Below are 72,089 nucleotides of genomic sequence, written 5' to 3'. Positions count from 1 at the left end.
TAGCGTATGCACGCATCTTATACATCTCAATGACGGCTCAAAGACATTGCGAGAACCGCAACGTCGCCTTAACCACGCCATGAAAGAGGTGGTGAGAGAGGAAGTTTTATGTTTTCTTGATGCAGGTATCATATACCCTATCTCTGATAGTGACTGGGTTAGTCCTGTCCACGTTGTTCCTAAAAAGTCCGGCATTCAAGTTGTACAAAATGAAAATGGTGAATGCATCTCCACTCGCATTCCATTAAAATGGAGAATTTGTATTGACTATCACAAACTTAATGCCAGAACACGTAAATATCACTTCCCTCTCCCATTCATTGACCAGATGCTAGAACGTTTAGCCGGTCATGCTTACTACTGTTTTCTTGATGGCTATTCCGGCTACTTCCAAATTGTCATCGATCCCGCCGATCAAGAAAAGACAACTTTTACATGTTCCTTTGGAACCTTTGCATACAGACGAATGCCTTTTGGTCTTTGCAATGCCCCGGACACCTTCCAACGCTGCATGCTTCACATATTCAGCGATATGGTGGAACGTTATATGGAAGTCTTCATAGACAACTTTTCCATTTATGGAAATTCCTTTGACGAATGCCTATCCAACCTTTCTAAGGTGTTGACGCTATTGCGAAGAGAAAAATCTAGTACTTAATTGGGAGAAGTGTCATTTCATGGTTACCAAAGGACTTGTTCTAGGTCATATTGTTTTGAAAGATGGGATAGAGGTTGATAAAGCTAAAATTGTTAAAATTACTTCACTACCTTTCCCACGTACAGTTCGTGATATCCCTGCCTTTTTAGGACACGCTGGGTTTTACAGGAGATTCATTTAGGATTTTTCTAAGGTTGCTCGACCCTTAACCAATCTCCTGCTTAAGGATGCGGTATTCGACTTCAATTACAATTGCAAACAAGCTTTTGAAACTCTAAAAACCGCCCTGACTACCGCTCCTATCATTCAGCCCCCTGATTGGTCTCAACCATTCGAACTGATGTGTGATGCTAGCGACTTTGCTATTGGCGCCGTACTAGGCCAACGACGTGATGACAAACCCATTGTCATTTACTACACTAGTAAAACTCTTAATGATGCTCAATGCAATTACACAACAACTGGGAAAGGGTTCCTAGCTGTTGTTTATGCTTTGGATAAGTTTCGCCCTTACCTAGTTGGATCATCCACCATCATATATATTGACCATGTCGCACTTCGATACTTACTAGCGAAAAAGGATACGAAATAGCGATTGTTCTGCTTGATCCTTCTCTTGCAAGAATTCGCCCTGGAAATCAAAAACAAGAAAGGAATTGAAAATGTCGTGGCCTACCATTTATCAAGGCTGGTTGGTGACATTGATAGTGATTCTGAAGCTATCTGTGATTCTTTCCCAGAAGAATATTTGTACTCCATTTTCTCTTCTCCATGGTACGCGGATATCGTTAATTACCTAGTTACTGAGGAAGTTCCTTCCTCTTGGTCACGTCCCGATCGTAAAAAGTTCTTATCCACTGTTAAATATTATTTATGGGATGGACCCCTACCTCTTTAAGTATTGTTCCAACCAACTCATTCATCGCTGCATTCTTGACTGGGAGCACACCGACGTATTATCTTTTTACCATGAATAATCTTGCGGAGGTCATTTCAGTGGAAAGAAAACTGCAGCCAAGGTGTTACAATGTGGTTTTTACTGGCCTACCTGATAAGATCCCAAAACTGTAGTTTTAACCCCTTAATAATCATACTTTTATACCAATTATGTGAGTAATAATTAAGAGTTAACACTGATTACGTGTTTTTATGCATTTCAGGCTTCAAAGTCCATTATGTGCAGAAATATGCCACTTTAGCGAGATAAAGGAGCAAAGGTCGGTTACTAAGGAGTTCCGTGATTAAAGGCCAAGATTCAAGAAGACAAAGCCTTTCTAAAGCCCGGTCAAAGCTGAAAAGTCAAAGTCCACGCGTGCGTAAAATACAAAAGTCAAAGTCAACAACTTCCGAAGACCATATCTTTGGACTCAGACCTCGGAATTGGGCGTACCTTATGTCAAAACGACCAGCTCGGAAAGAGCTTTCCAATGGTCCAAGCCTTGACCCAATCAGAGGAGCAGAAATGGATGAAAAGTCTATTGAAGCAAACTGCAGCTGAAGAGGCCTTTTTGGACTGAAAGAATTGGGTTTTGGGCCTGATTCTCTGGCCCAAAACATGGCTCCAAGCCCATGCACGATTTTTGGATCTGAATGTATAAAAACCAAAGCTTCACTCTTTGTTAATGGTAGATAGTTAGACCTAGATTAGTTAGCCTCCATTAATTAGTTTTAGAACTTAGTTTAATTAGTTTCAATTCATTGTATTAGATTAAACCTTTGAATCTTGTTCTTCATTTGATTAGATCAATAAAGTAGTATTTTTATCAATTTCGATTTTTTTCATTTCCATTTCTAGATCTAATTTCAATTCTTGTTCTTATTTTATTTTAGTCATTAAATTAGATGTCATTATTGTTTGATTAAGTAAATTTCAATTCTTTACATTATGTTTAGTTTAGATTCAATGGGAAATGTTAGTTTGATGAATCAAGGCTAAAACCTCCATTAGAGGGGTTGATGAAGCCTTGATGAAAACTTAGTTGTTAGTGTAGAATTGTTTGTAGATTCTATTCCACTCTAGAAGGTCGTGTTTCGCCATGAGAATGGGTGGACGACCTCACATGCTAGTTAGTATTTGGTAGAAATGCCACGAACACTAGGGATTAGAACTCGAAATTCTTGCCGTAAGAACGTAAGAATTGAGATACAAGAATCTATGCTAGGCTATTAAGTTGGATTCGAGGTGGATTCAATTCCCCTCTAATCCTTTATCTAGATTCAAAACAATCATATTTCCATAGCATTCGTAGTTTAAATTAAAATAATCAATTTTATATTGCATCGTAATATAATTCCCCCTCGTAAAACTCTCATTGACTTAAGACTGATTAATTAGATTAGAAAACATCACATGCTAGAGAACTAGGAGTGGAACGAACTTCCTACTCCACTATATCTCATAGGATTGAGAGTAGAGAAACTTTGATAAATATAAGCATCATAAGATAGTTTTAGTTTTACTTGCGTTTGTAAGTTTAATCGCTTTATTTCGTAGGTAAAACTATTATTTTTACGTTTATCAAATGAAACGGGCTTTGGGGATCGATCCCCAAAGGCGTTCATTTGATAAAAGATAAAATGAATAGTTTACCTACGAAATGAACGATAAAACTCAAAATGTAAGTAAACTAAAACGATCTTATGTTGTCTATTTTATCAAAGATTCTACTCTCAATCCTATGAGATATAGTGGAGTAGAGTGATTCGTTCCACTCCTAGTCCTTTCGCATGCTTGTTATCGCGTGTAATTACTCTACTTAAAAGTCTAATGAGAGATTTACTGAAAAGGCAACTAGACTTCACGATGCAACTACCCACGAAATGCAACTAGTCGACGATGGGAATAACTAAGGGAATGCTACGTTGATTCGATGATAAGGAGTTAGAGGGAATTGATTCCACCTTAACTTGACTTAATCCTATTAACGACAAATCGTCAAGTAATCCGAATTGAACGCTTCCGCGAACAATTGGTTCTTCCTAATCCCTAATTACACATGGCATTTCTACCAATTAATAACTAGCATATGAACGATTAAACCCATTCTCATGGTGAACTAAACATTTCTAGAGTGGAAAGGAAATTACGACGAATCTACGTTAATCGGAATCAAACTTTCATCAAGGCTTCTCAACCCCTCTAATGGAGGTTTAGCCGAATCATTACGCAATCATTTCGATTACATTTAAACTAAACATGATATAAAGAATTGAAATTTACTTAATTAAACAATAATGAAATCTAATTTAATGACTCAAATGAAATAAGGACAGGAATTGAAATTAGATCTAGAAATGGAAATGACAAAATCGAAATTGATAAAAATACTACTTTATTTATCTAATCAAAATGAAGAACAAGATTCAAAGGTTTAATCTAATACAATAATTGAAATGGAACTAAACTTAATTAATATACATGAAAAACTAGATCTAGAAGCTATTTTAATGGCTACTTTCTATTCTAAGCTACTTTTATTTTCTAACCTAAAAATCTACCATTAACAAAGAGCTAAGCTTTTGTTTTTATACTTTCAGATCCAAAAATCGTGCATGGGCTTGGAGCCATGTTTTGGGCCAGAGAATCAGGCCCAAAACCCAATTCTTTCAGTCCAAAAAGGCCTCTTCAGCTGCAGTTGGCTTCAACAGACTTTTCGTCCACTTTTGCTCCTCTGATTGGATCACGGCTTAGACCATTGGAAAGCTCTTTCCGAGCCGGTCGTTTTGACATAAGGTAGGCCCCATTCCGAGGTCTGAGTCCAAAGATATGTCCTTTGGAAGTTCTGCTGACTTTGTGTGCTGTTTCTGCCTGCGTCGACTTTTCAGCTTTTGACCGGGCTTTTAGAAAGGCTTTGTCTTCTCGAAACTTGGCCTTTAATCACGGAACTCCTTAGTAACCGACCTTTGCTCCTTTATCTCACTAAAGTGGCACATTTCTGCACATAATGGACTTTGAAGCTTGAAATGCATAAAAACACGTAATCAGTGTTAACTCTTAATTATTACTCACATAATTGGTCTAAAAGTATGACTGTTAAAGGGTTAAAACTACAGTTTTGGGCTCTTATCAAACCACCCCCAAACAGCATTTTGCTTGTCCTCAAGCAAAGATGAGAAATTAACATAAGTGACCAAAAATGGAGTTCTATCTACTTCGTTTAGCGAGTCGCGATTGCATTGACCATATGCAACAAGGCCTTAAACTACTAGGAATTCCCTAGTGGACGAGTTATAGCCTCGTGAGAGTTTTCCAGTGAAGGTACTCACAAACTTCATCTATACTACAACGACTAAGAAATAAAACTATTGTTTCCTTATTCCATTCCATTCTAAAAAGTAATCCATTCCATTCCATTCCATTCTAAAAAGTAATTAGTTCATAATGAGAATGGGTTTGATTGCTTCACATGTTGATTGTTAGTTGGTAGAGATTACCATGAACAATTAGGGATTAGAAAGACCCAATTGTTATATGAAAACATTGCAATTCGGATTACAACAATTCTATGTTAGTTTATTAAGTCGAATTAAGGTGGAATCAAATTCCCCTAATTTCTTCTCATATTGTCAATTTAGTATTGAATTATTGTAGTTTATTTATAACATCTTGATTAGTTAATTTACCATCGTAGTTAAGTTTAATTCCATTACTCTCATCGTTTTGTTAGAATACATGAATTAGGAAACTTCACATCTAAAGGAACTAGGATTGGAACGAATTCTCTGCTCCAAATATTGCATTGATAACGAGAGTAGAAAACTTTGATACATAAGCGTGTTTTTACATTTAGTTTTACTTATGTATGAGTTTAATTACTTATTTGTAGGTAAAACTATCGTTTTAACAAATATCATCACATGTGGTCCAATATGTCGATGCAAGATTCCATTTCACCTCGTACCCGCGTCCGGAAGTAGTTCTCGTTGCGACATTTGGTAGTTGAAGATTGGTGGGTATAAACTGCACGTGACCCAACTGACGCACCGGTCTACAAACCACGTAAAGCTCCACGACACCAAGAAAGCATATAAATCCCACAAATAAGCAATCTCATCCATTAGGCATATGGATCTGACGTTGTTATAGGACCACCAATTAACCTGTCATATGAGAAAATCAACCATTAATCACATACTAGCTCCAACGATTAATTAATCAATAAAATATTAAACAAACTCATATACTTACCATGAAACAATTTGTATCATCAAGAAACTTTCGATAACACTGCAATGCATGTTTTATGTTAGCATAGTGCAGAGCGGTAACTGAGTGCCTACGACATCGAGGCTGGGCCAACTCATACTCCAGGTTTGGGATTGGCTTGAAGCACGGGAAGTACTCGTAGATCTATGCCTAGATTTATATACACAAACAATTAAAATACTAATAAATAGATAAAGGGTTAACATTGAAAAGATAAATGAAAATACTAAAGATTTACCTATAGAAGAGTGAAATAGCCTGAAATGCCTTTCACTTTAGCACCTGTGGCAGTCCTAAGACCGCGGTACAAGTATGCAAGTATTGCTGCACCCCACACATAGTATTTGATCTCGCTAAACTTCAACAAGAACCTCAAGTAACAAATAGGCACTACAGTCCCAGACTTGTCGGGGAAGAGAGTACATCCAAATAAGAATAACAAATAACCTCTGACAGCACATTGTACCTCCCTCAAAGTCGATGCCTTCTGCACAAGTTTCCCTTTTGCTTTAATATTACTATCATGCACCTTCCTGGCCATGTGATGCCTCAAGAATTCTAACCTTACTTTTGATATGAAGTGGCTGGCTTGCAACTTTGCCTTAATCGCTCCCATAGATATATCAAGAGCACGGTTCACCAGTTTCTCATTCTGTTCTAACTTCAAATTAATGTTCCCTTGCACTGCTCTTCCTCTTATCAAGACTCTTAGGATTTGGAAGACATCATCCAAAGTGATAGTCATCTCCCCAAATGGCATATGAAATGTGTTGGTCTCCGGATGCCACCTCTCCACAAACGCAGAGACCAACACAAAATTCTGGTGCTCGTATACTCCCATCACGAGATCATACAAGCCCATCCTTCTAAGCTCGTTTTCAAATCTAGGAGATTTTTTAAATTCTGACTTCAGATTTCATTGATTTAACTTGGTTAGGTTTTGACCATACTTCAAAGCTCCGCGCTCATTCTAAAACAACAAAGAGTCAATGTGGAGAAGGTTTCGTAAAAAAAAAATTAAAGTACTAGATACAACAAAGTTGGTCATAGCATATTGGCAATATCGTAACTTGGCCTGGATTTACTTCTGCAACTACACTCTGTTAGGTGATATGTTTACTTTTTTTCATGTAGAATATTCAGGTATATAACCAATGTTATCACTGGGAATGACTTATGACGTATTTTATTTTGTAATTACATGCAGTGGTCGCTATTGTACTAACTATAACCAATGTTATCACTGGGAATGAATTATGACGTATTTTATTTTGTAATTGCATGCAGTGGTCGCTATTGTACTAACTATAGTCAATTTTAGACAGATTTTAGGGGCAGTTATATAGGCGTATTTATAGTTATGTTGTTATGTTGTTTATGTATAGGAGACTTGCACGATCAGTTTAGTGACCTGTTACGATACTTCAACACTATTGGGTTTCCACCTCAATCTACTTGCTTGTTCCTTGGGGATTTTGTGGATAGAGGACACTAGGGAATCAAATTATTTATCTACCCTATTTGCATTGAAAATTATACACCTGAAATTAGTGTATATGATCCGTGGGAATCATGAATGTCAGAGGATAAATAAGAAATATGGGTTTGAGAAGGAATGCAATGAACGTTCAAATAATTTGGCATTTAAGGGTATAACCACATGTTTTAATACGCTTCCTCTAGCAGCAATTGTGGATAAACAAGTTTTCTGTGTGCACGGGGATATCGAATAAGTTGTTACAACTTGCAGATATTGATATTGTAAAATGACCACTAGAGGTCCCTATGGAACCAGACTTGGAGAGCAAACTAATATGGGCCAAATGTAATTAACAAATTCCTGAGAGAAAATTTCTTGAAATCTATATTCCGTGGCCATCAGGTATAGTTTTAAATCTAATTTACATATTACAAATTAAATTAGTGGCCTCTATTTTTGCTAATAGAGGCCATATAACAAATCAAAATGTTTATATTTTATCCTACATGATCTGGTGGGCGGCCTAATGATTGAGAAAATATTATACTCATTGCTTGTTATTTTTCTACCGAAAAGCTAGTGTGCACAGGGCTGTGAACCACTCATTTTTAAATTTGTGACCGGGTGTTTAAGTTTTGTTAAGTTTTAGCCAACAACAACAGTGAGGGTAAAAACATAAATGCGCCCTCTTCCCAAAACTCGCCCTCTCTCTTTCTCACTGCGAACTCTCCCCAAAAACTCTTTAATGACCAAACAAAAACATTTTTTTTCCTCTGCCTGCTTTCTTATTTCAGTCTTCTTCTGCTCTCTTGTAGTAGGGTTTATAGATCTGAGAGAAGAAGAAGAAGACATGGTTTTCTCTACTATGATTAGATCAATTGTAGCAGCATCACCTCCTTCTTTCATTAAACCTCCCAAGGTGATATATCTTTAAAAAGCTTTAAATATTAATATTATTCATTTTTCTATATATGTAGTCATTATTACTTGCTTGTTTTGGTATGATTTGATGAGCTGAACTATGGAAATAATTTGTTAATGAATGATTGACTTTTTTGAGCTTGGACATGAGTATTGGTTATTTGGTTAAAGGTAGTATTTTGTGTTATGAGTAGAGATATATATAAATGAAGTTTCGATACTATCACCTTTCTTGTTGCTGGTGTTGTTTGTCCTGCTTAAGTTGCATCCCCAACTTTTATTGATTCATAGTGTGATAGTGCCATTACAATGTTTGTGAGTTTTACATCAAGAGGAGGATAGAACAATATCATATGGGCATGTTTGAATTAAATGGTTATCATTATAATGTTTTGAATATGAATTTTGTAACTTGTTATTTTGACTCTTGGTTTCTCAGTCCAATTGGAACTCTTCTCAGTTAAATTTTGAATCGCGATTTTGCAGGTTTTTCTAATCCAAAGTGGAAACCGGAAGTAATCTTACAATTTTTCTCGGCACGCAAAAAAGGTGAGCCAATTGTAATAGCTTTTAGGTTAATAAATTCTTCCATCTTTGACACACCGACCGCCTTTGTGAAATGATCATTAAAATGGTCATGGGTTGGTTAATGGTATACAGTAACACACCCTTTCAGGATTGAATGTGGCCCAGGGTCATTAGTCATTACCATGAGAAAGCCCCTTATATTTTGTTTTCACAACCTTGGTTACAATGTATTAGCTTGCAGTTTTTGAAGTACAAAATATTGTAAGAACTGGAAACTAATCTAATTAATCAGAAATTGATAGTAAGTCCTCATGGATGCAAAACAATGATCAAGTTGAGGAGCCCGAGTATATCCCTAACCAGTAGGGTAATGTGGAGGATCCATAGCAGGCGTTGCGTCGGAAGTCGGAACTTGTGGCTTGAAAGAACCCTAGGCATCTTTGACGATACATTTCAGGATTCTCATCTCATTGGTTGTAGATTTCAATTATTGATGTGGGTATGAGTGTTGAGAGAACTAATAATTGAAAAGCTTATTGATATTGCTATAATTATGGGGAAATAAAAGTTCATTCAATGCACAAGTGTTTAAGAATACCAGCAGTTTCAGTTTATTGCTGTGTTATGTCATAAGTATTGCACCTTACTTGGAGCAATCATGATATTTTAAAGTGGTAGTTGATGGGAAAAATTTTAATTCCTGGATCAAGATATCGAGTTTGAGTATCTTGAACTTAATCTCTTTATTTTCCTTGTAGCCATCCATTCGCACTCAAAGATCAAGCGAGTCCACAGAGGATGCAACACTGACTGATGTCTTGAGGTCCTTTTCAAGTGAAACAAGCACCAAAGCCATTATCAAAAAGATCAGTGCAGACGTAGCCCAACTACTTCTAGCACATGCTTTTCAGGTAATAAGTTGTTGCTTCTTTAGTCCTTTAGCTAAGTTGACTCTACATGTTCTTCAATATATTAATTGTACAAAGCTAATACCTAATATCTTTAACTTGGATTGCATGGTGATAAAACTGTTGGCGGGTGGTATGATAGGGTATTGGTGCTGTTAACTTGGATGGTCTTTGGGGGTCTCTGTATTTTGATGGGGTCACGTGGGGTGGTATGATCTTCCCTGGTGGGATGATTGTATTAGGGGTTTAAGTGGGGGTCTTGGTCTTGTTTAATTAGCTGCTGGCTAACTACTTAAATATTAATCTAATTTTTTTTTAGATTAAGTTTCATGGATTAAAAAAAGGAAAAAAAGTGTCTTTTACTTGATTTGTCTTCTTCACGTACCTAGAGGCCATATTCTAAAGGTTTTAGTCCCAAAGCTTTAAGTGGTCAACACAATTTGGGAGGAGATTATATAAGAAAGAAGGTTATGATAGAGTTGGCTATCCCAGTGGTAGTCAGGTTATAATGATGTCTTCTCAAATTGAAAATAACTTTCAATTTGAGAGGAAATCATTACAACCGAACATCCTCCTAGGGTAGCTAATTATATCATGTCCAGCTTCTCAAATATTTCTTTATATTTTAGGTTAAGAGTTGTTCCATAGACATGGATAAACAATGTCATAATGCTACATCACATACACAAAGGTTAAGTGTGACAAAAATAATGTGGGAAAAGGACGAGAAAGCCGACCTACACAAAAAGTGAACAAGAAGAATGAGAGAGAGAGAGAGAGGGAAAACAGAAAGTGGTTATGGTAATCATCATCTACTAGATGGAGCCTATGACATGGGGGATTTGGGTACTACTAGTGGTGTGTCATTATCCTCTACTCGTTTATATGATGTAAATACTATGGCAATTTTTATCTCTAACTTTTCTATTATTGAACAATTAACCTAAAGGTATGAGGGTTTCACTATGTCATTTCCCTATTATTTGAATTCACATTCAAAGCACGGCCTAATATGTATGAAAATATATGAACCTCATATAAGAAAAGAAGGTTATGATAGAGCCGATGGCTGTCAAGTTATAATGATCTATCCTCTCAAATTGAAAGAAACTTTCAATTTGAGAGGATAGATCATTATAACTTGATAGCCTCCTGGGGTAGCTAACTCTATCATGTCCAGCTTCTCAAATACTTTCTTATATTTTAGGTTAAAAGTTGTTCCATAGACATGGATAAACAATGTCATAGTACTACATCACATACACAAAGGTTAAGTGTGACAAAAATAATGTGGGAAAAGGACGAGAAAGTTGGCTTACACAAAAAGTGAACAAGAAGAATGAGAGAGAGGGAAAACAGAAAGTGGTTATGGTAATATGTGTTGACGACTGTCCGACTACAGCAAAGCTTGGTGAAAAGCTACTTTCAATAGAATCTTCAGCAACGTTTCAATGTCTTGATTCCCGAAAGTAGCTAGTGGTTGGGAGGTTTTTCAAGTCTGCACATGTAAAGTATGTAAAATATAAGTCAATCTGAAAGCCTTTTATGATGCCTACTGTTCATTTGACTATAAAGAATGAGTAGTCGTATGTATTTGCAATGACAATTGAATTTTCCATCACCGAGATGTATATGTTATTGTATTAACTTGTGTACGTAATGTATATGTTTCATTGCAACACGGTTGCTTGGGATGGAGACACAATTCAAGTGCACGGTAAACAACTGGAAAAATTGATGCTTAACAGATTTGTTAATGGCCAGGTAAGCTATGCACACAATTTTTTCTCATATATCATCGATGAAAATTGACATACTTCTGGGATGCACTATGCAGGTATTAAATTGGTATCCTCGAGAGAAAGAGAAGATAATTGATAGTTGTCGTAAGCCTTATAACAGAGCACTTACCAATTGGTATCTCTTTGTGTCTCTCTCTCATAGGTACCATTGTATGTGACCTCAACATCCTTTTCTGTTTATACCTCATTATATAAAACAAAGTGTTGGGTTTTATTTATTTAATTATTTATTAATGACATTTGGTTTGGAAATGCAGAAGAAGAACTATTGTGTGATGGGGGATGTTTATAGAGTATTACTTGTGCCTAAAGAACTTGAACTTGAAAAAGATACTTCATTTATTGCTGCTGACCTTAAATTTCAACTGCCCAATGTTGGGAAAGCTACCAAAGTGAGTTTTTTTACGTTATTTTTAGTGCTTGTTTGGATTAATGTTTTTTCCGCCATTGGAAAAAGAAGAATCTTTTATGTTGATGCTTGAATGGAATTTGGAATAGTAAGGGGTATCCAAACACACCCTTGATTATATAACTGAAAAATGCTGAGCCTTTTTCAATTTTTCTTTTCTTTTCTGCTTCAATGGGTTATACCAGTTTTCTTCCTGTGGACCAGATTGATTAGTAGCTGAAGAATAGAGATTGTTGTATGTGGATGCAGGAATTTTTTAGAAGCAAAGAGGTTAGAGAGTTTTTCAGTAGAGCCTTAGCTGGTGCTATGACTAAAGTTGTTCTTGGTCCCTTAGAAACCATAAGGTGAGACATTGCAGTTTCAGTTTTACTATATAGTAATGGGATACTCACTTTAACATGCAAATAAAGCTTCATCAGTCTCTGTTCTGCTTCAAAACTTTGAAGGTTTCAACATAGTTTGTCTTAACTATAATACGGTGCTCGCACCTTTATGATTGCTCTAAGGAGGAGTTCAAACCCACAGTTCAATTCATTTTTGATGGCATAGATACATCTTTTATTTCTTCTTCTGCATAATTATCTATGGCATAGTGATGTGTATGTTACTGGAGAATAATTGCATTACTGATATTTGGTTTGTTCTTTGCACACCAATTAAGAGTTGATCTTCCAAATTCCAACCCTCTGAATATTTGTGCCATCTGTTTTAGATAATTGGCAGTATTTGTATTTGTAATGAATCATATTTACAAGTTTGGTCTGTCTTCCTCTCATATTTTTGGCATTAGATGGGACATCAGTACATCACCAAGGTTTCATGTTCGTAAATTGAGTGAATCAGCTGAAATTGAAGCTATTTTTTTTTTCGGTTTTAGTTTTCTGGTATGAGTAGTTCTTGTAGAAAATTAATGTATGCTTGCTACTTTTGGTCATCTTTATAGGGCGAAAACAAAAGTATTTTCAGATCTGAAGAACTGCTCTTTGAAGTGATGCGTCGTAATGACATATTATGTGTTGTATTGTTCTTGAAATTGCGAGCAGTCCACTTATGTATTTGTTGAAAGATAAGTGGTTGGAAAGTCTTAAATAGGGTTTATTTTTGCGAAAGACAAATGCATAGTTCTTGGGTTTGCTTAGAAATTGATGGCCACTGACCTTGTTGGGGGGGGGGGCTTAAAATGTCTTCTTAAGATCTATAGTTGTGTTAACATATCTTGTTCTTGCTTATTTGGAGCATGAATTCTCTTCATATTAGTTTAGTTTACTCTGTCCTTTCTTTTATGTTCAGCAAAAGCAATTAGCAATTGCATCCAAGAGCTCTACATGCCGGTTTGAGATGAAACATATTTCAGATCTCCTCATGAGGCTTTGAACCTGTTTATTGCTTATGTTTCATGTTCATTTAGAATGACGCCAAATAGAATTAGATTAATGTTTTGTTTATGCTTATGTCTTGAGTTGAGGTTGTGGAAATTTTACTTATGAACTCGGCTCATTTATATCCAATTTCTTATACATCATGTTTCTAAAGTTTGAGACTAACATGATTTTTTTTGTTGTAAAAATAGGTACACGCCCTAGAATGTGAGAGTGCAGACGGTGGGGCTACTTTTAAATGTGATACTTGTCGTTTCGTATTTGTCGCATTGGAATCGATAACTCAAATGGCCAGAAGAGGAAGCTCTTCCGTAGATTTGTTACTGTCATTTCCCATTGTTAACCTTTACCTTAGATTACCTATGTACTCCATCTGTACTTCATCTTGCTTGAAATAACTTATTTGCTTTCAATGACTCATAAGGTCCATCTGTACTTCATCATGCTTGAAATAAGTGGCCTGCTTTCAATGACTCATTTTTAGTCCTCTAGTTTGTATTACTGAAATTGTGGTTTGAGGATTTGTTCACCTTCGTCAGTGTAATACAATGAGAAAGCTAAAACAAGAAAAAACCAAAAAGATTAAAATACCTAGAAATAGAAACAAAGGGAGCCTAGAAAAACAAAGCACACAAACAAGGGGACAAACAAACCTTCTAACAGCTTTTAAACATTGAATTTGATTGGGTTTTTTTTTTTTTTTTTTTGATAAGCTAGGGTTAGGCTGACCCTCACCTGTATTAATTAACCAAATCTTACATAGATAGTACCTATAGCATCCTCCTCAATGAGTCTATACAAATCCCTATCTAGGGGAGGAATAAACATTACTAAGTCATTACAGACAGAAGTCTTTATCCCTACAAGTAAGTTTGTCGGCTTATTAGCTTCCCTAAAAATATGCTCAAAAGAACAATAGCTGAGTTTCGCACCTTGCTTTGATATCAAGGCCTCCAAATTCGAACAAGTCCATGGTGGTTTTGCAATTTTAGTGATGATATTCACTGCTGTAAGGGAGTCAGTTTCAACTTCCACCTTATTATATCCTAGATCATAGCATAGCTCGAGTCCAATCGCGATTGCTTTCAGCTCCTGATAGATTACGGCTTGAATGTCACCACTTCCCGTATAGGCTGCTAACACCTCTCCTTGACTGTTTCTGATGATACCTCCATGGCCAGACCCCTCAGCCGTCAAAGCTCCATCTGCATTTAGCTTTACCTTCCCTTCCTCCGGTGGGAGCCAATTGCCCTCTCGCCTCTTCCTTTCCCTGAAATTGATCTGAATTCCCATTAACTGACAAAGCTTTCTAGCTTCCAGCGTATCTTCAATCTCAGTTGCTTGCGTCTGGACATACATCTTTGTATCTCTGAGTATTTTCTTCAAGACCACTATCGCTGGTCTAGCCTTACTCTTAAAACGTCTCCCATTCCTTTCTTTCCATATCCCATCAACTACCGCACAAATGTAGACCTTGTAAATTTCTGCCACTAAACTGGATCCTCTACATAATCGCAGCAGTGATGACCACTCCCTATTTGAGCTTCTGCCATCAGTCATAATTCCCGGAGCTGTTTTTATACCATTGATGATCTCTCGCGAGTAAACGCAGTCAAAGTACAGGTGATTTGAAAATTCTCTACTTTGATTGCACAAGCAGTAGGAGGAGAAAGAGAGGATTTTTTTGTGCACCAGCCTATCTTACGTTGAAAAACTATTAGAGAACAGCTGCCAAGTCGTAAAGGAGTGTCTTGGTATAACCAAATTGCCCCACACAAGCCTCTGCCATCTTACTTTTTCTTCTTTTTTCCTCAGAGCTTCATATGCACTTCTCGATGTGAATTTCCCACTCTGGTGAGGTTTCCACAGCACTCGATCTTGAACTAGATGCTTGTTGATTCTTGTATTCAAGATATCCTCTCGTAGCCTATTACATTGGATGTTCTGTACCACTTCATTCCAATCACCTTCTGATAAGAGTTGATCCACTGTGGCATTTATTGGAAGCTGAATTTCTGCAACTGCTTGTGCATTGAACAAGAGAGGGCTACTATTACACCATAGATCGTGCCATACTAGCGTATCTCTCCCATTGGTGATCGAGTACATAATAAACTCTCTCGCCTCTTTTTTGCTCTTTAGTATGTTCCTCCATGACCATGAGCAGTCTTGCGGGATTGTCATAGTCCACAAGTATTTTTGGGCCAAAAGATTCTTCCATACCCATTCGACCCAAATACTACTTTCCTTCGCCGCTACTTTGAATACCAAACCGCAGTAAGCTCCTTTGTTCCATACTTCCATATTCATGATCCCTAGCCCACCTTCTTCCTTTGTCTTGCATATGGTTCTTAGACTCGCTTGATGCACACATCTCTTTATATCAGTTCCACTCCACAGATAAGTCGCACATATTTTTTCCACATGTTCTAGAACTATTTTTGGTAATATGAATGTTCTGGCCCAATAAACATGTAATGAGCTAAGCACTGATAATATGAGTTGCAATCTACCTGCATGAGAGAGCAGTTTAGCTTTCCAGTCCTTGATCTTGCTTGTAACCTTATCTATCAGTGGTTGACATTCTCTGATTCCAAGCCTAGCTGAGATGAAAAGAAGTCCTAGGTATTGCACTGGAGGGGTTACGAGTTCAATACCTAGAATCTGAACCAAAACCAAACCATCCTGTTGTCCTATGGCACCAATCATAATAGTAGTCTTCTGTGAATTTATTTGTAGCCCAGTAGCTATGCTAAATTCCACCATACAATGTCTGAGAGCATATATGGAGTTCACTTCCCCTTTACAGAAGATTAGGACATCATCTGCAAAAGCCAAATGCGTGAGTTGATTCCTTTTGCATTTAGGATGGAATTGGATTAGTTTATTTTCCACACTCTCTCTAATTAGGCAGCCAAGAACTTCCATTATAAGCACAAACAAATATGGAGACATGGGGTCCCCCTGCCTTAAACCTCTACCTCCGGGGAAAAAACCTTCAGGCGAGCCATTTATGAGGACAGAATAAGAAGGTGTGCTGATGCATAACTGAATCCACTTTTTCAGCTTGGACAGGAAATGGAATCTATCCATCATGTACAAGATGGCCTGCCAACTCACCATATCATAGGCCTTCCTTATATCCAGTTTTATAGAGCATCTTGGGGTTCCATGTCTTCTATCATATCCTCTCAGAACTTCATGGGACAAAAGGATATTATCTTGTATAGATCTCTCTAGGATGAACGCTGACTGATTGTCGTGTACTAGCACCGGTATCACCATCTTCAACCTATTGGTGATGACTTTGGAAACACATTTGTAAATCATGTTACACAGAGCAATCGGTCTGAAATCTTCAACTTTAGCTGGCGAAACCACTTTCGGAATCAGACATAGAAATGTAGCATTTGTTCCCCGAGGCATTTTGTTTGTTCTAAAGACATTTTTGATAGCATTCACAACATCCACCCCTACTGTATCCCAGCAAAATTTGAAAAAGAACGGGTTGTACCCATCTGGTCCTGGCACCTTGTTGTTTTCCATCTCAAACAAGGCTTCCCTGATTTTTGTGTCAGTCACCTCAGCTTCCAACATCGCACTCATTTCTGAATCAACAATATTTCTGACATTCAGCTCCATGAAAAAATCTCTATCACTCACCGGTGGCGCTATAATACCCAACATTTGAGTGAAGTATTTCACTATGCTCTGTACGATTTCTGCCTGACCATACACTGTATCACCACTATCATTCGCTATTGCCCATATACCTTTCCTGGCTGCCTTTTCCTTCAAGGAGTTAAAGAAAAAACTTGAACATCTATCCCCTTCTGTCATCCATTGAGCTTTAGTCTTCTGGTCTAAATCTATTGCTTCCGCTCTTGCTAGATCAATATATTTCTGCATAGCATGTTTTTCACATCTTCCCAAACCTAAATCCGATGGATTGTTCTAGAGGTGAATCTGTGCGTCACTTAACTGCTGCCTTGCAGCTATAACTCTCTCATGTAAATTTGAGAAGTTTTTCCTGGCCCAAGGTCTGATCCTCTCCTTAAGCATCTTGAGTTTTTGGATTAGAACATACATAGGATTAGCATATATCCTTGTATTCCAGACTTCTTCTAGAATGTTTTTGAACTCCGGTTGATAAACCCAAAAGTTACAAAATCTAAACGGAATCGGGGACCGGCTAAAATCAGTCCATGTGAGAAGCATGGGGGAGTGGTCGGAAACTCCCTGAGGTAAGAATTCAACCCCTGAATTTGGATATTCCTTCATCCACAAACTGTTTACTAGGCATCTATCTATTCTTGACATAATGTTTGCCGCACCCACAGATTTATTCCACCATGAGTAAAAAAATCCACTGGAATTGATATCCGTTAACCCCGCATTTTGAAGACAGAGTATAAAGTCCTGGGCTTCTTTTGGATGCATAAACAAGTGTTTAGATCAATATTCCTACTCTCAAATAATAATAAAGTAATATAAATAGTACAAATTCGTTCCTCTCCTAAACTACCAAGACTAAATAGAATCCAATTAATCAAACACAAGGAAACAATGGTGAGAGTAATATTATGTTGAGAGATTTTTATTCTACGATTATATTACGGATTGAAATAAATCTAAATTAACTAAACTAATAGAAATAGGGTTTTGATGGAAGAGAAAGTTATAGAGAAGAGTAATCAATCCACCTAATGATTAGCTTCAAGTAAGAATAGGATTATTCATTGAAAAGAGATCATCTTTAGGTTTTCACACAATGATCCAACCTAAAGCCTCAAACTTTATCATCCCTAGCAACAACCTACATCTCTATAGTCATTATTACTAGCATGTGGGATTATTACAACTAAATATCTCGACTTAATTACAACAATCCTTAGTTTAATTTACTATATGCTTATTTTGGAAGTCATACAATAAACTAAACTCATTGAAATACATAAACAATTAAATAATTCTATTAAGTAATCTATTTCTCATTAGGCTTCATAATCACTCCCTCTAATGGGGGGATTAACGTAATATCATTAGATTAATTAAACTAAAATAATAAAAGAAAAAGATAATACAAAGAAGAAGTAACTGAATTGAATAAACTAAAGCTTTTATTAAAAGGTTCTAATTGAGGCTACAAACTAAACCCTAATTACTTAAACTATACTAAAAAGGGAGAGAGAGAAAAAAAAAGAGAGCTAAATTATTCTAACTAATGGGAGGGAGAGAGTATTTAGGGTTTTTAGTATCTTATATCATGATACAAAATCATGCATGGGTTTTTAGGCTAGGTTATGGACCCATAAATCAAGTCCATAACCCAATTAGTTGAATCCAAAACTTTCAATTTTGGTCATATTACTATAATGCGCGTTTTCACTAATATATACTACTCTGATTGAGTCAAGCCCTAGACCATTGGAAAGAGCTTTCTGCGCCGGTCATTTTGATATAAAATGGTCCCAAATCCGAGGCCTGAGTCGAAAGATATGGCCTTTTGAAGTTCTATTGACTTTTCTTCAGCTTTCTAATCCGGTTTGACTTTCACTTAACAGTGTTGACTTGGGGGTTTTAAGGGCTTTTTCTCCATTAAACTTGGGCTTTCTTCATGGAACGTCTCTAGCAATCACTTTAGCTCCTTTTAGCGCCTAATTAGTAACGAATTTATATTTATTCAACTCTGAAGCTTGAAATACTCAAAAGCATGTAATTATTGATAAACATATATTATTAATAATATAATTGGTTAAATAGAAATACTATTAAAGGGTTTAAACTACAGTTTTGGGCTCTTATCATAAGTGCCAGAGCTTTGAGTCCACGTATACTTGCATATTCCTTCTTAACACTTTTACTTGTAGTTTGAGTAGCGTACCCCTATGGAGCAAGTATACAATTTTCTTTTTCTTTATTTTACACACCTTTTTAGAATGAATTTTCTTTTCCTGTCATTTACTTTACATTTCTCACTTTATGTTATTTCCCAGTTTTCTGTCTTACATAAGTTCTTTCTTTCAATCTCACCTTTGACGCTGAGTAGATTTTTCCTCTATAAAGAAGAGATATGAAACAAAGCAGAGGGGGATGGGGATTGAGTGAAGGTGTCTTATGGTTGTCTCTCATGGTTGTTTAGCATGTCTTGTCTTCCATAAATGCCATACCGTGGGATGGTTGGCAGCTGGAGCCCTTGATTTTGAAAACTTTTACCTTCTATGGGTGATTTCTAATTGTTTCGAGCTTCATCTTTCTCTCTGGTTTGAATAGCTACAAAATAGGGCTAACTAGAGATTAGGAGAGGAGAGACTAGATTTATCTAGCAATAGAGCTAGTCCTCTTTACTAGATTTGCTTTCTTGTAAAACAAGGAAGTACACAATCTAGGGCAAACCAAACCCCTTATAAGTTCTCAATTATAATCACTTAATTTCGAGCACCTTCTATTGGGAGGATCACTTTCGTCATATTAATTTTTTTTTATTAGTTTTATAGTTTATATTTCTCTGTCATAGTAATTTATGAACAAAAACCTAAAAAGCCAAAAAGAAAAACCCTTCTCTCACCTTTTCATAAAAGTTCTTGTTTTTCTTGTGCTTATAATAGAGTTTCTCGATACATCAATAATTATGTGATTTTCCAAAAACAAAATGGGTAATGGATTCCACATAGACCAACCCTTAGAAGTACGCAATCTCCATTCTTTTAAGGGCAGTTTGAGGATTAGTTATGTATTACTAAGAGTTGCCCATATCACCATGATATTCATTCGAGACATCTTAAGTCTTGCACAATAAATCCCCTAACACACATAATTGAAGCCACAGTCTGACTGGATTGGGTTCAAAAAGAGCCGACACTAAAGTTGCCTAAGATCACATGTTGTGGTTTGTTTTCAAACTTAGCTTATAAATCATTGCTTTTGTATGAGTTATCTTTAAAACATCTCTACATCATTTTTCAAAAACTTGAGGATATAAAAAATTAAAATTTTACGCCCCAAAGTAACCAAAATGATACTGGATAAATGTATGATTTTATCTTCTTGCAAAAACCCTCTATATGGTTAGAGATACCTTTTGAAAAAAAATAGGATTCAAACAAAAAAAAAAAAAAAAAAAAAAAAAAAAACACACACACACACACACACACATTTCATATGTGTCTGTATAGATAGTTGTTTACATACTTGCATTTCCCATATTTTTATTTCCTAACTTCTAAGTATGATTCTGCATGCATGTTAAGTATTTCATGGTAGAATAATTACGTACATTACTATTTAGTTAACCCATGTACATCTTGTTTTATATCTATCAAACCACGCTCCAAACTTGTTTGGGGGTGGTATATTTTCATAACGAAGAACAAATTAAAGTATAGGTCACTGCCATTTTTGCCCATGTTCCTATAGTAATCTCTTTCCCTTTCTTCATACTTTGAGGACAAAACATATTTCTGTTTGAGGGTGGTATAGTAACATTCTGCAAAAATTAAGAATTTATTATATATCATTTCTTATATTAGATAGATTTTCTATATTTCTTTTTTTCTTAAAATATTTTGAAAAAGCCAAAATTATTTTTCTGTTTAGTACCAAAAGTCTTGTTTGCCTTCTTCTATGATGAATAAACGATTTAGAAGTCTCATTATTGCAATAGAGTAAAGATTCATTCTTCGAACTCAGACTAATATACATAAAATAGTTTCTGAACCTTTCCATGAATGGCATGCATCAGCATTTGATTGTATATAGCAGTGAGTTTCTGATAGTAAGTGGATATTGTGATCAATCGACCCCGACTTCCTTGGAAGTCATTCGAGTATGTGAGGAATATAAGTGCCCTCTACGCTTGAGAAAACAAAATTTCAGGGAATTTATCAAAGAGTTGTGATTGCAACACACCCCTGTGAGAATCCACATTAAGGACGCTCTCCAAAAGTTTCAGAAATAACTTTGTTTTTGCATTTCACTGCTCATATTTTGCACGTTTATCTTTAGATGATTAAACTATTGTATATATTTAAAGGAAATTTCCTTTATTCCCCTGCTATTGAGATGTATAAACCTTTGAGAATAAATAAGGAAACGAGACCCTTTATACTCAATAGAGGAAGTTTGTGAGTACCTTCTCTGGAAAACTCTCATGAGGTTTAAGCTCGCCCACTAGGGAAGTCCTAGTGTTTAAGGCCTTCTTTCATATGGTCAATACAATCGCACTCTATGAAACGAGACTAGTATAATAAATCACACATTTGTGATCTTAGTTTTTTCTCTCATCTTTGCTTGAGGACAAGCAAAATGCTATTTGGGGGTAGTTGATCAGTCCCTAATTGTGCATTTTATTACCTTTACAATACTTCAATTATGCTCTTCTTATGCTTAATGAACAGACAATTTATAGCTTTTGCTACCATTTGCAAGATACAGACCATTTACGACGCATATTCCTAATACGTGTATTTTAGCACAAAAAGGCATGCTATTTATGCTGCTTAGGAAGATTCCAGCTTAAGAACAAAGTGTCTAAAGGTCAAAGTCAAAGATTGAAAGACTCAAGGCTGAAAGCTATGGACTCAGGGACCTAAAGCAAATATCAAGAATTCTATTTCATGGGCTTAGGTCAAAAGCCCACTAAGTTGTTTCTAGAAGGGGGCAAAGACGTAAAATGGTGTCCTATATAAACCAAAGTTGGAGAGAGAGAGAACATTACCCTAGAGTTAATCTTTGGTCATTAGGAGTATATTAAATGTTTTTAATTTAAATTGCTATTTACTTATTTTCCATATTCATGTTCTTCAAGCTTTAGTATTTTCAATACAAGTCTTTAGTCTTTTCAATACAAGTTTTTCATCCTCTCTTTCAATACAAGTTTCTCTGCATATTTCATATTGCTTGATTCCTACTAACACAAGTATACTCATTTGACAAGTTCAAATGAGTATAACTTTATGAAAGCATAATCACCAAAACCAATTTCATCCTTGTTTCTCTATTGATGTGTTTAATATTTCAACAATTTAAGATATGAACTAATGTTTCCACCATTAGAACTTAAGAATAAGAAGAAAGATTAGAAAATAGTAGATAGAGTTGTTTCAATCCATCAAAACCATTCCTCCCACCAAAAGAATTTTAAGATGAATAACACAACCCTTCTCACCACTATACTAGCATGTAAATCATGCTATTGCTAATGTATTTGAAATCAACTCATCGGAAATCAAGGGATCCTAGTGAAGATGGGAGCTATACATTTAAGGGAGTTCAAGAAATTGTGTCATCTCACGGGGAACTAAGGGATCGAAGTGAAGAATGCAGGTGTGCATTTTCATAGTTCTATTGTCACTACTAAAAAAAGGGCTTATAAGCTCAGCTAAAAGGTGAGATGTTAGAGTTTTTATCTCGGTTTTCTAGGAAAAAACAACCGAGGTAAAATCCACCGAGGTAATAGAGTTCTACAAAACCGAGATAATAAGCTACTAAATTATCTCAGAAGTCTGACATCTTATCTAAATATATTATCTCGGTTTTCTAAATAAAACCGATATTATATAGAATAAAACCGAGATAAATTGTTGATTGAAACCAATTAGTATTTATTGAAACCGAGATAATATCAAAAAATAACCGTGATAAATTCTTTTGGAAAAGGAGATTGTTGGACAACTTTTTATCTCACCCTTTGTCATTTTTTGTTGGTATTGCTTATAATAATTAACCAGAAAATAAAAACCTGTCCCAAACCACCACATTCCCTTTCATATTCATAAACATCAACACCAATTAACAAAAGCAACCCAACATAAATAAATTCTTTGAATAACTTATTTCATTAAGATAAGAAAGAACAATGTCGAACATGAACATAACTTTCAAAAAGTACTAGTGATCAGTCAATTATTTATAGAAACTCAAATATTGTATTAATTACTATTCTTCGAACTATAATAAGACATTTTTTAACCTTTCTCTATATATGCAGGAAAGGAGACAGATGGTTCCTGCTGAATTTCCTACTCAAAAAAAATTTGAGAATCCACAACTCCCAAGGTATATATTCACGTCGGTCATCAGCTGTGAAAAGTTATAGGCTCCAAGACTCTCTTCATCAACTTTAGTAAGTGGAGACGAATATCCAAGATGGTCCTGATCCATAAGAGAAACATCATTTCTAACAAACTCATCCTGTACTAACTTCTGAAAGAATGACCAATGTTTATGCTCAATCCAGTTCCATCATTGTACAAATGGACTTATGCTAGAGGAGTCTTGATCAATCTTTCCTTTGAAAATATATCGGACAGAAATCCCGAGGGAATCGGTCATTGATGTCAATAAGAATATCTCCACGCTTTGGCAACCGAGGGACTCAACTTGAGGTGCATCTTTAGTGGAGGCCCCGCCTGAAACGAATTATTTGATTGCTCAAGAAAGCACTTGTTGAAATTCAGCAAGTCCGCCTCTAGTATTGAGAGATCTGATTCTTTGTTATCACGGTTAAAAATACAGCAAATGCCAAGAAAAATACCTTAACAAACAAAGAAACAAATGAGCTGCCATGTCATATGTAATTTCTTCAAAAGTCTCATCCAAGAAAAACACTATTGTTGTAAGCTTTTTCCCAGTCAAAAAAGCTTCAATCTCCTCTCGCCAGGGATTGTATGCGAGGTCCAAATTTTTAACGGAACGCTTTAAAGCATTCAATGTATTCAATGCAAGGACTTGGACTTCAGAATCGATATTGACCTCATGAGCTACATAATGAATATACTCGATAAGTATCCTCCAATATCCTTGCTTGGAGGCATGGAAGATGCACAAAGATGCATGAGCTCCCATGCCTTAATCAAGCATTGCTGTAGAAATGAAACCAAACATAAATGCAATTATCGGTAATAGTACAAAATCAAGGGAATGTCACCGATGTTATATGACATGAAACCTCATATTGACGAAAAAACATGCTTACTTATCGTATTATTTCGTGTTTGCTTTGAGATCCGAGCAAAAAGTTCATCTCGGAGTTCGTGGCTTTTAATGTTTGCTTATACAATTTTCCAATAACCTCAACTCGTTCTTCTAAACTCATAGGAGCTACTCTATCGATGAGTCAACTCCCATATACTTCAATATCAGCTGGAACAACTTTATTGCACGATTTATCATATCAACGCTTATTTTAAGTAAAGAAGTCGGAATAGGATCCCGTCAAAACCCAAAGATCAATGCCCGATAAGTTCAATATTGAAGCAAAAGTTCACAATCTAGAATTTTGAAAACAGTAAATTGCTGCTTTTTCTCCAAACACTTTAATGCCTTGCAGAAATATAACCTTACCTATTCTCACGCTTTTAACAATATATTACCTTTTGAAAGCATAGCATATCCTCAAAAGTGAACTTTTCCCGAACTTGAGGACCCACAGATCTTTTGGAAAAAATCCACACTTGCACGAAGAATGGATCTGCTTCGCATACACCTCGGAAAACCTTCTACCTAACAGGAGAATCAAGCAACAATAGGGTGAAAATGTGGAAACAAACGTTATATGGAGCATATTTGTGTGTTCACTTTTCCGTCGGTGCCCATCCGACGGATGGAAGCGGGGAGCGCACTTACGGTGTGCCCCTAAGATGGGTCATGGAGCATGTGACTAAGACATAAGCGGCTCCACATCGTTCACCACCGAGATAGAACTTCGCCACTCAACTTAAAAAGAACCGAGCCAACCAGCCCCTGGACTGGTCTAGGGTATCGGTCAACTCGATCTCCTCGAATTCAAGATGTCTAGAAGGCTTCTAGGGTCTGAAAGGATAACATATGAAATCGCATCTTTTAGGAAGATAACTTCCATGGCAATGGAGATCCATGTTCCGAAAAGAAAGAGGATCTCTGCCTATACATAGGTGAAGCTCTATCATTGATCAACCTCCGGTCGAACCTAAAGCCGAAATAAAAACCGGGATGTTTTCCATGAAAATAAGAACATCACTGTATACATTCCACCGAAGTTTGGACAATTACCAAGAACCTCTTGCGGTTCTTTCTTTTACCGCACGACTGCCCGGACCGGATCAAGCCTCAACCAAATATACCTTCCTATAATCATATAATTGAACAACAGCTTGAGTCCTAAGAAGGTAAGTTTAAAAACCACTGTAGTTGCTATTAACAGTGAGAAGAATTACCTGATAGAGCTCGTCTGCAAAGAAGCCAAAACATGATCTGCAATATCTATTTTTGCTAGTTCTGTGGTTGGTCGTAGAAGAATACGAGCGACATCAAGAGCTACATTACCCTAAAAGTTGAAACAATTTATACATGAATGAGGCACACATACTATATAAGTAAGTTGGTCATTTAAACTGTAGGTGTGGAATGCAAAGTCCACAAACAAAGTCTTGTAGTAACATACCTACACCACTATACAAATACTGGCCTCTTACTACTCTGACTTCCTATTACTATCACGTTCACAAAAAAAAAATCACAATAAAATTGGAAAAGGAAATAAAAGGTACACCTGTTAGCAATGCACACCAAAGTCTTCAATCTTATTCAAAGGAATAGTCTAATACTCAAACGGTTTCAATTTGAGGCTTGTACCTTCCGGGGATAAGTCCTAAAAGCACCAATTTCAACTTTCCCAGCAAAACAGTCCTCGTTGGATCAATAACAACAGCTAAAATGGTTCCCGAAATTGCGATTAAGCATCCGAGTCGAAACATCAATACCGGACAACCAACACCCATATCCCGGATCACGAATGATACCAACCCACAACATTCTCCAAATAAGCCCTAACATAAAAACAAGTATGTATCTTAAGATTAACCAAATGAGGAAAAGGCAAACAAGTAGTAATCTTTTAATTGGCAAAAATATATATATATATATATATATATATATATATATTATATATATATATATATACCGTTTATTAGTAATAATCAACCATATACTCATAAGCATCAGCTTGAGCATTAACTCTAGTTTCAAATCCCTTTCACGTAAAAAGCAAAGCATCCATAACAATAATAGCTTCCCCATCCGTTTTCCCTTGCATTAAACCCATTATCTCAATATTCCCACCAGATCTCGCATGAACAACCATCTTTAACAAAGCAAGTGCCGATATTTTGACACGTTTGAAATAATGTGGGTCATTTGTCCACGGTTTTTCTTTCTGGAATTTGGTCTGGGCTGATTCGTCGTAGTGGTATATTCGTCGTAGGGAGAAAGCCAGCTCCTGGTACATATGCACAAACAACCTTCAAAACACAAGCGACTTATTAGGAAAAAGTTCAGATATATACATACCTATTGTAGTATAGTATCAAGAGAATCCTCACCCAGTAAATAATTTGTGCATCATGTCCTTGTTCTTTTCATTGTTTAACGTCTTTGCAGCAGTATCTCGTTGTTGATCAAGTGAGTTTGAAACTTTTATGAGTAATGTGACAAGTTGCAGACCCACCAAAGAAGCAACCTAACCATAGACACTTGGAGGAGAGCTGCAATGGTTGCACAGGACGTAGATTTATCCTCTTCCTCAAAATCAGAAATAACAAAAAACAAACAATTCTTGTCATCTCCTTTAGTTTCCTCTGTTAGATGGTAAACTACAACACAGCAGCTAAAGTGATTTATTTGTTAATTTTTCTAAAAACAAGTACGATATCCTTTTCATTGACCAGAAAAAAAAAGGTGTACCATCATGAATTCGGAATAACTTCCAAAAGTCATAATCACGGCAGGGATTCCTACTTTCAAGTCGATGGCGAATCACCTAATGCAGCAATCAGTCCCACGTACCGCAAAAATGTGTCATTTCAACTCATCAACTGAAGCACCTATTTCAGCACACCGAGAGGATTAAAAGTAATAGAAGTGTGTAATACTATAAAAAAAACTTTCCAGAGTGTGTAATACTGAATGCAAAACCCTCAAGCTGTATAGACAATGTTTTTTTTATAAGATAAATAAACAGTATGCACTTGAAGTTCTTGATTGCTTTTCGTGGTTGTGTTTGAGAACCAAGCTCACCGGTTCCATAAGACTAACCATTGGGTATCCGATATTATTGCTTTAGCTAGAAATATATGGTTTTAACACTATACAACACCTCAAAACCAGCATCAAATGGTAGGCGTGAGGACAGTTCTTGGTCACTTGCCACCAAAATAATGACCGGAGCTGAAATTTACCAACACATATTTATGTTAATAAGAAAAAGAATCATTTTAGCGACCAAATACCTTAGAACGAAAACAAAATTAAAATCATGAGCCAATGTCAATAAAGAATAATATGTACCATGAGGTAGGAATCAAGAAACTTACATCACTAGCATTTACACCAAAGATAAATGACTTTGAGAAGGACATGATGTGGTTCAATCGGTAATTTTAACAAAGTCGCACAATGCTAGTTGCACTTCGAAAATTGTGGCTCGAGTGTGAACAACCCTAGCCAAAGAAAACCAAAATAAGTCGACAATCAACCATACAATGCCATAAATGGATTTGAAGCCAAAAGTTGAAATGAAATATCGCTGGCATGAAGCGATTCTAAACTAAAGTGCCATGCTTAACTAACCGATCATAATTAAGCCTCTATGGATAGTATGTCGCGAACAATATGATGAGACTTTAGAAAGAGAAAAGATAAAGTTGGACAAAGCAAACAAGGTTCAGTGGTTTTACTTACGTCTTCTCATAACTTTGGGGGATTTGAATATAAGATTTTTCTATGTTTGAGTATACTTTTCTTGCATTTGGCTATTTAGTTCGGTACTTGGTTTCTTCTGTTGGTGTAGGCCAATACTCTATGCCTCTGCGGTTCGTGATCCATAAACATGCACCAGCTCTACGCTCATCTTGTATAAGCTCAAAAGCACCTAGACAAATTAGGAGCAAACGTATCCACAAATCCAGTTATCACCAATTCAACTCTTTTATAGAGATAGGGATGAAAATATTGAAATGGGTAATTAATATCGAACTCTGCACATGAGCATCACCCACAAATTCTTTATGCAACTGTACTTTTTCCCAAATATAAGTAACACCAATTGTTAGATAGGAGGGTAACAGCCTGGTTAAGACCAACAACGCTACATCTGCCTATGGCATCTGAGATTCTTTTCTTTTTCCTCAGAATACCATGAATTACAGAAATACAAGCATCACCAAAATGTCAAGAGACCAAAGAAAAATGGAAAATTAGTTTAGATCATTTATTATTCAACTTATAAAGATGATTTGGGAGGAGAAGGGGATCAAAGTAGGGTAAAAATTAACGCCTATCAAGACAAATGTGTAGCATAGCTCTAGTCTGTAAAATCTGTTGGTATGTATTTGAAAAGTAGATGAAAAAAATGAGAGCACATGCCATAACAATGTCATTATAGCATATGTAAACAATTGAAGTACGCATCTTGAGTTTCAAAAAAAGGTCATATGTAAACATTTCTGGTATCCAACAAAGAAAGATACGACAGATGGAGTAATTAGATCGTGTGAAATTCAAACAATTACAAAACAGAGGCTTGTCGCTAGCAACAGATAAGAAGCAGAAGAGATACTATTATTTACACAATAGCATGGATTATGCTGAACCAGAATTCAATTCCTACAAGCTGAATACAAATTTAAAATGAAAAGCGAACGAGTTGACCCGGCCGATTTCACTTTCGTAAAAGGCATTTCTTGACGTTTACGTAAGAAGTGATATCGTAAATAACACCACACCACCTATGGTATTACCATACCAAGGAACAACGATCGGCAGAAAAAAGTACAAGTATGCATTCATAAGTGAATAGCAACTAAGCAAAATAAAAAAGAAAACACACCTTTGGAGCCAGAGTATATAGGTCCGGAAGCATCGGATAAAGTCCCGGGTTTATAATCATGTTTATAAAGCTTTTATAAAGATTTGATCTATGATTCTGATTTGTATTCCTTGCTTGAAAGACAATGCTACAAGACTAATTCCTCTTATTTATCCAAAGTGCATAGGAAGCTAATCTTTGATACAATTACAGAAATTCTAGATGAAAAAGCAATTACCACCTTGGAAGGCGGTTTCTTGCATAAAACCCACAACAACAGAGAAAGCTTTTCGTTTCGCAAATATGGTCGAGTTCTCAAGAATACAAGAGCCATCTTTGGCGTAAGACTTGTCCAAGTCATCATCTGGGTGTGCTTAAAAAGGATTTGGCCGATGAAACCATCAATGGATGGGAAGATTGTGCAATACGCACATCGGAGGTGGTATTAGACATTGAACGCCGATATTCAAGAATAATCAATTAATCATTGACGACTTGGGATATTTGAGGTTTCCCCAGCTTGGGATATTATTTGAGGTTTCACATCTAAATATCCCCAAATGGATTTCAATGTCTCGAAGTGGAAAGGTAAAATAAAAGTCTGCGAGTGGGTATTTGAAAAAGGGACAAACAATGAAAGAGGCAAAATAATCAATTGTTAGACATCAGATCCAGTTCAATTATGATGTTCATCAAGGCTGATAAAACTTCACCTTCAATCATTTAAATTGATAAAGTTTGAAAGAAGAGGTAAATGACACAATAAAAAAGAAAATACATGAACACAAAACCTTACTTTGTCAATCAAATCAATGACCATGGCCTCTCCGTATCTTTGAATGAGATCATTAAAATGGCGTTGAACGATTTTAGGCTAGAAAGAAAAGATTATTGCATATCATTATAGAAGCACTGTGTTGGAAATACTACAACATTCATATAACAACAAAAATAAATAGTCACATACTGTTTATTCATGATTGACGATTTTGATCCGTGGCTTGTAGCTCAAATCCACGATTTGCTCCCAAAGAAGTGGAATTGACCCTCGAACCTGAAACACATATTCTCAGCATCCGTTATGAAGAGAGGAACCTGAAACTCGATTAGCTCTTCCAACAAACTCCTGTTCCAAACAAATCGAGGATCAGCCTGGTATGATACCAAACGTTAGCTCCTCAAGCAAATCAATAAATGGTGAATTTATCATGTGTTAGAAGTGAGCACGGATTGTCGGGTTGAATGAAAGAAATTGTGACCGACTATGAGATCAAATGCAATAGACTATACCAACACACTGTTTCCAAAGTGGTTTCCTTGCCCTTCCTTACGCTAACTTCCCCTTCTCACGCAAGTTTGGTAGACATCGAAGCCGCACACCATCAGACTGCAGTTTGACACAATATACAGCACAGAATCTGAACCTAATAAGTGAAAATATTCTCATACTAGTTGCAGTCTACTTTAAAATACTGCTTAAAGGACTCACTCACTTTAATGTAAGGTCTGTTTCATATGAATAATACAACCCCAGTGTTGATTCCACTGTCCTTAACAGGCTCATAAAGTAAGCCTCATCTCTTTTCTGCAGAAAAGCAGTGCTCGCTTCTTATTCAAATAATTGTCCAATCAAACTACAGGAACGATTGAATATAAATGTACACAGAATACAGATATAAACCTAGACTTTTGTCTCCCCCTCTTCTGAAAGGGAATTAAACCATGAAGTATGAAGTGGAAGTAAGGAGGCCTTTTTCCACAAATACAAAAGTTCTTACTTCTTGACAAGATGAAAGCCTCAAAATCCCATTGCAGGCCATAAACTTCATAGACATTACTCGAAAAACGGGGAAACCAAGATAAGTGCCAACCTCCTTGCGAGAAGTTATTACAAGTAAATATGTTCCTGTACAAAAAATATTATTAAAAAGTTCTTTTTTCAACTAACTTCACCAATATGACCAGGCACATATCACCCCATCCATCTTACTAGCATAATAGCATAAAGAATCTAAAGTAACAATATGGCAGAGAGATTGCATTAATGTAAGACGATAAGAACTATAATAGCACACTAGCCTAGTAGTCTCCCATTATACTATTGCAATTTTTCCAGACCAGTGGACTACAAGATAAAAAATTAACTAATATAAGGAATCCATCCAAACTTACCAGCCAGTAGTCTAATTGTTCCAACCACACCATAAATTATAAAAACTTTAGTAGTCCACTGGAAAGCACAGCTCATCCATGTAGTTTTTCTCTAGGACCTTCTTGTACTGGTCCTCTGACAAGGACTTGCATTGCTTCCTGATACGAACACGGACCTGGGAAAATCAAACATCATGTGATCAGAATATAGTATATATAGAGATATCACTAAAGAATTAGGGAAAAGAAGTATGCGGCTGTACTTGGGCAGGAAATTGAGTCTGGTCAGAACCTTTATTTGTCCATGCATGTGGGTTGATGTTTAATCAGCCATGACTAGTTGCCTCATAAATACAGATTATGCCGCTTATTCACTTCTCTGTCTAACAAATAAAATACAGTTTGAAGTGATCAAATGAACTATTACGAATCTCAGTGACGAGGGTACCAACATCGACTAATGAGCTTGTCAAGAAGCTTTCAAGCGCAGAGTGAAATCAAACTAGCATGACTCCAGCTGCAAGGGTGTGTGCCGACTGGAAGGTCATTGAAGAAATAAAAGGCCTTCAACTTCTATTGCCTAAACCTTGATCATTTCCAACTTCAGATATTCTGACAACAGAAATACTAAATGTTGTGTAACTTATTGTATGATGGTCCTGGTCTACCAGTGCACTTTATTGCAGTTAAGTATTGGTTACCTGAATGAAGAGATGCTCATTGTTATCAACTTCAGAATGCTCCAAGTATTGTGTGCAGGTGCACACCTCATGTAAGACTAAGATCAGAGGTTAAATCAAAGGAGCTTTGAGGTTCCAGTGTGAGCTTGAACCATGCAGTATAGGCCACACCTGAAATTTTTTATGTATAAGTAGACCTGTCCTTTTGAAGCATATGTATTGAATAAATTGAAATTAGAAGTTTGAACAAAGAAACTGAGTCTACAAAACCCTACCTGATACCATCAGCCTCTCGGCGAGTATCGTTAGTTCTATGCACACCACAACTTGTCTTTTACTCTCTCTTTCTTTGACTTCTTGCAGGCAGCTTTCTTAATTCGGACAAGAATCTTGAAGTCTGTCCCTCTTAAAATGCTCAGGCTTGAGGAACTCCTTGAGAATGCTATAAAATGCATATATCCAAGTCAAGTTCACAATGTATGTGTGGTGGACAGAAAAGAAGATGAGGTTTCTGATATCGTTACTCTGTACAAGTGATTTCTCATTTAATCCGAGTCCGTTAGCTGTAGATGGTTAGTTCAAGAGTGCTACAAAACTATATTTTGTCTTTGGAATGAAGAATCCCTCAACCAGAAATGGTTGTGAACAACTTCAAAGAGAACTTCGATACTTCTCTTTTAAACGTAAGAATCATTCTACTAGAAACGCCAATGTATTGTACACAAGAAGCGCTTTCGTGTTGCCTAACCGTAAAGCTTGGTCGGGTTAGGTTTTCTATCCGTCATCGCCTCTCTCTTACCCTTTAAACATCACTTCACCTTCACGCCCAAAGATAAGTGTTTAATGAAAAAATGTTGATTGAAGAGAACTTTCATACTCGGATGATGATAATAGGATCAACTAATGAGCTAGTCCGGAAGCTTCCAAGCGCACAAAAAAGTAGGTACCTCCCACATTGCAATGGTGTACGTGGCCTGGAAGATTATTGAAAATATAAGAAGTCTTTTTTAAACCGTCATTTTCCAACAATAGGTAATCTGAGAACAGAAATACCTGATGTACCTAAGCCAAAAATTCTCATGGACCCAAAGACACGACTTCAAATGCTATCAATATACAGGCCACATCTCATGCAAGGCGAGATCAGAGGTTAAATTGACAGACTTCCAGGCTCCAGTATCAGCTTGAACCATGCAGTATAGGCAACACCTGAAAAGTTATGCATTAGTATACTGCTTCTAATACCAGTCTTTGTGAAGCAAAGAGTAAATTATTAGATTAGGAGGATGCTAGGACTACAACAACATACCTAAGAGGCTGAGACCTCTGCCTGTTTGGTAGTATAGTTCTATGTAGGGCTCCATGAAGCTGAAGAGAGTAGAAGCCATATGGGGTGCGGCAAAGCGCTTTTTCAGTCTTCCTTCACGCCTGGCATAGCTTTCTTGTGCTTTTTTGCAGTCTTCCTCCAAGGAAACAAAAGAGAGAAGAAACTGAGCTGTATCAACATGCCATGCCCATGTAGTATAACGTCCAACAATTTCTTGACATTCCCGCATAGTTTGCATGGACATAGTATAGGATTTCCCTTACCAGCATCACATTGATCATCAAAACAATTAATACAAGCAATACGGCATACATAAATTCCTTACAAGAATTTATTTACTAAGAAAAAAGTCTTATATGTCGAATACGAATAAAAGTAATAACTACGTCAAGTAATAAAAGTAATCACTAGCCAAAAGGTGATTTCAATAACATTTAACCTAAGAAAACTAATAGAATCTCCAAATCCTTGAAAGCTAGCTATCTCCGAATCTTCTAACTGAAAGTGATGATCCAAAACCTACAAAGCCAAAATGAACACCTTAAAGAGTTTGACTTTATCATTTTTCCATAATAGGTTTGATTGTCAAGAAAAAAAATGCATACTATTTAGCAAATAATTTCTAAAAAAGAAAAACAATGTAAGAAAATACTCACCATGCACCAAAAGTCTCGCTCCCAAATGCCTTTAACCACTTCAAGTTGTACTCAATGAGAATTGTTGAATAAAGTCAAGTAGAACCGAACGAAGGTCTCTTATTTCATCTTTGGTATATGCTGCTATCTTCCCCAACTCTTGGATCTAAATTAGAGAAGGAAAGAAAACGTAACTAATATATTATAAGGCATTAATATTCTAATTTAATTATATGACAAAGAAGTATATATGTGTTTACCTTATTTGTTAAAGATTGAGAAGGATCCCTAAGAAAGTGTCTCATAAACATCATAACGTAGTAGGCACATTCTACACCTCCTGGTTGTTTTGGGCACTACACAAGACAAATAATAAGATTAGTCATACTTACTTGGAAGGAAAAAGTAATAAAAATATACGAATTTGCCTTTGTTTACCTTGACCACTTGCCAATTTGGTCCAAATGCATCATTCTTTTCCCTCCAGCATAAGTGAAAGCTCTAATAGCACTATAGAAAAAGAAATTAAATTGGGTATACACATATTCATATAAGACCTTGCTGCAAACATTTTGAGATCCAAGCTCACATTGCATTCACTTCGGCGAGGGGCACACGCATTAACACAACATATACTAAAGGAGGATGCTAGCGAGAAGCATCATGTAAGACAATACGAGTTTGAATATGTTTATAATAAAGTCGAGAACTTAAAGGGTTGGTATTTTAAAGGAAAAAGATTATAATCATACAAGAAAATACATGAAACACATAACTTACTTGTCAACAAGAACTTTTATTCTGAATATTGGAGTCGGATTTCCAGAAGAATCCAACCAGTAAACTTGTTGTGATGATATATCAATAACAATCAATACCCAATGCCTCCTACAATGAAATAAATAGATAATAATTAATCCATAATGTATAGGGTATAGTCATTTAAGTAATAAATATGATTAAGAGACAAACAAAACACTTACCCCAAATTGTAAGGAATCAATAGAATTTGATTCCGCCTTACATAACCTAATCTATGTTGCAAATGCTGAATTTTCTCCCCATCATCATTCCCATAGTTTGTGAAGTTAGAAGGATTAGCAAATGTGTATCTTTCTTGAGAACTCATGAAACTCCCATAAAGATATCTAAAAAAATTAAAAATTAAAAATGTTACGATAATTGCATCTACTAATCAAATACAAATGTTTAAAGCAGCATGCAACTTTAGCTCACTTCATGTATGTAGTCATGCAGCTGACACTTAGCCAATCCATTCTGCAAATATCCAACAAATCAGATTTTTCAATGGAAAAATGGCCTAGCTCAATCTCTTCCCCGAAAAGCTCCCTTTCTATAGGGATGACAATATTATCAGACGATTCCATCGTGTTGTCAAGCATATCGCCATATTCTCTGATACTACATTCCATCTCATCAAGTGTTTCCTCCTTTTCCTATGTGAAATAATCAAAATATTGACGGGCATAACATAGATATGGACTTATATCACTAACGCTACTAGAAGAAAAAAAAAAAAAAAAAAAAAAAAAAAAAAAAACACTAAACTATACAAAACAAATTGAAATTGAAAACCCAAAGAAATTGAAGAGAATAAAAGGACAAGGGCACAAATTTAACTTGAATAAGCTAATTCACATGGATAGAACTTCACAACTTATTATTATAAACATCATCGCTAAATCTAGAAAGAAAAAAATCAACGCATACTTTCAAATCGATTGAAGTTTAAATAATCTAAAGTCCTGCCAAAACTAGTTGCATCTGCAAAACCATTAGGTTATGAGGATGAAACTTAAGTTAAGTTAAGATCTTCAAAAAAAGAAGTTTACAATGCAAAACACTAATATAATTGACACAAATGAAAATGTTAAAAGTGGTTGGAAACTTGTCAAGTATCATTCAACTTATAAACAGTATGGGAGTCACAACAGGATTTGTTTCCAGAATAGCGGCAAGATAAAACTCAATACTACCCAGGAGGCACAACAACCCGAGTTTATACAAAATGAAATAACTTTTCCTCCTAGTCGTCCTAGAACCAATTTAGATTGTTCACCAAACTCTAATAATAATTAACGGCACATAGTGTTTGATTACCAATGTACTAGTTTTACTTATTTACTAGATTAACCTATCTAATGCTATGAGTGCAGTGTGAACATTTCCCTGCCTTTCATTGGTACCTTCCTCTATGTGAATTTACTCTTTGTACTGGGGAATGCTAGAAATGAGATTGTTCCTAGAAAAACCAATTCTTCTTTATGCAAAAGTCTATAAATAACAATTAGTAAATATATGGGATTATGATCATATGAAATAAGCTAAATACCTGTGGAGTACTAATTTCAAAGTTAGGCAATGCCTTCTTACTTTTAGCCACAACACCAAAATCTTTTATCTGCATGAGTATAGTAATAAATCTAAGTCATATATTAAAAGTACAAAATGCATATAAAAATACAATAATGTAAACTTTGACCTGTTTGCCTTTGTTATCCTTTCTAGCCTTCTCTGATCCAAGTAAATCATGTTTTTCTTCCTACATGAATAAGGAGAAAAAAAAATTAGTATATGCATGTCAACACCAATAATCATTACTTTTTGTCTAATAGTTTACCACATTGCCGATTATCACAAATTCTTTTGGCCACGCCACAAAACTATGCCATGCATCCTTAACAAATCTCAAGTCACCAACCGGTACTGGGAGAGGGAGGTCAGGTTTGATTACAGTGTCAATTTGTACTCGAAAATTGGCTTCTCCTAAGGGAATATCATTAATATTTTCTTGAGGTCGAGTATTCTTGAAAACTGAGCCTTTAGCAACGATGTTGCTTTTCAAAGTCAAAGCCAAACTACACTTCACACCCTACAAAAAAAAATAGTAAATCAATATATCAATATATGTACACTAAAAGTATGAAGTGTTAAGAAGATAAAAATGTTGACCTGTTTATTTGATTTTTTATCGTTGCTAGCCTTCTCGGGTGCATCAAAATCACCATCTCCTTCCTACATAAATAAGTAGGGAAAACAACATAATCAATCAAATGAATGAACAAGTGTAAATCAACCAAATACGTCATTAATCTTTATATGATTCTTTACCACATCGCCAACTATGACAAATTCTTTTGGCCATGCCACAAAGTTGTGCCATGCATCGCTAATAACGCCAAGTCACCACTTGGTACTGGGTATTGGGAGGGGGGAGATCAGGTTTCATTATTAAGTCAATCTGTACTTTCATACATTGTGTTCTCCCAAAGGAATGTTGTGAACTTTTTCTTACGGTCCATCTTCTTGAAAAGTAAACCTTTAGCAACAATGTTGCCTTTGGATCTCAAAGCCAGAGAACACTTAATAGCCTATAAGAAACATGGATATGAGTTAGAGCTTATGCATATATCGTGATAAGAATTATATCAATTTAAAGGATAAGTACCTTGGGTGTACTGAATTCATGATTGGTCGGAGTCTTCTTCATTTTTGGGATAGCATCTTTCACCTGCATATTTAATAAAAATAAATCAATATATGTACACTAAAAGTACTAAGTGCTAAGTGTTAAGAAGATATCGGTGAAAAACATAAAATGTTGACCTGTTTCCTTGATTTTTTATAGTTTCTAGCCTTCTCGGATGCATCAAAATCACCATCTCCTTCCTACATAAATGAGTGGGGAAAACAACATAATGAATCAAATGAATGAACAAGTGTAAATCAACCAAATCGCCATTAATCTTTCTATGATTCTTTACCACATCGCCGACTATGACAAATTCTTTTGGCCATGCCACAAAGTCAGTGCCATGCATCGCTAATAACGCTCAAGTCACCACTTGGTACCGGTATTGGGAGGGGAGATCGGGTTTCATTATTAAGTCAATCTGTACTTTCGTACATTGTGTTCTCCCAAAGGAATGTTGTGGACTTTTTCTTCCGGTCCAGTCTTCTTGAAAAGTAAACCTTTAGCAACAATGTTGCCTTTGGATCTCAAAGCCGAGAACACTTAATAGCCTATAAGAAACATGGATATGAGTTAGAGCTTATGCATATATCGTGATAAGAATCATATCAATTTAAAGGATAAGTACCTTGGGTGTCTTGATTTCAAGATTGGGCAACATCTTGCTAAATGTATCCCCATCTTCTACCCTCAGATGTTTGACGATCTAATTAAGTCCCACAAAGAAAAAAGAAAGAAATCGAATGCGTAACACAAACAAGTCATAATCAGATGCAGAACTAAGTTGATACCTGTTGGTTTACTCTATTATCACTTCTACCACTATTAGATCCAACATTCTCAGGTGGTGGCGACTTATGCATCTCTTTCATCCTTAATGCACTTTCCTTTTCTAGAAACCTCACCCTTTCTTCTGCTTCCATCCTTCTTGCTTTTTCTTCATGTAGTTGGGTCTCAAGCTCCTCTCTATTTCTCTTCCAAGTACGTCTAGGAAGTTTAAAGTATGTTGTTGGAGTTACAAACCTCCCTCCCCTAAACTCTACCACTATGCTCGGGGTTCCTAAAGCCCGAGTAAGTATATCATTCTTTCCCTTAGTTACTAAATTCCCTCCTTCTCCTTCAGTTTCAATTGAGCCTACATGACAGAATTATGTTAATACATTTCAATATTTTATATATAAAAGTAAAAAAGAAATTAACAAAAACTTCAAGAAAACTGACAATTCTTTCTGCAATTTCCATAGTAGCATCATTCACAAATTCACCATTCTTCTTTTGACGAGCCCTTAGCCATTTGACACTCCGATCATCATGTTCTACTGAGGAACCGAACTCTTCTTTCTATTAAACATAAACAAAAAACTGTATTAGACTAGAGTATATTCATTGCTACAAACAGTAACATATAATAGGACCTAGAGTATTGGACAAGAGGTGAGGTGATAAACCTTGAACCTACAGCCACCTAATCGGACATACAGAATTGATTTGATAACCAGACACAAGAAGAAAGCGCCTCATGTTGATCCAAAGGTCTCTTGGATTCCTAAGCCCTCTTCATTACGATTAATGCGAAAACCTCACAGCCAGTGAATAGATTTCAAGCTCTAGCAGTAGAAGTGGAACATGATAATGCTAACACTCTTGAAGGACAAACAGAGAAAATCAAAGGAGCTCACAAGTTCTTTGAATGCAGAATGCTAGGAACTTGCTCGATGGTTCACCTTGGGGTTGTTGATGCACCTAGACATGTGGTCGATGCACCTAGTTCCGTGGTTGAAGATCTCGCCAAGGTGGCTTTGCACCATAATGATCCTAGTGTGACGTAAGCACCACAAGTTGTTAGTGAAATGGATAGAGAGGGAACAGATTGTTGTCTTTCTAGAGTCACTGAAACAAATATTTCAGCTAAATTGTTAGAGAAGAAGTTGGTCCTACAGAATCCGATGAGTGGCACTAGCTCGAGAGCAAAAGTGAATGAAGAAGCAGATCACATTCTCCACCTTGCGGGCTTACAAGCCGGGATGCCAAATCAAGATCTGCGAGCCACCGATCCTCATAAAGTCGCTGAATTCTTTGCATTGAGTCAAGGCGGACATGATTGATAGTGATCGACAAGAAGCAAGCACAGTAACAAACACCTTCTCACAAGGCAAAGAAAATTACCTTCCCCCTTGAGGTCCAAGGTGGTGGGGAAAATATCTCTCACGAGCTCTGCTCAATTTACCCAATAAACTCTCTAGTTTCTAATGAAGTGCTTTTATTGGAATCTTAGAGGTATTTCAAATGAGAAAACCATAAATAGGTCTAAGCTAAGCTAATAAAAGATCATGATCCCGACTTCATAGGGATTGCTTTGAGCCTTTAGTAGACCCTAATCAGTTTCACTTGCATTTCTTTACAAATCCGGGGATACTGATGCTAGCCTTCATGTCAATCAAAGATCCATCTCACTTTGCCAAAATATTTTTTGTTTTGTGGAAGAGCAATATACCGCACCTAACCTCATTGTCCAATCTCCTCGAAAATTACGATTGGAAGTCAATGGTTGTCCGATTACAATTGTTCATGCTTATTCTTTGTATAATCGGGTAGAAGACAATTATGGAGAGAACTCACTCTCATTAATCGCCTAACTTGCCATGGCTATTGATTGGTGATTTCAATACTTACTTAAGCCCTACACTGAAAAAGGGGTGGCCTCGCCCTCTAACGAAGCAATGACTGAATTCGACAAGTTATAAATCACAATATGATGCTTGAGGCCCCCAAAAGGGTATCATTTCACATGGTGCAATAGGCAACCGGGAAGCAGCAGAACTTAGGGTAAGCTAGACAGAGCATTCATGAATATAGCATGGAAAATTTCCAGGTTGGTCATATAAAGTTCTTGGTAGGCTTTGCTCGGATCATTCTCCTCTAGTAGGAAGACAATTTGACTAACGTAAAAATTCCTTCATCACCGGATGGCATTGAAAGGAGGGCTCAAGACGCGTTGCGAAAACTAAAAGAGTGGAAGAAAGTAGCAACCGATGTTTGTGTCTTTGTGTTGGCGAAACTGAAACCGTATCATCATCTCTTTCATACATGTACATGATTCAAAACATTATGTAGTATACTTTGCTTGAAGATAGGATTCAAGAGCCCATGGCCCATATGTGGCAAGAAGAGGTACAATGGGCTGAAAAAAATTACACGAGGTAAAGGCAAAGATACAAGATAGTCACAGTTTACATGGAATGCTTTTGTATACACGGATTGGAAAAAACGCGAAATGACAAGATTTTTCAGAATAAGCAAGTTGGCCTTGAACCCGGTTAGTAAACTCAGTGATCGGAGATGTAAGAAGACGACTCCTGGCTCTTAACATAAGAATGGAGCAAGGACCGGAAGCACATAATTTCATGGAAATGTGGGAGATAGAGGTTGGAGTAAAACAGAAAAAGTATGAGTACTGTAAGTGGATGAGAGCAGAGAAGGAGATACACAATCTGAATACTGACGGGACTCTACAAGGAATAGAGGGAGAATGGGCAGCAGTACTACGTAATGATAGAGCAAGGAATGAGGATGGCATTAACACAAGGAGTAAGTAAGATAGCGGTACAAACAGACTCAACAAATGTTATAGCGTGGCTGAAAAAGAAAACCAAGTACCCATGGGCAGCAGAGAAGATCAGGAAAATTCAAAATATGAAGGAAGAGATGGAGCAATTCAGCATCAACCATGTATATAGAGAAAGTAAAAACCTCGCTTACCGACAAAAAAAAAAACAAATTAATAACAGAAAATTTAGAAAACTAAATGATTACCATCTCTTCTTCGAGACCAACATAGCCTGATCTACTGAGTCGGTGGTTATACACATTCTTCTTTCTCCTCTCAGATTGCAGCTTGCTATACTCCTTTGAATTCAAAAAGCCAACAATAACTAAGTATAGTAGGGGATGAACATACATAACTAACTATCACTATGCAATTTGAATTTCATTCATCCCGAGTTTAAACAATTACTATACATACCCGAAACTCATCCGTCAATCTTGACTTCACAAACTGTTCCCAGTCATTTTGACGAATAAAATCATAAATTTTTGGTGGTTTCTCCAGTAGGCTACGGTCATTTATGTAAGGAGTAACATATTTCCTAGTCAAATTGGTCTTGAAAGTCCTCCATCTTTCCCCAATGGATGATATGACTTTATCCATACAATTTGGATCAATATCAAATATTTGCTAGACATAAAAAGCATGTAAGACATCAGCTTTAGGAAGAAGAGCAAAAAACAAATTGTTCATAATATAAAGTGCATAGAATTATACGATTACGTACCTGCATTGCTTCCCATAAATCATCTCTCAAAGGTTCTGGTAAATCATGCCAAGTTTCAAATTCACTCAATGGTACCTTGGACCTTGCCAATGCACCTTCCATACCAGCAAGTTTTCTCCATTACTACCCGATTATTTGGCCTTCCTTTTTCATCATAGGCAACTCTAATTTTATTTCCATCCCATTTCTTGTTAAGCTCAATCATTATTGTTGTTCCTCTTTTTAAGTTTTTCCCTTTTTCGATTTTTCAGTTGCATCGTTCCTTTTTTTAGGTTGTCATTTGATTGGCCATCTTCTTACGTACCCATGATAACCTACATGGCAAAAATAAAATGCACAACACATGTTAAATCTATGTAGAAATTTTAGGGTATGACAGATTAACGGTCAATTTTCTAATTTCGGAAGAAAATGGACAGTGAATCAACAATCTAAACAAAAATATAGGAAACTAATGCATCCCATAAGCATTTCCAACAGCAAAGGCAGAGACTATCTTTACCAAAAAAAAACAGCAAAGGCAGAGAAGTGCAAAATTAAAAATAAAAAACCTGCTTTAGAATTATGACCAAGCAATGACATGAAAATAACAAGATAAACAAGACAATTGAATATAAACAAAGGCCTGAAAGCTTTATTAGTTTTATTCGGATCATCTCAAGATTCTCCTAAATACGAAAATTCAAGCTACACTATTAGAACTACCAGAAAAGAAAAAGAAAATAAAAGATACAATAATCAAATAAATAGAGCTGAAATGTTTCATTTATGGGCTTTTCTTTTCTTTGAAGGCTTGTGAGCAATCCAGATCCCCTCACAATCTTCACGTCCATACATTGATTGTTCATCGTCATTCACATCCATGAGATTCCATATCTGGAAATACTTCATTGCGAATGTTGTCTCCAATACCATCATCAATGAAGTCATCATCTTCATTCTCATTATCATGATCATAATATCTCTGAGGAGTTGCTAGGGCAACTGACCATTTAGGATCGATCTGATCCGGTACATAGAAAACTTGCTTCACTTGAGAGGCAAAGACGAAAGAATCAGATTTGTACCCAATTCTACCAAGATCAACCAGTATAAAACCCAAGTCATCTACCTTGATGCCATTCCGATTCTCAACCCAATCACACTTGAATCTTTGGGAGTTTGAACTTAGTGTAATCAAGCAACCATATTTCGGTAATAACACCATAGTAGCAACTTTCTAAAAAGAGTGGATCTTTATCTCTTGCACTTGTTATCTGCATTCCACTGGCAACTAAACTCACTCCACTATTCTGATTGACTCGTGGACATCCGCGATCCTTTGTGGAGAAACGGGCAACCATTAATCACATAATTGTGATATTTCAATACATGTATATGAGGACCTTGAGCTATCCAACGTAAGGTTTTCGAGACATTGTTACCGGGATGCTCCTTTCATCCGAAACCTGTGTTTCTTTATAAAATTAGTTACGCTTATTAGAGTAGTAAATAAAAAATTCAAGTTGTTTAGTAACTCACCCTTTTTCTTAACCAATCACTAAAAGTGCTAATATGTGCATCATGTAACCACTTTTGGCTTTTTGATTAAGCGGGGATGGTTTTGCCTTAAGTAGTTCATATGCTCCTACAAATTATGAACACCAACTCTGGTTAGATATGACAGAAAAAATTAGAAAAAAAATTGAACTCCTCAAATGTATTTGAAATGTCATTACTTTCGATATAAGGTTCAACAACATTTGTATTGTGCAACACATAACCATGTGCTTCCTCTAAGGACTTCCGGTTCGACAACTACCAAATCACCACCGATGGAGGCTTTCCAGAAATAATCTCCTTGGCTGTGTTTGCTTTCAACATGTGGAGTACCAACAAAGACCCAAAATCAGATAAAAACTCACTACAAAACTCAACTGCTTCTTCTGCAATATAACATTCAGCAATGCAACCTTCTGGACGATTTCGATTTCTTACATAGCCTTTTAAAACCTTCATGTACCTTAACAAAAAGAAAAGGAATATTGATGGAATTTCCTATATTTAACTTGGTATAATTTGAACTATAAATGATATTCAGCAAACTTACCTCTCAAATGGGTACATCCATCGAAAGAAAACTGGACCACAAAGTTGGACTTCTCTCACAAGATGTACGGTTAAATGAACCATAATGTCGAAGAAAGATGGTGGAAAGTATTTCTCCAGAAGACATAATGTGATTACCAATTCTTTCTGAGTTTCAATGTAATTTCTGCAAAATCGACTACTTTCGCACAAATGGCATTGAAGAAGAAGCAGAATCTAATAATTACATATCTCACATGCTTTGGCAACACAGATCTTATTGCCACTGGAAGCAATTGTTGCATCAGCACATGACAATCGTGGGATTTCAGACCACCTAATTTTAAATCTTCCATTGAAACAAGTGGCCTGAAATTAGATGAGTAACCTTCAGGAACTTTTAGCTCATGCAAGGTTTTGCAAACTCATAATTTCTCCGCTTTTGATAATGTGTAACAAGCTGGTGGCAGGTATGTTCTCAATCCTTTTCTTTCTGGTGCCAATTCCTTTCTCAAACCCATCTCCTTAAGATCACGACGAGAAGCAACCCCATCCTTCGTTTTCCCCTTAATGTTAAGCAAGGTCCCAATAATGCTATCACAAACATTTTTCTCAATATGCATGACATCCAAGTTGTGTCGAGAAGTAAATGTCTCCAATACACAAGCCTGAAAAAATCGACCTCTTCCTCCAACAACGTGTAACATCATCATGAACAATATTTGCTCTTAACCTTTTTTGACTCGTCACTTTTGCCCCAAAAGTTACAAGTGTTTTAACCTTCTTCCGTGATCGCGCACACCGTGAGTGGTGTTGGTGCGGATCGAAACTCACATTTACCATTAAACGCCTTTTTGCTTTTTCGATCACGGATGCTCTTCCGGAAGATATCTTCTGTGAGCCATGTACACATTCTTCATGCAATGCTTCAATCTGCAAGAATCTGTGTGTTCACCACATATCGGACAAGCGTAATAGCCTTTAACACAAGCACCGGACAAATTACTAAATGCAGGAAAATCGTTAATTGTCCATAAGAGAATAGCCTTTAGTGTAAATTTTTGTCGTTGGAAAGCATCATAAATCTTAACCCCTTTCTTCCACAATTTTTTCAAGTCCTCGATCAAAGGTGCTAAGTATATGTCAATGTCATTTCCAGGTTGATGTGGACCCGAAATCAACATTGTCAACATCATAAACTTCCTTTTCATGCACAACCACGGAGGAAGATTATAAGTGACCAATACAACAGGCCAACAACTATATTTACTACTAAGAGAGCTATGTGGGTTGATTCCATCTGCCGAAAGTGCTAAGCGAAGGTTTCTTGGTTCTGCTCCGAACTCTGGCCACTTATCATCCACTAGCTTCCATGCGGTGAGTCTGCTGGGTGACGTAGTTGCCCATCAACTTCTCTCTCATTGGCATGCCATGTTAAATTTTTCGCTGTCTCTGCTGATTGGAACATCTTTTCGAATCTAGGGATCGGTGGAAAATACCACAAAACTTTTGCAGGCGAACCATTACTTTGCTCAATCATATTATCCTTCAACTTATATCTTGAAAGTCCACACGTAGGGCATGTCTTTCTGCCACTAAACCCCTTCCGATATAGTATGCAATCATTGGGACACGCATCTATCTTCTCATATTTCATTCCATACACTGCCAATGTCTTTTTAACCTCACGCATATTTTTGGGCAGTATATTCTCTTCGCTTGGTTGCATGTCTCTCATCATTTGTAACATCTTTGTGAAGCTTTTGTCGGACCACCCACTCTTCGCTTTCAGATTGAACAAGTTAACGATGGCGGATAACCGTTATACTTTGAACATCCTCTATACAAAGGTTCCTCAGCATCTTCAAGCAACTTATTAATCATTTCAGTGTTACCCGCATACTGATCTCGTGCGGGCTGAACCAATTTTGCTGTTTCAGCTGCATCCTCTACAGGCTCCCAATCAAAATGATGATGGGAAGGCTCATCTGTATCCATATATGAGGGAGCTGCACTTGTTGTTCTTTCCCCATGCCATGTCCATGTAGTATAACTTTGGCACATGCCATTGAAATACAAATGATTTTTAACGCCGAAGTTCCATCAATTTCTTGACATTCCCGCATAGTTTGCATGGACATCGATAGGATTTCCCTCACCAAAGATGGCCCCGCAAAATCAGTAGAAAATTCTGAACCCCTACTTGGAATTCAATAGATAACTTATCCTTGGACATCCAACCCTTATCCATTTTGAAGGTGTCAAAGAGTAATCTGAATGTAAATGGTATTGTTCGGTTAACAAAGTAATCAAAAGGCATTTTTAATCCCCACGAATATGCGGATATGAAATCTAACAAGAACACTACATGACCGGTCTTTATTTCTAATAAAACATTAATAATGCTACGTATTATATGGTCGGGGTTGCTTTCGATACTAGCTATTTAATACATACATAGACAAATAACGAGGTGAACAAACTAGAATTCATGCGTAACCATGTTACTTCTTCATTTTATAGCTTAACTAGACGTACAAAAAACAGGTTTTCCTCTTTTTAAGGTAAAACTATATATCAACATCATTGAAAGTAAAACCTATGCTATGAGAATCAAAGTTAACTTACTGAATTAATAGATATTCAGGCATATACACAGTAAAGTAACAATACTTGAATTCAATAGTGCAACATTTTAAGCGAGTAACAACTAAAACTATAAATGTATGGACTATTGACCAATAAAAAAAATGGTTGTACTATCCAAAAACAAAGGTGCATAACAGAAAACATGTTTCCTCACACTCATGTACACAAAACAAAATTGATAAAGTCATATACACATGAACAAAGGTTAACCCAAAAAGATTAAACTTAATCAGATAAAGAAGATAGAAGTGTACCAACTCTAAAAGCAACCCAAGTTGGAGCAAAGCAATCAGGACCTTCTCTTGTCCAATTCGATTCTAACAAGGACTGGGAAGTGATAAAAGATCTGCAAATAAATAAATAAAATGTTTAGCCGCTAATTCACTACTTAGGATATAACAATGGCAATAAACAAGCTGAAAAAACAAGAGTGAACCTATTTACAATTGAGAAAGCATATCAAATGGTTCTACTACCCAAATACAAAATTTCATGACGAAAACCTTGCATTCTCAACTTACGTAAAACCAAGTTGCAAGGGCAAAAGTTACCCTGAAAGCTAAACTTATGAGGGTTGCAATTTTAACAGATTGCAATAAAGTAACATAGATTGCAAAGCTATGAATTACCAAGCAAAATGAGGTAAACTACTGATATTCCAATGAGAAGATTAATGAAAGCAAACATATTACGAAAAGGTAATCTTCTTTGCTCCCAAATAAGATGTTCATCCCCTCCATCACGACTCTCTCGGTTCCGCGGTGTTCATCCCCCTCCTACCCAGTTCATGTGGGCGTGGCCTGCTAGAATGCCTACCATTCCACCGTATATCCTATTTCGGATCCATCGGCCACGGACCCCGGTAATCACAAATTGGGTCGCTACAAGAGATGCGAACATTGGTTGTATGGATTGAAGACAATAAAGGATGGGAATGGGGTTTCGGAATCTCAACTGTGACAATATTGCTGTCAATACCTATCTTCCTTGCTGGCTCTACTACTTACAATAATAAGATTCCTACAGGAAGTCCTTTAACAACCATAGCCAAGGTAAGCCTCATTCAAAGCTAGTACTACATCATGTAGTAAGAGTGTAAGACTACAATACCGCCTTATTACTAACGTTTGAGATCGTCTGAACAAATCTTGCTCTTCTACTAAGCTCTTACCGAAACTATTACCATTTTGTGCATACCATGTTGCTTAAGTTGCATCCTTCTTCAAGTTCTAATGATGCCACACTTCACTGGAATAGGTGTTACTGGCAGCAACTTCCACAACATGCTTAAGTAGGAGTCCAAGTAATGCAATTGGAAGCATGAACACACACCTAATGTACCCAACACAGGCCACGAAGGGGAAAGAAGAAGAACGAAAGACGAAAGAAAATCTTCAAACTCACTCCCTTACCCAAGGTCTCAAGTTTTTCAAAAAGCGAGGAAAAAACAAGCCTATTTACCGGTACTAGAATGCACCATGGAGGATGTAGAAGAGGTTAAAGTATTGGTCAAAATTCTTCCCATCTTTGCTTGCACCATCATGTTTAATCTGTCTAGCCCAAATATCCACCTTCTCTCAGGAACAAGCGGTGACAATGGACACAAAGGTTGGATCCTTGAAGGTTCCACCTGCCTCCCTTCCTGTCTTCCCTATTCTATTCATCATAATCCTCGCTCTCTATGACCATCTCATCATCCCATTTGCTAGGAAAGCAAATCGAAAACCGAGATGGGAATATCTCACTTGCAAATCTAATTGGTACCGGTTGGTACTATCTATCATTGCAATGGCAATCGCAGCTTTGGTTGAAGTCAAGCGAAAGAGGGTGGCTACTCATTCAGTCTCTACTTGACTCCAATGATCCATTACCAATCACATTCTTCTAGGTGGCTTTGCAAAGATTTTGTTTCTTGGTTCAGCTGACTTGTTCACCTTGGCTGGGTTACTGGAATTCTTCTTCACAGAGGCACCTGCAAGAATCAGGTCTTTGGCCATGGCACTGTCATGGGCTTCATTGGCAATGGGGTACTACCTCAGCTCAGTTCTTGTTTTGGTAGTCAGCAGCATCACAGGTACCTCCAAGAACACACCATGGCTATCTGGTAGCAACTTGAATCATTACCATCTCGAGCGGTTCTACTGGTTAATGTGTGTCTTAAGTGGATTAAATTTCTTACACTATCTCTTCTCGGCAAGATGGTACAGGCATAGGTCTCTAGCAAGTATGAACCACTGGAATTATGCTTAAGATTTACCATTGGGGATGATCTCATAAGTCAAATTTCCATCTCAAATATAAGTTTTCAATTCTGATTCAAACATTAATTTCTTGGAAGTACTTAAACCGATTACTACCATATAATGAAGATTTTTATGTTTGAAATCCATCATTGATGCTACAATAAAACTATTCTGAAAAAATCAAATGTAAAACTGTTACCCGAAATGACAAGTCCTACAAGTAGTTTAGAGTCAAGTTCCAGGATCTGCTTCCCCACTTTGTCTGAGCCTATATATAAAAGTATAATCAGAGACATTAGAGTTGTACTGAATATCAAATGAAGGGGGTCTGATACTTGCCAAAAAAGAACCATAGCCTCATTGTGTGGTCTGAAATCCAAGACCACATAAGAAGACTAGGGGGTTGTGCAAAAGGTAGCTTTCGACATTTAAAAGTAGTATTTGACTTTGGGTGGCCAGAACTCTAAATTCTCAGGGGACCGACCATTTGTACATCAATGCCTCATTGCTTCCACTAGCAGCCAATGTTTCTGTTAATCATGTTATTAGATACAAAGTTCGTTTCGTCTTATGGAGGGCAACTCGTTAACAAGCTTATCGATAGCACTATTTGTTCTAATACTACAGGCCTGGATCTATTCTTAACTCCAGTGGGTGTTACAGAAACTGCGAGTTCAAATACCAAGGAAAAGGCACAGACGAACTGGAAATAGAATGAATGATTCTTATTTTAAATAATGAAGACAATCCAGCCGGTGGAATAAGTTCAATTCTGGTTAATCGGAAGAATCTGTTTGGTCTCATACTCTCATCAGCTATTTGTGTGCAATCACGTTACCTTAAATAATAACACTAGCTTGATATAGTAGCTTAAATAATAACACTACCTTAAATAATAACACTAGCTTAAATAATAACACTAGCTTGATACAAGAAAAAAGCTCGCTATGTACAATAAGGCCTTATCTGAAAAAAGATAAGAGTAATACCTGCTCAAAAGCAAATCAAGTTGAGGCAGCAGGACGACCAGAACCTCCTCAGATCCAATTTGTTTTAACAAGGAATGAATAGCTGATGTAAAAACTGCAAATCAGTTTATAAAGGTTAGGCACTAACTTATTTATACATGAATTTTCAAAAATCTGACTAGTTTTGAACACTATATAATCTCCTAGCTTAATCTAAGATAATTTTAGTACCTGAAAACCCAGAAGAGTTGTTAAACTGCTGAGTTGAAATGGGTAGTGGAACTTGAATTATTTCTGAGTCGTGCGAGAGGTGAAGAGGGCAAAATACACGGATAGTGGAGAGCGCGCGAGATAGCTGGATTAAAAATACACGAATTGAAGAGATATATAGTGGAGATCGAGCGAGATAGTTAGCGAGATAGTTGGGATTAAAAATAAACGAACAGATAGCAAAGAGCGAGATACTTGGGATTAGAATGGCAGTTGCCATTATCATGAGTTCGTGAATGATATCGATATTCCTGATCGAGATAAAGAGTACTTACTGTAGAGCGGGAGTTCAATTTTTTTTGGACTTCTATTTTTTTTAGGATTTCTGTTTTCTTTAATTTATTCCGAGATATTTGGTATAATAGCTATTATATCATTTTAGTGCCGAGATATTTGGTATAATAGCTATTATATCATTTGAGTGCCGAGATATTTGGTTTAATATCAATTATATCAGTTCAATGTGAGATAAATTAAATTTCCTATTATATCAGTTTTAGAATGGTGAGATAAATGAAATTTCCTATTATATCTGTTCCACAATGGTGAGATAAATGAAATTTACTATTATATCAGTTCCTATCCACCAGTGGTAAAATCCATATATTTTATCTCGGTTAAGTAAGAGGTGAGATAACAGATTTATACTCATAGTTAGTACCTAAATTACAGGACATATTATCTCATTTACAGGACATATTATCTCTCTTATCAGCAGAACCGAGATAAGGCTAATTTTAGAACCGAGATAAAAACCCTTTTTTTTAGTAGTGTGTGTTTTAAATTGTAATTTTTCGGTTGATTTCTTTACGTTTCTATGTATTTAATTTTGTCTTTCATCTTGAAAAAATAAAGTTGTAAAACCTAATGAAACATCTGTATTCAGTTCCACTATTTTTTATAGATTATAATTTCTCAGTTGTTCTCTTTAAGTTTATATGGGACATTTCCTTATTGTTCTTACTTTCGTTATTTAGAAGGACTTACGGAATTAAAGTGGGCCTGATTGTACTATTTTGTTAATTTTGGCTAATACTTTCTGAGACATGCTTTCTTCTTCTTGTTTATTTCAATCTCTTTCTATTTTTTTAATAATGTTTCAATGAGAAATCCATGAAATGTATGAAGCATTCGATCCAATCATCGCCCTCTCTTACGAGACTCAGAAGTTGGGATGATGATATTGACTCTAAGCGGTTGGTTCTGTTACAATTCCCATGTTATTTTGTAATTTGTTTTAGGAGTGCTGGTGCTAATGTATTTGAAATCAACTCATAGGGAATTGAATCAAGGGATCCTAGTGAAGATGGGAGCTATACATTTAACGGAGTTCAAGAAATTGTGTCACCTTATGGGGAACTAAGGGATCGTAGTGAAGAATGTAGGTGTGCATTTTCACTATTTTATTGTGTTATAAATTGTAATTTTTCAGTTGTTTTCTTTGTATTTCTACGTACTTAATTTTGTCTTCCATCTTGAAAAAATAATCTTTTAAAACCTAAACACATCTGTATTCAGTTATACTATTTTTTATAGATTATTATTTCTCAGTTGTCCCCTGCCATTACATTTCCATGTACTTAATTATGTCCTCTATCTTGAGAAAATGTAGTTGCAAAACCTAACCCTATCTTTCACTAGTACAAAAAAAGAAAACAACCTCTATGATTCACCCAACGTGTTCACCCAAGAAGTTCAAAATAGAGGAGAATGATATCTGATGTGATACACACCAATTAGTTCGCTTGGGATGTTGAATACATGGTGTTACAATGTGAGTTAAGGCCACCAATAATTAGTTGGCTTGGGATGTTGAATACATGGTGTTACAATGTGAGGTAAGGCCTTGCTATGTTTTTAAGAAGTTATAGATTTACTAGCATAGAAATGGTAGTGGTTGTTACTTTTTTGCATCGTGTCTGTTGGTTTCTACTTGTTGGTTAGTTTGTCTTGTGCTACAAGACAACAAGACTGAACATCCGGCCTCAAAATATTTTGTTCTAAAATGATTTCTTAATCAGTTTATGCTAGCGATTTTAGTCTCTAGTCGATATTTTAGGGGAAAAAATAGATTAATATGATACGTAAAAACTGGTACACTTGAAAAGTTTGACATGTTGTATGGTTTCCTTTTGTCTGTTTGAAAATCTGATTAAGATACACATTTATATATCACTTAAACCTCGGGTACTTCACCAAAAAACCTGAACACATGCTATGTTATCAGATATATAAAACAAGTATTCAAACCGTGCTATGCATCGGTTTTTTCAAGTCTTGAAACCCATCTCTCGATATCGATAGTTAGCATAGTTTCTCTGGATTCTAATTGTAAATGGTAATTTTAAGGGTTTTTTCGACTTTGGTCCTACGCATAGTTGGTTTATTAGACTTTGGTCCAAAAAAGCTTGAATATTAGATAATTCTGTTTGTTCACCGTTAGCCAACTCAGTTTGAATATTAGAAAATGTGAGTTGACTAACGCTGAACAAACAAAACTAGGACTAAAGTTTAATATTCAAGATTTTCTGGACCAAAGTCTAATAAACCAACTATGCATAGGACCAAAGTCTAAAAAACCCTAATTTTAATTATATAGGAGAGACTCATTTATTTATTTATTTTTAAATAAAATGGGAGATAATTATGTTATTTAAGTGATATTAGGAAGGTTCTTTTAAATTATCAATAATAAAATAGGACTCACTAGTAGAAAAAAGGGTTTTTGTGACTGTTTTAAAATGTTATTTGTGACTATTCTGTTCGAAACGGTCACAAATGGCAGAAAATGGTTTTTGTGACTGTTTTAAAAAGTTTTTGGTGACTTGCGTTTTCGAAACGGTCACAAATGGTTTTTTTTTTCTAAAGAAGGTGTATATGTGTGAAGAACTATTTGTGACTATTTCACTAAAATAGTTATATTTTCCCAGAATTTATATGACAGTCATAGAAGACCAAATTCTAATATTTTTAGTCCCGCCCCACAATTGCACTAAAAAAAACTACTTCGAAGCCCACGTTCAGTCTCCCGCCCGTTTTCTTCAAACACTTGTAGGTTTATGACTCTAAGAAATGCTTTCACAAAAAAGGAAAAAATATAAGGAAAAAAAAACAAACATAATGAATCCACGATCTCTCACGACTCTTTCTTCAACTTCTGCCGATTAGGATTATTTTCCAAATATCAAGCGGCAAACTAATTTCACTTCCCACCTATTTAATTTTAGAAAATTAAGAAAATAACCAAAAAAAAACCCTTAAGTTAACTGTTTGTTCTGTCTCACCCACTTGATGCTCGTTTCTCTCACTCACTCAACCAAATATAAATTCACTCTTTTTTAGTGTTTTTAAAATAATGATTTCATTTCATTTATACTAATATTTTGTTTCGGTGATTTTGTAGGTTGTTTTGTAACACTTTCTTCGGAGTACCACTACTGTATTCACTAATCTTTATCAGCGGATTTTGAAAGAAGTTGCGGAGGAAGAAGCAAGGAAAACATGTTTAGCGCTCTCTATATCTCTCATTCTCCCCCTTTAATTGTTTTTCAATTTCAATAATATAGCATGCTTGGGCTGTTAGGGTTCAGACGGGAGGATCTAAAGGTTTTGTAGTAGTTTTAGAGAACAACAGTTCTGTTGGAATTATTGATGCAGCTTTGGAAGTGCTGAATGTAAAGTAAAGGTAAGCTTTTTGAATAAACATGTGAGTCATCTTTTCGACTTGTATTAAATGATATTTTCATTTTGCAGACGGTTACTATTGGTAGTGAGCTTGAAAGAAGGGTTTTACCAAAAAAAATTTATTGGTGTTTAAAGTAAGTATGATATATGCCCTTTTTATGTTACTTTGTGCAAAGGTGTCTGATTTATATGTAAAAATAAGATCTAAGGATATGCTCTCTCCTTTTCTAATTGACAGGTTGCTGCAGCAGCTGCACTAGGCATGTCACTAGATCTTGTTGCTGCTGAGGCGCAACACGCATCAGAAATGGTACTGAATTCAGTGACAAGTTTGTGCAAAGGTATCTACCGACGATGATGCATTGAAAGATCTTTGCGATCGTTTTTTACAAGCTGATCCCAATGTATGTCTACAACCCAACATCTGTGGATACTCAACTAAAGTTTCTAAAAAGTAATGTCCATATAAAGTACACTTTATATCTATTGGACTGCATGTGTGTCTGTCAGATGTGTATGAAAACGTATATATATCATTAGAATGACGAGAAAGTTTACTACACAATGAAAAACTATTCAAGTTATTATACATATTATCATAAGTTCTAATGTAGGAAAATGAGGACAATGCATATGTGGTTGCCTATATGTAATACATGAAGAAATAATTTATTGTATTGCCCATTTTGACGAGCATTTATCATATTTTTCCTTCTATTAATGCAAAATAGTTTACTTAGTCCATTTTGTTATGTGGAATGCAGGTTCCCCTTAACTCTGAAAGCTCATACATTATCTTCTTGGTTAATGGGTAAGTCTTTGTTTTCCTTTTTTATACTAGTTTGAAAAATATGGACGTAGGTATTGAGTTTCAGAACTAGTTAAATATCCATGTGATTTTCATCTGTTGTTTTTTTTTTTTTAATCTCATCTGTTGTCTTTGAAGTTACTAAAATTGTATCAATAGGATTTGTTGTCTCAAATTTTGATAATCTCATATGTTGTCTCATCTGATGCCAGGATCAATAGGATAAACTGTATATTCTTTTGTGTGCATGTGTTGTTGGGGTGATTGAAATTGAAAAGTACAGTCCGACTTTCATATTGATGGGCTTGGAGTTATATATATATATTGTGCAAGTATATACATTTGAGGAACAACAATTATGTTAGCATAGCAAAGGTTTGGGGTCCTAGCATTCACGTGGCCTTTGACTACCACACAAACTAGGTTGGCACCTTCTGCACCATTTCCCATTTAATGACCTGTTGGAGAAAAGAAACTACAACAAGTGATGCAGGAAAGTCACCATAGGGGGTTAATTGGGCTAGCCTACAAAGTGAAGAACAAGAGGGTACAAATTAGCGATACTTCTTAATCTGGTGTCCTTTACACTCCCCTGTTGCCATTCTCAAGAGTAGCTCTAAGATGAATTCGATTTTATTGTTCATTATGAAGTTCCAATTGCCCTCTCCCAGATAGCCAAGTGATGCTGGCTTCATGATGCATTTGCAACTAAGAGGCTTAGGTGTTAAGGACACAACCAATCATTCCGATGGCACCCATTTGCTGCATGTTCTCCTTTGAGCGAAATTTGTGACTTGATTGAAAAAGAAATTAGAAAAAGGATAAGAAGAAAAACTTATTTTGGTTTTGCGGGAGGGGGAGAATTATTTTTGTATGAAAAAATGTCGGGACGTCTATATTATAGACTTTTGAGAGAACATCAACAAGGCGTCACTTGGTGCTTGGAGGTTTGGCATTGCTTCGTAAGCTCTTTGGATGGATGTTGAGCTAGCCAAATATGATGTCCCTTCACTTTAAAATCCAGTAGATCTAGATTGTAATCAGCAGTGGTGGTTACTGAATTAGACATGGTTGCTGAATCAATTAGAATGGTTCTTGGTGTTATATTCTACTGGGTGTTGTTCAATGTGAAGTTTTGAATATTACAAGTAAAAGGATTGGGTTAGTATTAGTTACCAGTTATTGTAAACATAGACGTGTGTGATTGGGTTAGTAACTTAGTATTAGTTGCCAGTTATTCGACCTTCTTTGGATTTGTATGTGCTATTGACATGGTGAATCAAATGGTGCAGTTCATTAATTTGGTGTGGATTTGAATTTGTCTGGTTTTGTTTTCCTTATTTGGCTTTGTTACACACAACACACACACAACCACACGCAAGAAAAGACACATGGAACTCGAATCTATCATTTCCTTTGGAACATGATGATGGAGTTGTGGTTATTTTGGAGAAAGTCAGTGGTGAGGTAGACACCCCATTGTTCGTGGTGTCGTAGCTGCTTGCCCTGTAGTAGGTATAGGTTCACTGCTTTAGGTAGAAGCACCATTGCTTGCGACATATATAGTTATATAGTATATGTTCTAAGGATACAGCACCGATTAAGCAATACTATAGAATGGTTCGTTTGAACAAAATGATCTAAATGCTTCAAGAATTCTTGCTTCCACTGGAGCTCTGTAAGTCTTTATACATATTGAATGGATGTCGTGTATACGTGTGGAATGGTCAAATGGATATCTTGATTGATCCTAAACAAATAAATGAATGGATTTACTTCCACACATAATAAAGAGATATTTGCGGTGATTCATGCAGTGCACAAATGGTGTTCAAGATTATCACTGATATGGTATTGCGTCCTCAAATATATCATAGAACAGTGTATTAGGCGCTACTCCACAACCACAACAAGGGAATTTGCGTACCAATCGCTAGGGTGGACTGATTGTGGGCAAGAAAGCATAGGTGACTCAACACTTGAACACCAGCCTATTACTGAACACAAATATTTTCTAGTACGTAGAAGTGTGCGTTTGTTACTGAATGTTTATGGCCTGGAATCTGGAGTGCATATATGTCAAAGGCGAGGGATATGAGCCACTAGATTCCCCATGCATCCTCTTCTATAGTGCAACCTTAGGATTCTAGCTAAGTTATTATGTTATTTTGTTTATGGTCAGGGAAGTAAAGAAGGAATCGTTTTCTGTTACTTGTAGTTTCATGGCTGTGCTCTTTGAACAAGGACTTGACTTTGGCCTCTTTATGAATATCAGGTGCTTCTTAATTACTAGGTATTTTTTTTTCCAATAATTCTTTTGTTTCTGCTACTATACTTGGCTATATGATGATTATTTTCTTTTGTTTCTATGTTTATATGATGATTCTACTGTAGAATGTTTCTTATATTTCAGTGGACATCATCACCAAGTTGATGCTATTAGTCTCTATTTGAAAGGTTGATATTCGGTAATGTTATTAGCAAAAGTGATAGTAGTTGCTTTTAGCAGTCTGCGCAGGGAAAAAGTTTGAGTTGTGTTCAAGCTGGGATTCCGCTACCTACACGAAAACGTTACCCTATCGAGTCTACATTCAAGCGAACCAAGTTTCGTTACTTGTTGATGTATGTGCTAAAAGCTACAAAACTAATAGGTTAGACTGTTCAAACTGAAATTTTTATCGTTCATATACTTACACTGATAATGAATTATCGTAGTTTACTTTTCAACTCTTAGGGACTTCAAATTGATTAAAGTGTACATATACATTTTTTTCCATCTCCTTGGGGGTAGGCTAAAGCATTGGCAGTATGTTTGTTTATTTATATATAGGTGTTTTGTACCTGGTTGTAAGTGTTTGAGTTATTCACAAAGGGTTTGAGTTGTACATGTATTCCCCAAGAACAATTAATGGTCATTGGACCTAAGTCTATCTTGGTTTAACTTAACAATGGACAGATTGTTTGTTTGCGATATCAAGGTTTCTTATAAGATGTTTATAATGATTTCTAGCTCGTTTCAAATAGTTTTGGTCAACTTACCCCTTAGATATATTAACAATTGCAATTCTGCTTATTCACATAGGTATTTATGATCTTGAGTTAACTATTTTGCATTCAACTATCATACATACTAAAGATTTACTTTAAATCCTTAAGAAATATCTTATATATAATTTGTGCATGCCTAGATTACTTGGTTACTTTGTATATTAGTGCATTTACTGGTTATTTTATATCAAGTTATATTGAGTGTCACCATCTCTTTTCAATTGCAGAATTCAAGTGAGCTAGTGTGTTAAAAGATGTGAGCTAGGATTTTGGGGCTCCACTACCAGTTGGGAAAGCACTGTGGATTTGTCCAATTTGTTCATATGTGGGTGATCGACTTTGACGAGATTAGGTTATTTTTTCATTTGGATTTGGATTAGGCTGATTATATTTTTATGAATTAGATTGGAAATGTGTTATTTACTTCAGTACATTTTACGATTAAGTACAAATATATATTGGTTATCCAATGGGATTGGAACGTTTTAATGAAATTAGCAATATATATGAGAGTTACTTGAAATTTAATGGATCATATTCAAATATGTTGTTTATTCAGGTGTGTACTTTATTGCAGGTCCTCAATTTTGGGGGTTTTTTATATATAATAACGTTTTTTTTTTTTTACTTTTTTTAATAAAAAAAACAATATATATATATCACAGTTTTACCCAAACCATCATGACTAATGATACTTTTTATGACCATTAGAAATGATGAATGCATAATAGTTTATTTAAAACCGTTACAAATTATATGATTTGTTGTGACGGTTTTTGAGCAGTTGTTACCCTTTTTTTATGGTTTTATGATTGTTAAAAGGATGAATGCATAACCGTTTATTTAAAACCGTCACAAATGATATGATTTGTTGTGACGGTTTTTGAGCAGTTGTTACAGTTTTTTATGGTAGAGAGAGGCTAATCTGGAACAAATATTTGTGATGGTTTTGGAAAAAAAATAAATGACTCTCTCTCCGTTACGGTTTTGGGAAAAAAAAAAACAGTGACAAAAGATTTTTTGTGATTGTTTTTAATAGTGATATAAAGCCTTTTTTCTTGTAGTGACTTGTTTTAATTTCAATATGGTAAATGGGTGTTATTATTTAATTTAAGTGACATTAGAGAGATCTTTCTAAATTATTAATAAAAAAAGAGACCTTGTTAATTAAAGTGGGACTTATTCTAAATTTAGTGAGGAAGGTGTTTCTAAATTAAGTAAATAAAGAGATCTTAAATTGCCTACTCGATATTGGAAAGGGTATTCCAGAAGACCCGGCTATCATATAGTGTAGATATATGGTTGTTTATGGTGTATATATATAAATGGTTGTATATACAGAAATGTTTACATGTATTTGACATCGCTAAGAAATAAAAGTTAATGTGATGTGAATTACGTAGCAAAATAATAAAACAATCAATTAAGAAATAGGTTTGAACACAAATAAACACTCAATTTCATAATGGGTGTTTTAGCTTTAGGTCCCCCCAATAATAGGGGTATTTGCGTTGGATCCAAATTGTTTCATTTCTTAGCTTTAGGTCCCCCCTACCGTTAGTTGATTGCGTTAACCGTCGTTGACCAGGTTTCACCATCAATTGTTGTCTGTATGGCGTCATGCATTTTCATAATGGCCAAACTACCCCTTGCATTTCCTCGTGCCCACACACAAAAACTCAAAATCAAAATTGAAATTTACCAGACACTTGTTGACATCCTAGCTCCCCAATCCAATGGTTGTTGTAAGATAGTCGTTGAGCACACTCAAAATCCAAATTGAAATTTACCTGACACGTGTTGACATCCTAGCTCCCCAATCTAACGGCTGTTGTAAGATAGTCGTTGAGCACCCCATCCCCAATGGTCATAAGCTACTTCTATAAGAATGTACTCGATTTCTCCATTTAGACACACAAGTTTTGTTAAATTTCTTCCTTTTGAGCATCAACATGGGTGGAAGTGAAGCTCTTATTGTTGCTGCACCAAAGGTGTTCTTGTTTCTTGAAGCTGTAGATTGTGGTGTAGTCTTCAAAACATTAGAAGTGAGGTTCATCCTAAATAGTTTGAAGTTTGAATGTGGGAGTTAAAGAAGAAAAGAAGGTAGACTCTTAATGTAGAATTTCGCTAGTAGAAAAAAAAGGCTTTTGTAATTGTTTTAAAATGTTATTTGTGACTGTTCTATTCGAAACGGTCACAAATGGTAGAAAAGAGCTTTTGTGACTGTTTTGAAATGCTTTTTGTGACTGTCCGATCTAGAACTATCACAAATCCTTTTTTCTTGGAAAAAATTTGTGTATTGAAGATTATTTGTGACTATTCTCCCAAAACAGTTACATACTCTCACACTTTATGTCACCATCTTAAATAATCTCATTTAGTTTTTGGTCATTGCCACAACTCCACTAAAAAATACACACCCCAGTGAGCCCACTTCCAGCCACTAGAAGAAAAAAAAAATACTAGACAGTTACAAATGAGCCAACTTTCTCCTTCACCCACTTAGCTTCGTCCGCCTCCGCCAATTAACCATTTCTTTTTTCTTTTTTCTCTTTCTCCTTCTCCTTCTCTCATCTTAACAATGTTTTCCTTCATGATCTATCTCTCAAATAAGAAAATACTCATCTTTTTTGAAGACCAGAGGTACATACCCTCTCCCTTCCATATTGTTCTTAGATTTAACCGCAAGGCAGTTGTTTAAAATGGCGTTCATTGATTTAGGGTTGTTTTTCAAGTAAAAGGCGATTCTTTTATATAGCTCAAAGGGTGGAGACAAGGTAAGCTCTCGCTTGATCTGTTTTCTCTCATCTGTCTCTTCTATCTCTTCTCCGCTCCCTTTTTGTTTGGTATATGTAGTCTTCTATCGAGAAAAGCTAAGGCGTTGTATTATAAAAAAGCAATTATTATTCTGTGATTTTTGCTCTTAGGTGATAACATTGGAGATGCTGGTGAGGATGCACACAAGTTAGCTTGAGTGGTAGACTGGATCAATTCTAGCCATATGGACACTGTTGAACTTCCGATGTTTTTCGAATTCCCCAAACATCTCCAGGGTAAAAATACAATCACAAGCCTTTAATTATTTTCCTTTCCCTTTCTATGTCTTTGTTTTGCTGTTGTGCCTTAATGTGATGCTCTGCGAACAAGTGGTTCACATGGCTAATTGTATTAACAATGATTTTGGTCAACCACTCCTTCATGTTTCAGATGTTTGTGGAAGACAGGTACACCTTTGTTATTAAATAGAACATCATGTGCACCTTTGATTTGGTAGGAAATATGAATCAAGACTGAATAGAATGTTTGATATGCTTCATGCTGCAAATGCATTATTCATTATTGGGATCAGACGTAATTTTAATGAGGATGTCATAGTATCTTTGAGCAGATCTTAAGATAGTTTTTGTAACTGCAGGGATGGCCGGTTTCTCAACCAGACATTCTTGTTTCAACACCAACTACTCTTTTAAATTATCTGTATGCCCTCGACCCAGAAAGATGTCGTCGTTCTAATTTTTTGCGTGGTTTAAAATATGTGGTAAACAAATTATTTCCTTCTGTGCGTTTCTTGGTTTTGGCTATCATTGGTTTCAAATACATCATTTGTTTGTGCTCATCGAGTAGTCAATGACAGGTGTTTGACGAAGCAGATATGTTGCTTTGTGGAAGCTTTCAGAATCAAGTTATTCATCTTATAAACATGTTCCGGTTTGAAGAGAAGGTATTGTCTAGGTTGAAAATTTCTGTGGTTAAGAGTTCAATTGAATCAAATGCTCCAACTCTGGAGCAACTTGAGGCATAATTGGATGATGAACTGCAATCTGACTTGTCATCTGATGAAGATGATAACCATGATGAAGATGAGAGTGACAATGAAGATGTTAAGGGCGTTGTTCGTCTTGAGGATCCAAAAGCGAATGAACCGAAGCCCAACAGGCACAAGGATTGGATAAGGGCTAGAAAAATTCATGAGCCTAGCAAGCAATACATTTTTGTTGCAGCCACTCTTCCATTAAATGGCAAGAAGACTGCTGGTGGAGTTTTGAAACGGATGTTCCTGGATGCAAATTGGGTTAGTGGGAGTTACCTACATTGCCATAATCCCAGGTAAGGTGCGGAGTCATTTGTTGACCATTCATTTTAGTTCGTGCTTAATTAATTAATTGTATGAAGTAAGTAGATCAATTTTTTGTTGTTGTTAGAATCGTCTCCCAAAGGTATTGAAAAGGCAATGATTGATAGAGTAAAGTATATGAATGAGCAATCTCTATGCACATTTAACATGTTTACCAACTAATAGAAGAGTTTGATTGATAAGATGCCGGTTCAAAAGGGAAAAAAAGGTCAAAAGCTTCAAAATAGAGAATTGTATAGCCCATCTAGCGAGAAAGTTTGTGTTGTTTTCCAGTTCAGTCATTGATTTTGATGATGAAAAGTCCTCGTGGCTTTGCCACAGTTCATTTAACATTTTAGCTTAGTATACCTCTTATGCAGCAAATTTTCTGCCTGTAGTCCCTGTTTCTATTTTTGGGGTGGGGAATTAAGAATTGAATTTCATAAACCAAGATCAGTCTAAAAACTAGAGCCTCAAACACGTATTGGAAATTTGTACTTTCTACTGACTCTTCTTTTGGGCCACTACTTTCTACTGCACCACTAAAATACAGGATGCTTTTACAATCTTGTCAACTTCTTCAATAGATTTTTCTTTGTGGTAACTAGCTCTCAGTGTTGTGCATATTTTGATTTGATGCATGATTCATATGATCTAGTCTATTATAACCATTTTGTTATTATTTTATACTGGATGGTAATGTATTTGGGCCTATTTTTCTTCAGATTAGAGCAGAGGTGGATTGAAGTTATGATAGACACACAGGTGGATATACTCATAGATGTTGTGGAGCAATGTGTTAGGTCTAAAGAGTTAAATCCTAAAATAGGTGTTTGTCAAACTTTGGTGTGTGCAAACACTGTGGATGTTGTTGAAAAGTTGTTGCTAAGATGTTGCTGAATGTTGGTGTTGAATGCAGCTGTTACCATAGTGACAACTCTCTAGAGGAACGTTTGAAAAACTTGGTTGATTTTAGGGAGAGAGGTGGTGTTCTTGTTTGCATTGATGTTGCTGCACGTGGTCTTGACATTCTAAATTTTCAACATGTTATCTAAGTACTATTTGCTGCCTACTTTAGAGGAGAACGAAGAGGCAGAGGATTCACTTTGGGATGATGAAGACCGCTTGATACTCACTTGTGATTATGATGAAATCGGAAGGGCAAGTAGAGGAAAATGGAGGACAACCAATGTAATGCCGATAGGCCGAGCTCTTGGTATTGTTAAAAAAAAACAGGAAGAAGCTGCTTTTCAATTGTTACAAGGCATTAATCAAAGGGTGGAGAATGAATGGGCATTCCATAGATGTCAGAAGGATAAGGATTGAACTAGGCACATGGGATAGCTTTGTTTATGATGAATTCTCAAATTATAAGTTAGAATGTGAGGGGTGCATATACCTTCTCACTGTTATAGCACAAATTACAGGTCCAATTCCATGTGAGGTCCATTTTCACGTGTATTTTTAAACAAAATTTATATTTGTCATGGTTTTAACCAAACCGTCATGAATAGTTGTTCTTTTTGTGATGGTTACAAGATGATTACATTACTGTTTTGTTAGAACTGTCACAAATGATATGCTTTTTTGTAATTGTTTTTAAGTGTTTGTTACAGTTTTATGTGGTGGATATAGGATTATCTAGAGCAATTATTTGTGATGGTTTTAAAAAATAAAAATGACCCCCACTCCGCCACGGTTTTGGAAAAAAAAAATAGTGACAAAAGACTTTTTGTCACTATTTTTAACAGTGATATAAAGCTTTTTTTCTTGTAGTGTTTGTGTAGTTTTATGCTAATGAAGACATGAAAATATAAGTTGTTTAAGATTGAAATGACATTAAAACATTGAAAGAAAGCATTGAAATGAAGATTGAACAAAGAACAACAAGATAAGATTGATTTGATTGATTGAAATAAGCAAAAATAACAAGATTTAAAATAAAGAAATAAAGAACAATAAAGTAAAAGACTTGAATTGAAAAACAAGAACTAAATCCTACAAACCAAATGGTTTGGACCTTAAAACAATGGATGTCTTCTCTCTCTCTAACTTTTAGATTATATACCCCTACTTTTGTCTTTTACTAATTTGCCCTCCTCCATTACTTTAGAGACACCTCACACTTCACTTTTGCTTTTGCCTTTTCTTTTACTTTTTTATTTCTTCTTGACCAAGGTAGGTTTTTGAGAATGCCATATTTTGAGATAAGGGCCTCCATCTCTGGTCTTCTAAGTTGAGGGCTTTGACCTTTTATTTTGACCATTGACTTTGACTTTTTTAGCACTTTTTCAAAGCAACTTCTGGTCTTCATAATGAGCATGATTAAGGCTCATTTAGATGCTAAGACCCAACTTTTATGATAAATGGCCTGAAATTATCTATAACCTGAAAAAGATAATAAAAGCTATGAGTTGTGTTTTCATTAAACGTAAGATGGGCTGTAATGCAGTAATATAAGGGTAATAAAACACACATTTGGGAGCTAATCACCACTCCCAAATAGCATCTTGTTTGTCCTCAAGCAAGGATGAGAGAAAAAATATCACAAATGAGTGATTTATTATAAGTTATACTAATCTCGTTTCGTAGAGTGCGATTGCATTGACCATATGCAACAAGGCCTTAAACCACTAGGAATTCCCTAGTGGACGAGCTTTAAGCCTCATGATTTTTTTCCAGTGAAGGTACTCACAAACTTCTTCTATATAGTACAAAGGGTCTTGTTTCCTTATTTATTCTCAGAAGTTCATACATCTCATTAGCAGAGAATACAGACAAGCTCCTTTGAACTTAGAATAACATATGTACAATAATTTAATCATCTAAAGATAAATGTACAAAACATGAGTAATGAAATGCAAAAGCAGAGTTGTTTCTGAGACTTTTGGATAACGTCCTTAAGGTAGGTCCTCACAGGGGTGTGTTGCAATCACAACTCTCTGATAGATTCACTCAAGATTCGTTCTCTCAAGTGCAGCGGGCACTTATATTCATCGCAAGCTCAAATGTCGTCCAAAGAAATCGGGGACGATTGATCACGTTTGCCACTTACAATCACACCATCCTATTCCTAATCGGGCTAGAGGTCTTTTGTTAGGAGTTACGAGGCTAGGGTAATGGTTTAGAAATAAAAAGGAAGGGAAAAACAAAAATTGATAAGTTGAGAAACTGGGTCTTCAAGATATGTGTAACCAGAGAAGAACCTCGTTTTGGTGCGTTTGTTATGATGGAAAGGAAAGGAAACACTATGGAAAAGAAAGGAAAATAAGAGTGGTCCACCTTTTCCATAGTTTTTAAGGCGTTTGTTTACCCATGGAAAGGAAATGGGCTTTTCCATATGGAAACAAATGGAAAAGGTTTTGTGTCTTTAGCTAACCCCTGAAAATTTTGTGGAAAGGAAAGGAAAGGAAATAGATAAATAGGGACTTACTACTAATACACTCCACTCAACAATACAATTATTCCTTTCCATAGCTTTTGCAAACAAACATGATTATTCCTTTCCCCAGTTTTTACTTTCCTTTCCCCAGTTTACCAAACACATACCATTTAAAATTATTTCCTTTCCATTCCATTCCATTCCATTCCATAGTGGACCACTCATTTTATTTCCTTTCCTTTTCATGAATTAAAATTTAACAAACACACCCTAATTCTTTTGTTTCTGAATTGTGATACATTCTTTAGCCTTTTGGCTTTGGGACTCCATATGAATTTGAATTTTTAAGAGTTCTAGTTCTAACCTTTTTTTTTTTTATTTCGTTTCCTTTTGATTTTGAACTTTTAGGAGATTCGATTATTTTCACTCCTTCGAATTTTTTGGAGTTTTGGTTTTTGATGGGTCTTTCTTTTCTTTTCTTTTTGAAGCTACTAACTGTTCTATTTTTGTACAAGGCCTTCTCTTTTCTTTTTCCGTTATCCATCCAGTTCTCAACTTGTCAACTGGGTAAACATTTTATTGGGTGTTGTAACAGGTTAGAAATTCTTAGTGAAGAATAAAAAGGCTTTTAGAAAGGGGTGAAGGCTCAAGAGGGGTAACTAGAGGAAAACTATCGTTTTGGGTTTTTAACATTTATTTGGTTATATCGATCCAAAAAGGGCATAAATTCTCTCCTAGGATATAGCATGGTGATCAAGCAAGTGGACGTGTAGTCTTTCTATCTGGACATCTTTTGTGTCATCACTCAATAATCATTCAGTTGAGGCTTTTGGCTAGATTCTCACAGGATATGGAGCTTAATTGTTCTAACCTTGGCTTCAGAAACTCACTGCTATATACAAACAAATGCTGATGCATATCATTCATGAAAATATGCAGAAACTATTGTACGTATATTAGTCTAAGTACGAAGAACGAATCCTTACTATATTACAATAATGAGACTTCTAAATTTTTTTTTCCAAATAAGCTAGGGTTAGGCAGACCCTCACCTGTATTAAATTCAATAACTACTTACATAGACGTGTCCACTGGCATCCTCATTTACATATGCTTATAAATCTATCTCTAGAGGAGGCCCAAAATTAACCGTACAAATGCTATATTTTTGCTCTAGAAACTTGATATGTATGGACTCTAGATGAATCTAAAGTATAACCGATCCGGATTTTCTAGGTGTTCTTTCTCCAAGGTTGATCCATGTCTTGCTTGCTGCCGAAACCACTGAAAGCAACCTCCCTCGCTCCAAAGTGAGTGAAGCTGAATTGAGAATTCTCAGCAGTAGCCCGGGTCCATTATGTTTCAAGGAATGTGGCCATGGATTATTGGATAAAACCGACATATCCAAGCCCAAAGACTACTAAAGCCCAAGACATTATGTTGCTTCATATCCAGGCGTAAGGAATGAAAGTGGATTTGGATCTGTGCAACCCGAGCACCACCTTCTCTACCCACCTGCAACCAGCTCCTTCATTGGTTTCAGCCCCATCACAAAACTTTGACCTTTCCAAATCGTGAAGTTGATACAAATTTCACATTCAAATACCCCTTTATAGCCTCCAAACAAAAATTCAAGATCTAGGTTTCGAACTTTAACTCAGTATCAGATCTGCAACATTTGCTTATGCTAAGAAAAGCAGCATAAAAACCAAAACTCGACCTCAACTCTTCTCTTCAAAAATCCAAACTCAATAAAATCAAAGTTCATTGGCAAGAAATAAATTCAATCCCAAACGATCCACAGTATCCGCCCATAGAGATAGGGTTGTTTCATAAAAACAGCCACTACATGTGATCTCCTCGTTTGTTTTCATCCAAGCACAGCGTGAATCAAGTTCCAAACTTTAACCAAGTTCTCCCACCAGATCCAAACTCTACTCAACTCCAACCTCTAAGGGCACCAGGATAATGGAACAATGCTTTGTCACAACGCGAACTCAATATGGCTTCTACGGATCATGAAGAATCAAACCTAGCTCTCAAACCATGGGCAGTGACAACAGTACCTTGACAAACATAAAAGCTTTCCCATGCAGAATCAGTTCAAGCAACCCACAGTAAGAAGATGAGAATAAGAAGAGAAGAAGAAGAAGAAGAAGAATCCGGCGACGGTGCTTTAAGAGGCAGCCACCACCGGTGATTGACTGATAATTGGGTTTTGCCTTCAAGAATAAGTTTAATGGATGCCCCCTCCGATCCATCGACTTCTAAACTTTTTATTCAACATAGAAAAAGGAAACAAGACTTTTTAATACTAAACAGAAAAATATTTTTGGTTTTTTTCGAATTTTTTTTAAGAAATATACTATTGTCTATAGAAAATGCATAGTTTTTGTAAAATATTACTATGATAAAAATGCAAAGTATGAAGAGATAAGGGAAGAGATTACCATAAAAACATGAGCAAAAATATCGATACACCTGTATTCTGTTCTTCATGATAAAAATATGTCACCCCCAAATAAGTTTAGGGCGTGGGTTGTTTAATATAGACCGAGAAATGCATGGTTTATTATACTAGGGATAATTATTCTACTATGAAATCTTTTTAGGTTTTTGTATTTTTGAAAACATATATGAAATGCATGATAGAAAAAATGGGAAATTTTGGCATGATGTATCTGTTTTACCTTCTCATATACCAAATTCCAGAAGAAAACAAATATAAAAACAAACATATAATATTAAGCATATAATTAAACTTATACTAACACCATATACGTAAGAAAGAAAAAGAAAAAGAAATATATCCAACTATACAGACACTAGGGAAATGCCTAGTCAGAATCTGTGCATGACTCGTCTTGATGTCAAGAAGATCTTTCTCCTTGATGACGTTGGGTCCTAGTATGTCTATCACTACGTGGGAGCACGTCTCTGATGCTTTGCAGTGTTCTAGTGACACTGTGTTGAAAACATCACTGCTCCTGCTAGAAAGACTGCTACTCCTCTCTGATAGTCCGTTGTTCCATTATAATGTTCCCCTGAGTTTCCCTGAGCTAGTGGAGATATGCATGCAGAATCCTCTGGCCACCATGGAGGAAGTGATATCCATCCATGGGCTGAGTGAACTGTCGAGTCGCATCTTCAACGAAGTAATCCACTTTCTCAGTCGGGCGTGCTTGCTCAGCGGCTCTGGCTTCAAGTGGAAGCCATAACTTCTGGATGCAGTAGGCATAGATAGGACCTGTGGTAGCATCCTTGACCTCCACTAGGGCGTCTGTTGTCTGGAACCCCCATTGTTGCATGATCCTCGTGACCAGCACTGCTGAAGGAGTTGTGGACTTCTTCGGTTTACAAAGTTGCTCCCAAACGAAGGTGACGATGCAGAAGTTGTTCTTATGGTCTTGAAGAATCCATAGAATATGGAGCATCGCCTTACCGATATTAGAAGGCTTGGCTGAGCCTAGTAGGTTGTAGGCTATCCACTAAGATACTACCAACTGATTCCTTCGTAGAGAGCTCTAAAAAGCGCAGTGAAACTTGGGGTTTTTCACCCCTTCAAAAAGTGTCTCTACCATCATCACATCGATGGTCTTGTTATCTGGGGACTGTTCCGTCTGAACATACGCCTTCAGAGGAATCCCTAAAACACCAATCACCACCTCCTTGGTGAGCTCCAACGAGCGACCATCCTTGACAACCGTGATGCGGTCATCCTCCTCTCTAAGCATACAATTATAAAATGAAATAGTAAGAGATGGAGAATAAGCCGCACCTTCCAACAAAACCAAGGGTTCCCATCCCCTTCTTCTAATCTCAGCCTTGAAGTGCACTTCAAATAGATCGGAATTGAAGAGTTTTTGAAAATTTTGCTCCGGCATGATTTTAAGAACTCGAGCAATTTAGATTAGGGATTGATAAAATTGGGGTTTTGAGTTAGAATGAGCAATGAAAATGGAGCAGGCTGTGAAAAAATTGGGTGGTGGTTTGTATGGGCGAACAGGCGGACGCAAGCTAGAAGGGGGCGGTCGCGAGCTGGTGTGGGTGGCTAGGGTTGGGGATTTGTGAGGAAGAAGATGGGAAGTTGGGCAGTTGCATGGGCTAAGTAGTTTGATGGCACATGCCTTGCACGTTCTTTTTTAATCAAATTGAAATTTTTGGCCCAAGCCCAAATAAAATCAAGAAATTTCGATCTTGTCCTCAGTGCCTTGCCAACTTCAAGAGTTAATACGCGCTTCATTACTCGTCCGATCTTAACCCGTGAGGTACCAAAATGATCAGGATCGAAAATGCAACATAATGGTATAGGGTACACTCACATCCAACGGTAGATGAAAAACAGATGATGGAAAGAAATGAAAACGAACTGCAGGGAAATATGTACATATAACAGAAGGAAAATTTAATTAATTTTTTTGGGTTTTGAATAAGTTTGACTTGAAATTTTAAAAAGGTGGGTCATTTTAAGTCAGATCCCCAAGACTTGGAAATTTTTGAAAACTTGAGTCAATCCCAGTTGGCTGGATTACTCTCTTAGACCGAGTGTAATATACTGGAGGATAACACGTGTAGACTTTATAAACAAAATTATTATGAGGTTGAAGATTGGAGCAAGTTGGTGTTTGACAGTTCAAGCACCAGCCTTCTCTCATAGCTCGTCTCTTACGTGCGTATGAACTCTTACCTAAACCAAATATGATTTTCGTATATGTGTCCATATCTTAAGTTGCAGTTCTCTAGGAAGTGCTCGCACACGATCATTAAAACTAATCCATCTAGTCTTGCTAGGTGGAGGGTTTTTGTTTGCTACAGAAGACATTTTTGAAAAGTTTTTCAGAAAAGAGAAAGATTGAGAAGGGGAAAAGATTTTTAAGAAACGAATTTTTTTAAAATTTGTATAAGTTGAGTCTTTTAAGGTCAGATTCTCGAGACAAAATAAAGAGGTGGAGGCAAAAGATAGAATTAAACAGAGAATAGTATCACTTTGGGTTACTCTATTTATTTAATTCTCGTTTTGAGACGCCTCATCTTTTTTTTTAGTTGGTTTTCTTAATCAAAATATATCTCTAACCATACAGAGGTTTTGACAAGAAGATAAAGTTATACGTGAATCCGGTATCATTTTGGTTACTTCGGGGAGTATAACTTTCATTTTTATATCCTCTGGTTTTGAAAACTATGGAGAGATATTTTAAGAAACTCGTACTCAAAAGATGTGATTATAAATGCTCCTACTTGAAAACAAACCATAATTGATAATCTTATATTAGGCAACTTTCATGTCAGTTCTGTGGCGAACCCAATCTAGACAGACAGAGCATAAGCTACGCGAGTTAGGGGATTTACTGCGCAAGACATGAAATGTCCTGACCTGGGCAAATAGCTTGGTGATATAGGCGACCCTTAGTAAGCAAAGATGATCTCAAACCGCCCCTAGATTGCGTTGTTCTAGGGGTTGGTATTAGGGCAGGGATCGGGTCAGGTTCGGGTCGGATATGGCTATATCCGAATCCGAATCCGAATAATTTCACAGTATCCGAATCCGAACCCGAACCCGATTATATCCGAAATTTAATATCCGAATCCGACCCGAACCCAACCGAATCCGACTAACCCGATCGGATAACACTAAAAATTCAAAAAAATCCCAAAAATTATATCCGAATCCGAACCCGAACCCGACATACCCGAATCCAAATCCGACCCGAATACATAAACGGATACAAAAATCAACCCGAACCCGATATATTCGGTAATCAGGTCGGGTCGAATTCGGGTCTACCCGACCCGATTCCCTGCCCTAGTTGGTATGTGTAAAATCCATTGTCCATTTTGTTTTTGAAAATAAATCACTTAACTATTGATGTATTGAGAATCTATCATTAATAGAACAAAGAAAACAAATATTTTTGAAAAAGAAATGTAAAATAAAGAAAATAAAAATGGTATACTCACTCCACAGGTTCACACTTACTCCAACGACGAGTAAAAAGTGTTTTACAAAGAATATGCGAGATATACTGTGAACTAAGGCTTCGGCACTTACAACCACACCCTCCAAGTGGAGAGGTCTGGTTACCTTATTGATGTATCCCCCTAAAGCAAAAGATGGAATGGAATAGGAAATGAATACATCAGAAAAGAGGATTTAATCCTCGTAGATGGGATGATTAAGAAAGAGTTTTTAGCGCTCCAACTTCGTTCACATCACTTGTTGCTTCAAAGGCTGTGTTTGCTGGTTTTGGATTAGGAATAGCTTGACTTGGGAAAACGCCTTTCTAGGTTTTATCTTAGGCTAACAAGTTTAGAGATTGTTATATGGATACTAGGATTTGGGTTTGTTGTTGCATGACATATAGCATTATTTGTGGAATGTTGGTCCATGCAAAGTTTGGGTGTTATCTCCATTGTGCATTTGGTAAATTGAAAACATATACTTCTTCTGGCTGAAGTGATGATAGGTTTGTGATCAAAGGACAGGTGGCATCTATATGATTTAAGCTTAGACAGAAATTGCATGGTGAGGTATTTATGTTTATGACAGGATGAGGAGTTTGGTCTTTTTGTTTGGTTATGAGGGCATCTATCTTTCTTGTGAGGGTTTCGATTAAAGTTTTGATTTTTGGATTTGATTTCACCTTAAAAATACCACTAGCCTTAGATGTATTGGGTTAAGCTATTCTGGAATTGTTTACGTCGCCCCAATGGGTACTCTTTTCATCTTGGTTTTCAAGAAAGGTTCAGGCTTCAGTTGCACCTCTATCCAAAAAATTACCATTACTCATGATGTCGAGGGTTACTTTGTGTTTTTGGGAGAAGGCCTTTAAAGAAACATTGGACAAGAGTGGATTTTTCTAGTTTATGGTGAGGACATGAATGGAGTAGGTTAGAGAATCTATCTCATGCTTCGGAAAATGTCTCACTCAGACTCTATCTGAAGAACTGTATCTTGTTTCTTATCTCTTCTATTTTCTTCGGTGGAAAGTACTTCTTCATGAAGGAGAACACAACCTTTTCCCATGTATCGAAATAGTCGGCCTTCTGCAAAAGAAGTCAAGCGTGACTCTTACCAGCTAGAGTGAAAGGAAACACTCTTAGCTT

At 36.3% G+C, this 72,089-nt stretch overlaps 2 protein-coding genes, 1 long non-coding RNA gene and 6 pseudogenes across 5 annotated transcripts; 2 read left to right on the top strand and 7 right to left on the bottom strand.

The window, feature by feature from the left end:
* Positions 1 to 25,823: 25,823 nt before the first annotated feature.
* Positions 25,824 to 27,047, bottom strand: LOC147494026 (COP9 signalosome complex subunit 5b-like; annotated as a pseudogene).
* Positions 27,048 to 30,033: 2,986 nt separating this feature from the next.
* Positions 30,034 to 31,438, bottom strand: LOC147494025 (phosphoinositide phosphatase SAC8-like; annotated as a pseudogene). Its single transcript, XR_015199521.1, has 6 exons — positions 31,305 to 31,438; positions 30,911 to 31,038; positions 30,629 to 30,717; positions 30,427 to 30,490; positions 30,187 to 30,284; positions 30,034 to 30,058 (listed from the first exon to the last, which is right to left on the bottom strand). The product of XR_015199521.1 is annotated as a phosphoinositide phosphatase SAC8-like (transcript).
* Positions 31,439 to 31,774: 336 nt separating this feature from the next.
* LOC147494024 (uncharacterized) lies at positions 31,775 to 32,341 on the bottom strand. The gene is made up of 3 exons (XR_015198444.1): positions 32,239 to 32,341; positions 31,985 to 32,134; positions 31,775 to 31,895 (listed from the first exon to the last, which is right to left on the bottom strand). It is a non-coding gene; the product is annotated as an uncharacterized LOC147494024 (long non-coding RNA).
* A 1,436-nt stretch (positions 32,342 to 33,777) lies between these two features.
* On the bottom strand, positions 33,778 to 37,146 carry LOC147494023 (uncharacterized). Its single transcript, XM_086565684.1, has 12 exons — positions 37,058 to 37,146; positions 36,899 to 36,961; positions 36,567 to 36,818; positions 36,429 to 36,488; positions 36,279 to 36,347; positions 35,162 to 35,382; positions 34,909 to 35,073; positions 34,706 to 34,813; positions 34,364 to 34,435; positions 34,186 to 34,281; positions 33,947 to 34,091; positions 33,778 to 33,809 (listed from the first exon to the last, which is right to left on the bottom strand). The coding sequence occupies exons 6-10, from the start codon at positions 35,356 to 35,358 to the stop codon at positions 34,257 to 34,259; spliced, it is 567 nt and encodes a 188-aa protein (XP_086421810.1). The 5' UTR covers positions 35,359 to 35,382; positions 36,279 to 36,347; positions 36,429 to 36,488; positions 36,567 to 36,818; positions 36,899 to 36,961; positions 37,058 to 37,146; the 3' UTR covers positions 33,778 to 33,809; positions 33,947 to 34,091; positions 34,186 to 34,256.
* A 1,361-nt stretch (positions 37,147 to 38,507) lies between these two features.
* Positions 38,508 to 41,918, bottom strand: LOC147494022 (uncharacterized). Its single transcript, XM_086564348.1, has 5 exons — positions 41,753 to 41,918; positions 41,443 to 41,655; positions 41,232 to 41,324; positions 38,640 to 38,759; positions 38,508 to 38,553 (listed from the first exon to the last, which is right to left on the bottom strand). The coding sequence occupies exons 1-5, from the start codon at positions 41,852 to 41,854 to the stop codon at positions 38,518 to 38,520; spliced, it is 564 nt and encodes a 187-aa protein (XP_086420474.1). The 5' UTR covers positions 41,855 to 41,918; the 3' UTR covers positions 38,508 to 38,517.
* Positions 41,919 to 43,549: 1,631 nt separating this feature from the next.
* LOC147494021 (uncharacterized) lies at positions 43,550 to 44,662 on the bottom strand (annotated as a pseudogene).
* Positions 44,663 to 44,685: 23 nt separating this feature from the next.
* LOC147494020 (uncharacterized) lies at positions 44,686 to 45,817 on the bottom strand (annotated as a pseudogene).
* Positions 45,818 to 47,358: 1,541 nt separating this feature from the next.
* Positions 47,359 to 55,469, top strand: LOC147494019 (protein NRT1/ PTR FAMILY 4.6 pseudogene; annotated as a pseudogene).
* Positions 55,470 to 59,441: 3,972 nt separating this feature from the next.
* LOC147494018 (DEAD-box ATP-dependent RNA helicase 22-like) lies at positions 59,442 to 63,146 on the top strand (annotated as a pseudogene). The gene is made up of 5 exons (XR_015199520.1): positions 59,442 to 59,534; positions 60,471 to 60,713; positions 60,905 to 61,027; positions 61,124 to 61,596; positions 62,329 to 63,146. The product of XR_015199520.1 is annotated as a DEAD-box ATP-dependent RNA helicase 22-like (transcript).
* Positions 63,147 to 72,089: the final 8,943 nt, after the last annotated feature.

Source organism: Coptis chinensis, chromosome 6, assembly GCF_015680905.1.
Source record: "Coptis chinensis isolate HL-2020 chromosome 6, ASM1568090v1, whole genome shotgun sequence".
Lineage (NCBI taxonomy): Eukaryota > Viridiplantae > Streptophyta > Magnoliopsida > Ranunculales > Ranunculaceae > Coptis > Coptis chinensis.
The sequence above is the reverse complement of the archived record's forward strand: the minus strand, read 5'-3'. Positions and strand labels throughout refer to the sequence as shown.

Excerpts from the sequence above, each read along its gene's own strand:
- LOC147494023 (XM_086565684.1), bottom strand. The coding sequence starts at position 35,358 with ATGGAATGTAGTATCAGAGAATATGGCGATATGCTTGACAACACGATG. Across the intron at positions 35,074-35,161 it reads TGCATGACTACATACATGAA|ATATCTTTATGGGAGTTTCA; the intron begins GTGAGCTAAAGT and ends TAATTTTTTTAG. Across the intron at positions 34,436-34,705 it reads ATAAAAGTTCTTGTTGACAA|TGCTATTAGAGCTTTCACTT; the intron begins GTAAGTTATGTG and ends CTTTTTCTATAG.
- LOC147494022 (XM_086564348.1), bottom strand. The coding sequence starts at position 41,854 with ATGGAAGGTGCATTGGCAAGGTCCAAGGTACCATTGAGTGAATTTGAA. Across the intron at positions 41,656-41,752 it reads ATTTATGGGAAGCAATGCAG|CAAATATTTGATATTGATCC; the intron begins GTACGTAATCGT and ends TTTTATGTCTAG. Across the intron at positions 38,760-41,231 it reads TTGGTCTCGAAGAAGAGATG|AAAGAAGAGTTCGGTTCCTC; the intron begins GTAATCATTTAG and ends TATGTTTAATAG.